The sequence below is a fragment of the Arvicola amphibius genome, chromosome 8, assembly GCF_903992535.2.
Source record: "Arvicola amphibius chromosome 8, mArvAmp1.2, whole genome shotgun sequence".
Classification (NCBI taxonomy): Eukaryota; Metazoa; Chordata; class Mammalia; order Rodentia; family Cricetidae; genus Arvicola; species Arvicola amphibius.
The window spans coordinates 3417097-3485507 of NC_052054.1; the positions used below are offsets into that span (position 1 = coordinate 3417097).

General features: G+C 49.6%; 2 protein-coding genes and 1 pseudogene across 2 annotated transcripts; all 3 read left to right on the forward strand.

The window, feature by feature from the left end:
• The first annotated feature begins 33630 nt into the window (after positions 1–33630).
• Positions 33631–50185, forward strand: Unc93a (unc-93 homolog A). Its single transcript, XM_038340796.1, has 9 exons — positions 33631–33717; positions 35848–36029; positions 36441–36670; positions 38001–38126; positions 38486–38492; positions 40260–40470; positions 42322–42457; positions 44120–44251; positions 49920–50185. The coding sequence occupies exons 1-9, from the start codon at positions 33631–33633 to the stop codon at positions 50183–50185; spliced, it is 1377 nt and encodes a 458-aa protein (XP_038196724.1).
• Positions 38196–38332, forward strand: LOC119822099 (annotated as a pseudogene).
• Positions 50186–57872: 7687 nt separating the features above from the next.
• Positions 57873–60395, forward strand: Ttll2 (tubulin tyrosine ligase like 2). The gene is made up of 3 exons (XM_042055520.1): positions 57873–58007; positions 58597–58683; positions 58830–60395. The coding sequence occupies exons 1-3, from the start codon at positions 57873–57875 to the stop codon at positions 60393–60395; spliced, it is 1788 nt and encodes a 595-aa protein (XP_041911454.1).
• Positions 60396–68411: the final 8016 nt, after the last annotated feature.

Sequence of the window (68411 nt, forward strand, 5' to 3'; positions counted from 1 at the left end):
CTCCCTTTGGAACCATCGGCCAAAATAAATTCTTTCTTCCTAAAATTGCTTTTCATCATGGTGTTTGTCAACAGCCAGAGAAAAGTAACTAACACATACCATCTCACACATCAGAGACTGTTAATCAAACACAGGGTGGGGGACGGTTATATACTATACACGCACTAAACGTCACCTTCTACAGCAGAACTCCCGTGCAGTTATGGTTTAAGCTGCTTCACAGATTCTGTGATAATGCCTCCTGGAGCAAGATGCTGCTATCAGCAAGAACCTGGCAGGAGCAGTGTCTACCCAGCAAGACATTTCCGTTCCTGCTCACCTGCTGTGTTCATCCCAGAAGTGGGGTCTCAGTGCCTGTCAAACCGGAAGATGCAGCTCAGTCAAGCTCAGCCAGAACTGCAGATCCTGAGCAAACAGGCAAGCGTTGCCTGAGACTGTAAGCTTTGGGGTGGCTCCTTACACAGCAGCAGATGACAAAGGGGGTGAGGGGAGAAGGAGGGAGGGAGGGAGGGAAGGGGAGGGAGGGAGGGAGAGAGAGAGAGAGAGAGAGAAAGAGAGAGAGAGAGAGGAGAGAGAGAGAGAGAGAGAGAGAGAGAGAGAGAGAGAGAGAGAGGGAAGGAGGGGAGCGCTCTGGGTATGAGAGAGAAGGGCCGGCGCCTTGTTAGGCCAGTTGATCAGGTTTAAGCTTTTGATACTATTTTTTTTCTGGAAAAGATGTTTGCTCTGGGAATGCAAATATTCCTTGCATGCTCACAGATCTTCTGTTTGTTTAAGAAATTCCAGGGTTGATCCGTGAGAGTCAGAGCCAGAACTAACCTATCCAGGTGTGATGATAATTACGTAGAGAGGATCTGTGTTTCCACTCCTTCTTCACAGCATTAACTTTCAAATCTGCTCCAGGGTTTCAGAGGAGGTGTGCCCTTTTACTGAAAGCAATAAAGCCCCCCTAATTACAAATTTTCCTATGACAATTCTCTTAGTATTCCCAAATCTATATCTGAGTCTCCAAGGAGAGCATGCCAATTACTGGGCTTTAAGTATCATCAAACACTCATGTTTATCCTGAAAAATCTTCACAGTAACAACGTTGACAATCACCTACTTTTTATACTGCTAGATTGTGATATACAAAGCTATTTTGTTGTGAGGTATCCACCAGACAAGACCACTCAGACATTGCTCGAGTCAATAGAAAGTCTTAATTAGCTACAAGAAGACAGGCATGGACCAGACATCCCAGTTCCAAAGGGAGAACCAGAGGAGAAGGAAGACTTAGCAGATTATCACAGAGTTCAGCCAAACATTAGGGCTTTAGAAAACCCTGAATCCTGACTTTCAGACAAAGCAGATAGGGTTGTGTGTCTGAAGCTTTGCACAACTACACTTCAAACATAGGTAGAGAAAGCCACACCCCCATATTTCATGTGCTCTGAGCCAGTAGAGGTGGCACCACTGGGTACTGCCAAGGTACATCATGTGCCCTTTGAGGCAGCCACTACGCTATACCGCTCCTGGTTCAGTGACCTCCCCATGGCAGTCATGAAGGGCTGAGCAGGAAGAGGGAGCTGAGCCATGCAACTGCTCTACCCTGGGCCCTCATAGTCTGGGTGACAGGAGGGGCAGCCATTAATCTCGAATACGCTTTTGGAATCATGCTGCCACTGTCTGGATGGCTAAGGTCTGCTGCTGAGCCACAGTAACCTGACTCCACGGCCACACAGAACTCAGCTTGATGATCTCCTCAGTTGTGGTTTTGTTTGATTTCTTATGATATGCATAAGATGAACACCCACACTGAAGACACCCCCCTCAGACACCCACACTGAAGATATCCCCCCTCAGACACCCACATTGAAGATATCCCCCCTCAGACACCCACACTGAAGATATCCCCCCTCAGACACCCACACTGAAGATATCCCCTTCAGACACCCACACTGAAGAAACACCCTTAGACACCCACACTGAAGACACCCCCCTCAGACACCCACACTGAAGATATCCCCCCTCAGACACCCACACTGAAGATATCCCCTTCAGACACCCACACTGAAGAAACACCCTTAGACACCCACACTGAAGACACCCCCCTCAGACACCCACACTGAAGATATCCCCCCTCAGACACCCACACTGAAGATATCCCCTTCAGACACCCACACTGAAGAAACACCCTTAGACACAGACACTGAAGACACCCCCTTAGACACCCACACTGAAGACACCCCCTTAGACACACACACTGTAGACACCCCCCCTCAAACACTCACACTGAAGATATCCCCCCTAAGACACCCACACTGAAGATATCCCCCCTAAGACACCCACACTGAAGACACCCCCATTAGACACACACACTGAAGACATCCATACCCCTTAGACACCCACACTGAAGACATCCATACCTCTTAGACACCCGCACTGAAGACATCCTTCCTCCTTGGACACCCACACTGAAGACATCCATCCCCCTTAGACACACACACTGAAGACATCCATCCCCCTTGGACACCCACACCGAAGACATCTATCCCCCTTAGACACCCACACTGAAGACATCCATCCCCCTTGGACACCCACAATGAAGATACCACCTTTTAGCTTTAAGCACAAGAGGCTACACTGTGTACTCAACACTTACTTAGAACTAACTGTCTTCAACTAAATATACTGCTTCATTACCCATACATGTACCTTCCACAAAACACCGGGATGTAAACAGAGTTCACCAAACTTATTGCCATGTTGAGGAAAGGAACGGCTTTCAGTTGTTGGTACTTGCTTCTCATTTCCATCTAAGACACCATCAGAATAGCCCTTGCTGTTCAATTTGATCAATATTCTTTTCAGATCAAATTCCAGGTTCTCGCCACAGCTACCAGAATCACACCAAGCATTCTAGGGCAGCATAGGCTCTTCCTAACTGTACGGGTACTCTCTCACCCTCCACTTCCTATGTATTCTGTAGCAAGTCCACAACCATAATTACGGGCATTTATTATAGCAGCATCAGATACCATCAAGTACTGTTCTAGCTGCTATGATATAATCCCACAGTCTGTGTGATTTACAAACAGCAGAAACTGACTGTTCACAGCTCTGCAGACTGGGATGTCTAAGATGAAGATAGACTTGGTGTATGATGAGTGCCTATGTCCTGATTCCTATCATGTCATCACAAGTTATAATAAACACAAAGACTCTCCCAAGCTGTCTTGTAAGGGGGCACTAACCTGGCCTCTGCCCTCAGGACCCAATCACCTTTCAAAGGTCCCGCCTTCCAATACCATACATGGAGACTAGTTTTCAATACACAAAATTTAAAAGAAAACAAATTTTCAGAGTGCATCAGGCCTTATTCTCTAGTGTTTATCCTTTAAGGGAGTCTCATTGCCTCGACACTTTGCCTACAATTAAGACACATCTCACTAGGGGGCACTACAGTTCACCTCCACTTCCCTTCAGCTCTCCCCCACCCCCATCAAGAACTAATTGCATTTCTATCTAATTGACTTGAAAGTAACCAATGGACAAGTTTTACTGCCACTCCTGAGAACTGTATCTAAAACAGGAAAAATTCTTTATATCATCCCAAATTATTGTTCATCTGTTAATGATCTCTTTTAGAGACAAGAAATTGAATGACACAAGGAGAAGCTGCTGTCACCTGCTCCGCCACTAGAGGGCGCTCACTGCAAACACACTGGGGCCTGGAAGCGAGTCAGCAGGGTTAAATAAACAGGGTAAGGAAAGTGCCTAGAGCTTGGTAGCTGTTTTCCTCACAGCCATTTTCCACGGTCTGCTTTCCTCTTCCTAAGTAGTGATTTGGAAGTACATGACAGCTAAAGCTCTATCCTGTTGTAAAATCTACAGAGCTTTCTGGAAGCAATGGAACCCAGGGATACTTCAGGCCTCTGTAGATGTTTTGGGGCAAACCTCAATCTGGCCAGGATTCCCAGATTGGTAGGGTATGACTTCGAGGTGCCACCTCATCTCCTCATGGTCTCACCCCGACCTTTCCTCTCTAACGGCTCTGGTGCCTCCCACAGGAACACTCGAATGTGTTCCCTGGCGCTGTCAAGCCTTAGCGAGGTGTGTGATTCACACTGTGGGAGAGGACACTCTTTGAGACCCATGCATGGTCACTGGCAGGCCTGTGAGGAAGGGACTGGCCACACGATATCTTAAATAATACTTATTTATACATGTATTTGTGTGTACGTGTGTGATCATATGAGGTGCCTGAGGAGGCCAGAAGGCATCAGACCCCTGGAATTGGAGATACAGGCAGCTGTGAGATGCCTGATGTGGGGAGCAAACTCAGGTCCTCTGCCAGAGCTGTAAACACTCTTATCCCCTGAGCCATCCCTCCAGCCCCCAGATGACTTCATAATAGCTTCAAGGTTCTTTCCTGACCTCCTGGGTCCCTCGAACCTGCACCCTGCCGAGATAGACCCTGAACTCTGCAGGTTAGCTATCCTCTCTAGCCCACACCTCACAGAGCTTAGCTTCACTCTCTTCTCCCAGGGTCATTCCATGATCACGACCGGCATCTCACAACTACAATGTCACTGCTCCACCAGCTGTCATGAGGCTGGCACCTGGGATGCAAAATGATTGGAAAGGAGAGGGGCATGCCTGCCCAGCTGCGCATGCGTGGAGCACAGGCCTGCCTTGTCTGCTAACACCCGCCTTCCCACATTCTTGGTAGTCTTAGCTTGCGTTGAATTTCCCTGGAACAGACCATGGGAAATGGATTGCTGTTGGGCCCCCTGCCCCTGTTCGCTACTTTGTATCGTTTGATTTGCATATGTTCTCTGAGTCAGCCCTTGTCTTTAAGGGTTGGCATTGGGATCTCACATTTTGTGTATGGCCAGACGGCAGACAACTGAACCGTTCAGGTAGTCTAAGTCCGGGACCCCAGCCTTAGTACACACGAAGGCACATCATATTACTACATGTCTGGCCTTTTACTTCTCTATCAGACAAAAATGATGGCTCTGAAACGTTTTTAAGAAAGCTCTGGGACTGGGTGCCCTCTCAGCACCTGAAGGCAGCGTTACTGACTACCCAATACTTTGGGGTGCCGGATGATAGAGTTAAGGTGTGCTAGTCATGAATGGCCTCTGGTATCACTGTTTTTGGGTGTGGGCATTTTCATGGGGCTTTTGTGTTGGGGGGGTGTGGGTGTGGGTGTGGGTGTGGGTGGGTGGGTGGGTGTTTAGACAGGATCTAGTATTCACTATATAGATCAGCAGGCTGGTTTTGACTTCATAGAGATCCTCCTGCCTCTGCTTTCTCAGTTCTGGGATTAAAGGCCTATGCCACTTGGCTTTGTTTTAAAAACTAAAATGCTTCAAGAATTTAAGAAGCCCTAAGCATGGCACTGGGGTGCGGCTCAGTGGTAGAATATATGCTCAGCAAGCGTGAAGCCCTGGGCTCCATACCCAGCACCAAGAACAAACAGGAAAACTATATTTTGTGTGTGTAGATGATGTATGTACCTGTTCATGTGTATGTGGGTGCATGTGTACGTGGAGCAGGGGTCATGACCCCCATGGGAAGTCACATATCAGGTATTTACATTATGATTCTTAACAGTAACAAACTTATAGTTATGAAGTAACAAAGAAATAATCTTAGGGTTGGGGGGGGGCACCACAGCGTGAGAACCTGTGTTAAAGGGCTGCAGCATCAGCAATATCAAAAACCGCTGGTATGGAGGGTAGACGTTGACGTTAGGTGTCTCTCTTGATTGTTGTCCACAATATTTTTCAAGATGGGGTATCTCACTGCATTTGGAACTCACTGATTCATCTAGATCGGCGGCAGGTCAATAAGCTCCGCCCATCTCCGCCTTCCAGCACCAGGGTTAAGGATGGGCATCACTACACCAGGGTTTTAGAGGACCGCTGGGATCTGAGTCCAGGTCCTCAAGCATCTTCCAACTCTCTAAATCTTTTTTTGTTTTGTTTTGTTTTTGAGACAGAGTTTCTCTGTGTAACTCCATCTGTCCTGGAACTTGCTCTGTAGACCTCAGGTTGGCTTTAAACTCATTGATCTGTCTTCCCCTGCCTCCCGAGTGCTGGGATTAAAGATGTACACCACCACTGCCTGGCTAAATCTATTCTTTTTTTATTTAATATTTTAAAAATTTCCATTTCCTCCACTCCTCTTCCCCCTTCCCTCCCCTCCCTTCCACCCATACTCCCACTCCCTCCCTCTCCAGGCCAAAGAGCCATCAGGGTTCCCTACTCTATGTTAAGACCAAGGTCCTCCCAACTCCCCCCAGATCCAGGAAGGTGATCAACCAAGCTGACAAGGCCCACACAGAGCCCGTCCACGCCGTAGAATCCAAGCCCATCACCATTGTCCTTGGCTTCTCAGTCAGCCTCCACCGTCGGCCACATTCAGAGAGTCCGGTTTGGTCACATGTTCCATCAGTCCCATTCCAACTGGTCTTGGTGATCTCCTGTTAATTCTGTCCCACCATGGGTGAACGCACCCCTCATGGTCCTGACTTTCTTTCTCATGTTCTCCCTCTTTCTGCTCCTCATCAGGACCTTGGGAGCTCAGTCCGGTGCTCCAATGTGGGGCTCTGTCTCTATGCCCTTCAGTGGAAGAATGGATGAAGAAACTGTGGAATATATACATATTAGAATACTACTCAGCGATAAAAAACAATGACATCTTGAATTTTGCATGCAAATGGATGGAAATAGAAAACACTATTCTAAGTGAAGCAACCCAGACCCAAAAAGATGAACATGGGATGTATTCACTCATAATCGGTTTCTAGCCATAACTAAAGGACATCGAGCCTATAATTCGTGATCCTTGAGAAGATAATAAGAAGGTGAACCCAAAGAAAAACATATAGTTATCCTCCTGGATATTGGAAGTAGACAAGATTGCCGGGCAAAAATCGGGAACTTGGGAGGGGGTGGGATGGGGGAAAGGGGAAATGGGGAGAGAAAAGCATGAAGAGGAGGATGGGGAGAGCTTTGGGGAATGGGATGCTTGTGATATAGGAAGGGTGGATAAGGGAGCAGGGAAGCATATATCTTAATTAAGGGAGCCATATTAGGGTTGTCAAGAGACTTGACTCCCAGGTATCCAGGGAGATGCCCCCAGCTAGTTCCTTGGGCAGCTGAGGAGAGGGAGCCGGAAAAGGCCAAATCCTATAACCATACTCATGAATATCTTGCATATCACCATAGAACCTTTACCTGGCGATGGATGGAGATAAATCTATTCTTAAATGGAGCTGTATTTCAGAAAACACGAAGAGATTGTGGAAATGTCCGGTGTGTATCAGCCTCACCTTGCTGATGGCTCTGGAAGAGACTGACACCACATGCAGGGATCAGACTTAGTAAGCCTGAAGCAGGCTTGTTTGTGCCCAGCAGGGGATTAAGCCAGAGCTCATGGTTGCAGTAATGGCAGTCCCAGATCCTCTGAGGGACAGTAGAAGATTCTCCCCTAATCATTGGCAAGGCCAGTGTGACTTTGCTTCCATAATCACAAGTTTCAGAAGCCTTTTCCTAGGGTCTGGATTGTAAGGGTGAGTCCCTGGAGAAACGGTACCCAACTCATGTCCTGTGTTTCACGCAGTCTCTTTCCTGCTTCCAGGGCCTTGTGGAAATTCCATCCACCTCAAAGGGCCTCAGCTGGGATCAAAACTCCTGTGGACTCGGAGGCTGGGTCTGAAAGTCTCTTCCTCCCTTTCTCTCCACTGTGTAGGAAGAGCAGAGTGAGCGTGGGCCTCATTCCCCAGAAGCAAACGAAAGTGGGGAAGGGGTGATTGGAGGGATCCCAGAAACACACACTCTATGCCAGCAACTGCTCCAGAGACTTCCTTTGCCTTAACCCAGCGATGACTTACTTCCCTTATCTTTTTCTGCCAGAGAGTTGAGCTCTGAGGTTGTCTGTACAACATCCAAGATGCCTCCCAGGCTTCTGCAGACTCAGAACCAGAGGCCTGGGGAGCAGATGCTTGTGATGGGGTAGTCACTCCTTAGAGTTCTAGGTCAAACCCTTCCTGGTCCTCTGGCTCAGGCTCCTCTGCAGGCGGGCGGGGCCAGCTCGGCTCATTTCCACCTTTGGTTTGGCCCAACCAGGTTCCCAGTGCTTGCCAAGCTGCTTGAGGGTCATCAAGGGGCCAGGCAGATGCACTACCCAGCCTTCAAGAGGTGAGGCAGGGTGCCAGTGCCAGCCGGCATGCCGAGCTTGCTTTGCAGGCTAAACGGGGGTCACATACCACCCTTGGGGCAGGAGGCCCGACCTGCTGCCAGCCCCAAGTGCCAGGGCAGGCTTCTCCTGATGCTTTCCACCACTCCGGGCCACCATTCTCTTGTACAGACACGCTTTTCCGGACGTCCTCATTCTGTAGTGAAAGCAGCACCTCTGCTCTGAGGGGAATGGAACACTGAGGCCTGGACAGACTCAGACACTCTCCCAAAGTAACAAAGGATATTGGTCATCTTTCAAGGATGGCTTGGGACCAGCTTTCTAAGCACAGACATGCAGAGGGAGTCAGCCACTCCAGTCTGTGACTTCTTGACATCGCAAGCTTAAAATCCCCAACCAAAACGTGGACATCATCCCTGGAGAAAAACCAGGGCCTGTGAAGAAGCAAGACACTGTCCATTCCTGCGCAGAGGCTTCCTCAGCCTACACTTTCTGCCATCCCCCAACAAGCAGCTGGTCCCTGTACCTTTCCGGCAAGTTCCCTGCAATTCCACCTGCGCTGGAGGATGAGGTAAGCCGTTTAGCTCAGCTCCCACCATTGCCAGGCAGCCTCCTGATGGTGCAGCTTCCTTCTGACAGGCCTGGTTGCACAGGACAGTCCACACACATCTTAAAGCAAGTCGTTGCTCTGCACCAATTGGGCCCCAGGATTCAGAAAAATCAGGCCAAGAAGAAGCAGGGACTTGAGTTCAGGGTGAGTGACAGGCAGACTGAAGCCCTACAGAGGTGTGTGTCTTCGGGATATATCCAGCAAACCCACCCCCTTTCCTCCTGGGTACCGTGAGGATGCCACTTCCAGCGTTTCCTGTCACAAACACCCTGTGGACAGGCGAACCTGTGCTCTCTACACTGGGAACAGATGACCTCTTTCTCCTTCCTCCTTTCTGGGCTGATGGGGAGGACCAGGAGAGGGGTGAAGACACAAAGTCCTGGAAGGCCTTGCAGAAGGCAGCTCAACATGACAGCTGATGCGAGTCCTACAAATGCACCTCCTTGTATCCTGAATTTTAGGTCCCCATTGTTGCTGTTCAGGAGGACAGTGGCACATACCTTCCCAGATCAACCAATATTAAATAGCCTGAAATCTTTGGAGCTGCAGGACCATATGTTTCTGGATCAATATTTACTTCTCTTCTCTTAAACACAGCTTCTCATGTCTTGGACCATGCAGGCCATCTCAGTGAGAGGTGGATCAAAAACCCAGGGAAGGAGCTCTGGGTTGCACTGTCCCCTGTGTTATAACTGCTCCTCCTCCCTGGGAGCACAAGAGCAGAGACCCATGCGTCAGTCCCCACTTAGCAACAGCAGACTCCAGTCCTTTAATGAGGGGTCTGTCCTAGCTGGAGGCCCTAATTACACATCTCTGCAAGGAGAACCAGGTGGGAACAGGTTACAATGACTTCCAGAGGGAGCCAGGGTGACTACCAAGGAAACACAGCCCTGATATACAAGGTGGCATCATACGGTTTCAGGGGACCCACAGAGTTGGGTCCCCATGGTAAAGAGGAGACACGGAGGTTTATTCAGACGACAACAGCCTGGAAGCTCAGTCTCTTCTCTTAGTGAAGACATGGGGGTTATGCCGAGGTCCACCCAGGAATCATTCCTAAAGGGAGAAACAGGTCAACGGGCCCTGGGACCACATTTCCTAAGTGACAGTGATCTAATATAAGTGTGTGCACATAAATGCACACATACACTTCATCACTCCCCCACTGCAAGCCAGGCACGTACATATGTACCTGGTGTCCAAGTTTTAGCCTGTTGCTACTTCCCCAGCTACAAGTCTACATGTAGATAAGAACCTTAAAAGGGCTTCTTGGGCTGGTCCAAGTCACATGACCAGTGAAGCGTGGAGACAGCCCCATCACCAGTGTGACTACGGTACTACACAGCCCCCATCAATCACTAATCAATAAAATGCTTTATAGCTGGATTTTATGGAGGTATTTTCTCAATTGAGGTTCCTTTCTCAATTATCCTAAATAATTTTGGGCTGGAGAGGTGGCTCAGTGGTTAAGAGCACTCCCTGCTCTTCCAATAGTCCTGAGTTCAATTCCCAGCAACCACACGGTGGCTCACAACCATCTGTAATGAGGTCTGGTGTCCTCTTGAGGAAGAGACCTGGTGAGTCCTCCTCACCAACTTAGACCATGAAGCCCAATATGGACAAGTTCAATAGAACCACCATATACGAGCTGCCCACGCATGCTTCACCATTGCCAGGGCAGGGCATACATTTCATTTTCATTTCAGATAATTCTAGTTTGCGTGTCAAGTTGACATAAGACTAGCCAGCACGCTGAGGTTTGATGGAAAGCTGATTCCTGGGAGGACCCATGAAGCTGCCTGGATACAGTTGACACTTTCCCCAGCGCCATTGTAGCCGGGCTGTTCTCACCCAAGGGAAGGAGACCAGGATGAGCTCTTCCTGAATCTGAAGTCCTTAATGAGTCACACAAACCCGGCTGGGGGCACACACTTGAGGTGACAAGTCCAGAGGCCCTGAGCCGAGAGAGCAGGGAGTTCAGAAAGGTAAAAGCCACAGGTTTGCTACATCCTATTGACATAGCTGCGGTGGCTGTTGGCAAGCAGAGCGGGAGCACATGAATGTTTAATAAGACCAGGGCACAGCTGTACTGCCATGGTGCTTCTGTTTGATGGAGAGCAGAAAGCCCCGTGGTTACAGAAGCAGAAGGATGCAGGCCAGCAAATGTTCCTGTAAGAACTGTCCGTGCCTGAGGGTCAGGCTGACCTCAGTTTTAGTCCGAGGTTGGGTCAGGATTTAGAAGATGTACTTGTCTCACTTCAGCATTCTTAGCTGACCTGCAGCCTTTGGAGAAGGGCTTCCATCCAGCTCCACCGTCAGCCAGATGTGGGGCCTTGGGAGCTGTAGCAGGTCTCCCTGGGCTCTGGCTCCTTGTCCCAAATAGGAGTTGTACCAGGTGTGCACCAAGGACAGAGGAAGCTGGCTGGTTTCTGGCTGGTCTGTCGCCTCCATACCTGGCCTGTCTTTGAATGTGAAACACTCTTCACAGGCTCCTGTGTTTGGACATTTGGTCCCCAGTTAGTGATGCTGTTTGGGAAACTTAGGAAATCTTTGATACATGGAGCCTGGCTGGAAGAAGTGGGTGGGCCTTGAAGTTTTACAAGCCAGACCAACTCTTGTTCGTTCTCTGCTTCCCTGCTTCCTGACCACAAATATAATGAGACCGGCTGCCCATGCCATAACTTTGCCATCATGATGGCTGGTACCCAGGAACAGCGCTTCAAAATAAACCTTCCTGAATTTGTTCCTAGCAAGCATTTGTCACAGCAGTGGGGGGGGGGGCGGGAGTCACTATGACAGTGCCTTAGAGATGAGCATCTCTAGATGAAAAGACAAAGTCCCTCACACCCACGCTGCCTGCCATAATCTCAGAAGAGGCACTGAGGCCAGCCAGGCCCTGGTTCTTATTGCCCAACCACAGGAACCACCAAGTTGGAGCCATTGGGTTTGTCTGGGGCCTTGGGAGAACCAAGGGGGAGGTACCTGACAGGAGATTCCGGGAGGCCTGCCATGACAGGAGATTCCAGGACTCCCAGCACACTGCAGAGGTACAAAAGCAAGGCACAGGGAATTCTTGTCTGACATTCCTGTTGGGCCAGTTAAGCCTATCACCTGCCACCTCCCCACCCCTGGTCCTCCAAGGATCAAGGTCATCCAGAGAATGGGAAACTAAAGCAGGCACACCCAAATCTTGAAAACAGCCTTGCCCTGGGGAAGTCTGACAGTCAGAGGGGAGGGGATGGCCCTGTGGGAGCTGGATAGGTGACTTACTGAAAGAGCAGCTCAAATGTGGCCTGGTGCCCCTCACCAGCATGGTCACACCCTACACACCACACCAAGCTTTCTGTTCAACCCACACACACTTCCCTGCGGTGGTTTTCTCTGGTTACACCCTCCCCCTCCCCCACCTCACACTGGAACCTGTAGGATGCCCTGTCCCTAAAGCTGTGACATATTGGCCTCAAGAAGTTTACCAGTCTGATCTTTATTTGTTTAGACATGTCTGCTAAAACCACAGCTTTCATCTTAAAGGGAGTAGGAGTGGATTTAAGAGTCATTTGGAGTGACCATGGCCCCTGAAACACAGACTTAGGGTACTCCAAATTCCACGTTCCACCATGGAAGCCGTTTCATAGCTGTACAGAGCAATGACAGTCATAAATCAAGGCGGGTTTAAAAGACATTGGTGGGTACATCAGAGGCAGGTACGGCGATCTGAGCTTTTGCATTAGTGGAAGCTAGAGATCTCTAAGTTAATATCGTTTTTCTAGAGATCTCTAAGCTGATATCGTTTTTCTGTTAGTCACAAGGCGTTAGTTCCAGGTCTGAGCTGGGCAAGAGATAACTGTTTCAAGAGCTGGAACTAGATAAGACAACTAGCCTCAGAGCCTGTGACATTTCATCCCCCATCCCCCCCCTACACACACACACACACACACACACACACACACGCAGTACTGCAGTTCTATCCCTCAGTCTGTGTCTGCCGGCACAGCTTCTTTACAGATGACATTGAGTAGACACCTTACAGGTGTCCAGGCAGGGACACTACCAGCAAAGAGGTGAGAACGAAAACCTGGTGCAGATTGACCTTGTCAACCTGGTTCAGACTGATGCCAGTTGGCTCACTGTCAGGATGCCTCAAACAACACAGTTTGGGGAAGTTCCCAGGCAAGAGTCATTCCCATTCCAGGTGCCCAATAAAGCTCAAGGTGTGACTTCATAAAAATTGCTCTGCAAGGCGTGTGACCATGAGGGTGGCTTCTGTAGCTAAAAGGCCTAGAATCTAGTGTGGTCTTTGATAGCACAGAGGTCAGCAGGCCATGAAGTACACATGACATCTCCCCCCTAAGGATGGGTTAACTGGGAGGAGAGAGTGTAGGATAAACATTTTAGGTGAAGTCTGCCTCTACAGTAAAAGGGAGATAAGGTCTCCCTCCATGGATAGTAAAAAAGTCACCAGGTCAGTAACGATATCCACTCCCAGCCTTCTTGGAAGAAAACAGGCAAGTCCCCCTTCAAGGAGATACCCTTTGTGCTTCATATTCCTGGTTTCCTAGCTCTGTACAAGGACAGGAACCTTTGTGCCCCAGCAAAGGAAGAGATTTCATGACAGTCCCATACATGTGCTGTTGTGGGGTAGCGGCCAGAGAAGACTACGCAGGCATGAGTTGAAGCCAATAGAACGTCTCTACTAGCTGGCCAGCGACTGCACTAGGTAGTCAGGATTCCACTGTAGCCCCAAGCTGTTCCCAGAGTGAGATTTTTAAGCACTAAAACCATATCCTGGGTTGACACACTTCAGTTAACAAGAACAGTGGGTTGACACACTGCAGTTAACAAGAACAGTTAGCCAGAAGCAGAACTACAGAAGTCAAAAAGCAAGGTTAGCGCACTCAGAGACTCCCAGAACTATAGGCCTTGATGGATAAGGCCTTTGCTTCTGTTTTGGCAGGTGGTCCTGTATACATGCTGAGTTTTATGGCCTGATGGTACTTCCACCTTGGAGGCCTACTGAGGTCTGGGGAACTGTAATAATATGTAATATTATAATATCTAATAATCTTGCCCATGTGCAGCAAGCCCTCCATTGCTCTTCCTCCCCCTCTCTCCTTCTTCCTCTTCCTCCCCATCCTCCCCCTCCTCCCCACCCTCCCCTCTGACGAAGATTGCCTTGAAATTGAAGATTGCCTTTTGGTAATGTGGCTGTTTTCACTGCTAATTCTGCTAATTTTGCCAATCCATGAGCACAGCAGGTCTTTCTATAGTATAGTATCTTCATTTTATCTCCTCGGTATCTTCCTTGTAGAAGTCTTCTGTGTCCTTGGTTGAGCTTGTTCCTAGCTTTTATTTTGATCGTCTTGTTAAAGAGATTGTTTTTTCTCACTTTCCTAGTGAATATTTTATTTCTGAATGGAAAGACAATTTTTTGCATCTTGCTGCTTTGTTGACTGTGTTTATTAAATCTCCGAGTCTCTGGCAAAGTCTCTGTGGTCTCCACGGTAGAAGAGCAGATGGCAAAGTTTATTCTAATTATCTCTGTTATTTCCTCCTCTAGCTAAGAATTCAAGCATTGAATGAGAGTAAAGAGTGGGCACCCTTTCCCCTTCTGGATTTGGGAGAAAATGCTTCTTCTTTCTCATGTCCAGTGTGATATTGCCCCGTAAGTCTGTCATCTGCAGCCTCTGGCACACTTGTTTCGTGTGCTTCTCCTGCTCCTAGACTCTCACGCGTGTTTTGTCCAGTTCCGATGAAGACATTGTGTTCCTTTGCTCTTGGACACTGTGTTCCTCTTTAAGACTCAAGCCATGAATCTTCCCTTTGATTTGGACAAAGTGAAATGCTCTGAGGTTTGGAAGAATATCAGCAAATCTGTAAGGTGAGGACGGTCAGGTTGGGAAGGACATAATTCCATCATTTGCCAGCCTCTCACACAACAGAACATTTTCTTATGTCACTAAGAGCAAGACTTGTCCTGCACAGAAATATGGGTGGCCCTTGGGGCTCTTGATAGGAGACACTCTGCCCTGGCTGACTGTGGTTGGCACAGCATAGCCATCACCACAACTGAGTGAGTGCCTTGCAGATAGATCTGTGCTCCCCACAGCCCTGGAGGCCAACATCAAGTGATGGTATGGTGGCCAAACTTGGGGGGTGGTGATCCTCAGGTGCAGACTTCTGTCTTCTCACTGTGTCCTCACAGGGCAAAGTGACCCCTCTGAGATTCCCTTTATAAGGCTTCATCCACTTCATATGTCCTTCGTGTGGTGGTTTGAATTAGAATGGTCCCCATGGACTCATAGATTTGAAAGCCTAGTCACCAGGGAGTGGCACTATTTGATAGGATTAGGAGATGTGGCCTTGTTGGAGAAAGTGTGTCACTGGGGGAGGGCTTTGCACTTTCAGATGCTCAGGCTGAGCCTACTGTATCTCTCTTCCTGCTGCTTTCAGATCCTGATGTAGAACTCTCAGCTGCTTCTCCAGCACCAAGTCTGCTGCAGGCTGCCATGCTCCCCTCATAAAGATGAGCATGGGCAAGACCTCTGAAACTGTGAGCCAGCCCCAGTTAAATGTTTTCTTTTGTAAGAGTTGCTGTAGTCGTGATGTCTCTACAGCAACAGAACACTGACCAACACACTCTCTAGACTCTGAGCTTCCAAATCCCGAGTGGGGATTTTAGCATGAATTTGAGGCACACCAGCAGGCGAATGCTGGCTGGAATCTGACTTTTTCTGCTGCCTTCAGAATGCACCTCTTAACCAGAGCAGCATGAGAGCCACTTGCCAGGCTCTTTGAAGGGCAATGGGAAGGGAGGAAGACTTCCTTCCTGAAAACATAGGGCCGAGCGAGAAGGACCAGGACTTGGCTTCAGGCTGGGGGTCTAGGACTAGCTGCTTCAGATCCTCCGCCACCTGGGACAGCCACACAGCACCTGTGGGAAATGTCAGCCCCCAGTGAAATCAACCTGACCGAGAACAAAAAATAATTCTATCTCTTTAGGGGTTAATAATCACTGTGACTTGGGAAAGCCTAAATTCAAATGGTCTTGGCAATACGTCCTGGGCTTTCACAAAGTGGCCACAGCTTTAAGCCACAAAAGGGGTGTAGGTATCCCATGGCATACTGGTCAGGAGTAAAGACGTACTGAAAAAGCCACGCTGTCCTGTAAGAGTGTGTGTGTGGACACCTCTCTGGGGAGCTTGGGGAGAGCATCTGTGAAATGTAGGTCAGCAGAGACCAGTGGTTTCAGGAAGCTGTGGTCTGGCTCAGTCTCAGGGTCTCCTTGCGCTGGAGATTGGAGTCTGCAGTTCAGCTGGAGCTGTGTTTGAGGTCTTCCCAGCGATGGCCTCTTGGTTCCACTGATGTGCGTTGAGCCAGTCCCACTCTGTTATGTGTTTGCTGTTTTCATTTTTTCCCTTGACAAACATAAACATGGGCAAACTGGTGAAAGGCAAGAGCTGGACGGCCAGGCTGCTTTACTCTCGTGCTTTCCTGTTGCCGTCCCATCTCTACAGTGGGTTGTGGCTTTTCCCTTCCTGCCAGGACAGCCTTACACAGGAAATTGTGTATGAACTGGGAACATGATTGTTTAGAAGGTTTATATTATAGATATGAGGGCGAGAACCTCCAGAGGCATTGAGAAGCATCCAAAGCAGAGAGAGAAAGACCAGCAGTCTAGACTTGACCATGAGAGGAGAAAGAAGGGGAGAGGACAAGGGGAAGAAAAAGAGACGAAAAGGTCAAGAGAGGAAGAGAAAAGAGAGAACAGTCAAAATAGCAGGGTTACAGGAAGAATGAGAAGCTGTGGGGAAGGAGGCTTCTGAAGTGAAGGTGAGAGGGGTTGGGTGAGCAGAGCCAGGACGCCAGCATGGACTCTGAAGTGTGTAACGGGTTCATGTTACACATGAGGGAGCTTGGAGACCAGCAAGCGCTCTGGGATGCTAGCAGGCACCACGGGCAGCTCTTCGTCCCTTCCTACAGTGATAAGGAGGGGTTTCGGGGCAGTGGTGGCAGGCATTTCCACAATTTCTTATTCCTAACACAGTTAGTGTGACAGACTTCTAACAAGAATGCGCTATTTCAGGACCACCCAGACCGCCCACTGACAAGAAGCCAAACATGTGGAATAGACAATCCCCAACTGTCAATTTAGGACTGACTGTTAATCGATTCTAGTGAACACTGCTTAATGGGAATCTTTGTCTAGAGTTTTGAAGCCCTAGGTGACCTTTGTCTGACAAACAGGAGGATTAACTGTGAAGAAGCTAAATTTGTTCTCTGGTTGGCTGTGCAGTCTTGTCAGGCACATAGAAAATCCTGTTTCAGGCGGAGCTATGGATCAGATTTTGGACTGAACACTGCCTTTGTCTGGCTGTGTTTTGGTTTGGGGTTGTCCTGGTTTGTTGCCTGTTAGTGCTATGAAACATTCTGACCAACAGCAACATGGGAACATGGCCTGGACCATATGGCGACCACTGCTGCTCTACAACGTCCCATGGCCTGGACCACATGACAACCATCGCTGCTTGACAAAGTCCCAAGTCCTGGACCACATGACAACCATCGCTGCTTGACAAAGTCCCAGCATTTTGACATCACGGACCACATTTCTCCAGTAACTTCTTACTTTCATTTTTAATGATTCTCACTACTAATGCCTTTCCCTTTGGAAAATTTTGGATGGGCTTGGGTAAAGGGTGAAAATGTGTACACTGGTAGCCTCTCTAAACAAAATGATGCTTTGGAAAAAACATCCCCACCACTGTGGAACCAGGAAGTCCACTGTGCCCTCCTAATTACACCAAGAACAGAAATGTTAGTGATTTACTGGACACACCTGATCCCAAGGATGAAATGCCTGCCTACAGTTCAGATGCAGAGCCTGGGGCAAGTGAAGGCAAGAGTTCTGTTAATCAATACAGAACAATCAGAATGGTACGGTATCAGAAGAGTAAGACATTAGTGTTATGGTTTTAGTCTCTGGTCCCTTTAAGAGACAAGCCACGCCCACTCCCTCCCCCATCCACTGAGGCAGGCTGATCTTCAGCTTCTGGCCTGAGCTAGCTCTCTTTCCCATCTTCCTCTCGGAGAGGCAGCTTCGCTTCTGCCTCTCCCCACTTCTCCTCTCCCCGTCTCTCTCTCTCTCTCTCTCTCTCTCTCTCTCTCTCTCTCTCTCTCTCTCTCTCTCTCCCTCTCTCCCTCTCTCCCTCTCTCTCTCTCTCTCCCCCTCTCCCCCTCCCCCTCCCTCTCCCTCTCCCTCTCTCCTTTAATAAATGTTTAGCTCTATGCCTATTTTCTGTGTCTATGTGCCTTTTACCCACCGCCTGTTTACACGTGCCCGCCTGCTGTTGGGAACCCACCGCCCCTTGGCTCTCCCGGCCGCATGGCCCACCATCACTGCTCGGGCCACCGCTCTGGGACCGGCAGCCATCTCTGCCTTGGGACTGGCTGCTCGCAGGGTCCGCAGCCTGCCAATAGCTGCTGCCTGGGACTTTATAGCATTTTTTAAAGAACAACAATTAGGACCTTCCCTTTAGGAAGCGTTCTGAGGGGAACAGGTCCACGGAGTAAGACCAAGAGTAGTGTACAGTCTGATCCCTGCAGATCCTTCTCCCAAGGTCAGGCATTTAGATAAACAAGGGTCTCCATTCATTCCCTTGGGAGGATCTTAAGGCCCTGCCTTTAACACTGGTGCCTATTGTCAAGGTCAATGCTAGACTCCTCAACCCCTGACCTGAAGCCACACCCCAGTTCACAAGCTCCCTGTTCCCCATTTAACCCTATGTGCAACTATAGAGTATAAAAAGTAGAATCTTTTATTAATTAAGCACTGCTGGAAGCCATCCTGATTTACCCTCAGATCCTGTCCACTCCCACTCCACACATTCTCTTTGGGGCCTGAACCCTCCACCCACACCCCTACCATGCTCCCCACTCCCCACTCCCCAACCTTGGCAGAGAAGAAAAAGTTTTATCTCAGCTTACAATTCCAGGTCTCAGCTCATTGTTATGGGAAGTCAGGGAAGGAACTAAGCAGAAATCATGGAGGAGTACTAATTGCTGTGCTCCCCTCTCTCTTCCTCTCTTACTTCCTCCCCCTTCTGAGTGTGCATGTGTATGTGTGCATGTGTGTGTGTGTGTGTGTGTGTGTGTGTGTGTGTGCCATGCCATCACACTGTGTCACCCTGGCTGGCATGGAACTTACTATGTAGACTGACTTGGCTATTGGCACCTACCAGGATCCACCTGCCCCAGCCTCCTGAGTGCTGGGATTAAAGGTTTGCATCACTGTGAGAAATAGTATTTTGTGTTTTATTTCTATCAAAGGCAGCTAGACCACCAAGGGCTAAGCTTCCATAAATCTCCCCCAACTTTGATCTTCTCATCTTGTAAAACGTTTATGCAGATTTTTAAATCTCCTCCACCTGATGTTTGTTTATAAAAGACCCACTGTGCTCCTAGATTGAGGTGGCCTGGAGTAGTCAGTTAAGATGGTGGTAAGTCACCTATGTAACAGAGTTAATACCGGGGAACCAGGCAGGGAATACCTCAGTAAACAAGGTGGAACTTGGTCACCTGACCTGGCTCTCAGTTAAGATGGCAGCGAAGTCACCTGACCTCAGTTAAAATGATGGTAAAGTCACCTGACCCTAGTCAAAATGGTAAAGTCACATGTTGTATGGAAGAGAGACCTAGAGGCATGATCCACCCTGTTGCCGAGCCCCCAATGCCACAAGCCGTGGCAGGGAGCAGAAGGCTGGAATTGAAAACAACTGCCTCGTGGATCCGACTAATCTTGTTGGCAGCAGTAGCAGTGGCAGGGACAGTTTGAGCAAAAGTGGAGCCGGTGAGACACTGGCCCGAGTGAGGGTTTATACCATAGCCGAAAACGTGAAAACAGCAACACCACAAAGCTTATAAGGGGACACCTCCCCTCTACCGGCGGGGTGTGAAATAGCAGTGAACACCGCGGGGTTGCAGAAGAGCGTCCTCTATCTTTGTGGCCTGCCGTGGTCTTGGAACCCCGCTGCCCACTGCCGCCACTCAGGGACCTGCATCATTTTATTTAAACCATAACAGCGCCATGACAAAAACGTTTCCAATCTCTGGGCAGTGGTGGCGCACACCTTTAATCCCAGCACTTGGGAGGCAGAGGCAGGCGGATCTCTGTGAGTTTGAGACCAGCATGGTCTACAGAATGAGTTCCAGGACAGGCTCCAAAGCTACAGAGAAACCCTGTTTCAAAAAACCAAAACCAAACCAAAACAACAACCAAAACAAACAAACAAACAAAAAAAAACAGAACAAAGACATTTCCGAACAATTTTCTTGATTCTGGCACAACAGAATTTCCATGTTGATCAAAGATTTTAAAGTTAAGAAAAATGGGGAGACAGCTTCATGGTAAAATACTTGCCATGCAATCGTAGGACCTGAGTTCAGATATCCAAAAGTCATATCAAAAAGCTTGGCACAGAAGCTGTCCTGTAATTCCAGTGCTGAGAGCCAGAGACAGGAGGATCATTGTGGCTTGCTGTCCAGCCAGCCTATCCAGTGAGCTTCAGGTTTAGTGAGAGACCCTGCCTGAAAATAATAACAGGGAGAATAGAGTATGACACCTGACAGAAACCCCTGGCCTCCATAAACATATGTATATAGCTGCACACCACACACACACACACACACACACACACACACACACAGACAGACACACACACACATATATACCACACCACACCCACACCCACACACCACACACATATCATACACACACCACACACATACCATACACACAACACACACATATACCACACACACACACACCACATAATATACACACATACCACACACACACCACACAAACCACACACATATACCACACACATACACAGTAGCAACAATAATAAAATTTAACACAATAAGCTATGTCTTCCAACCAGCAGGCAGACAGCCAAGATCTGTGAATGGCAGTGCTAGGAACTGCAGAGAGCATGCGGGGAGCTGTGAGGAGCTCTGGGGAGCACCTAGGCTCTGGGAGGAGCTGTGTGGACCACGGAAATGTAGAGGACCACGCAGATTGTAAAAATGGCACAGGACTGTGTCTGCTTCCAGAGGCAGCATGTTGTCCAGGAGTGGGCTGGCTGCCAGGTAAACTATGTTAGCGCCATACAGTATGGTAGCCACACAGCATCACAGACAAGGAGGCAGACCTGCATCACATCCAAATAGGGCAAAGAACTTTAATAAATTAAAATGCAAATAGCAGGGGAGGTAGGGAAAAATTTGACTTCTGTTAAAAGTAAAAACAAACAAACAAACCCGTCTGTGAGTTAAGAGACGAACAGCAGGTTAATATCACAAAATGCAGTCTTGACCTTCTGCCTGTCTGCAAAGGTCAGTGACAGGCAAACTCCTTGCTTCACCAGGCTTCTACCTCAGGCTGCTGATTTTCTCCTCTCCCATCTGACTCCCTGTCTGCCTCCGGCCTCCATCCTGACTTGCGGTAGGTCTCAGGCTCGATTGCTTCCGTTGCTTGGAACATGCTCTCAAGTTTTAACTCAGACGCCAGCTCTTCAGACCAGCTTCAGAGCCCTCTGCAGGGACAACCAAACTTGTAAGCCCCTTGGAAAGGAATGCCACAACACACACTATGGTAACGCCACCTCCTACCGGATGAGAAGTCCATGAAACAGAAGACCAAGCCAATCCCCAGCATTGCTTCTGGCCCCTGGCCACAACACTGGCACTCAACAAAATGCCAGTGTGTTCTCCTAAAGAGCATTCAGGGAAGTAGGTCAAAGCAGGGAAACAAGGGTCCCATAGAGAAGCCCAAGTAACAGACCAATCGTGGCGGCAGCTTGTGCCCAGCGTGCCCAGTGGAAGCCCAATATGATACAGATTTTGTAATTTATGGCTTTGGAAGACATTCTGCCAATGTGACCCCAGAAATGCAACTGGTTTCAGGTAATGGACAAACAAACACGGGCTTCTGACCGAAGTCTCTGAACTGAGGTGTGTCTCTGGGCGCGCTGGACGATGTGATGTTAGTACTGAGTGTGACAGAGTACTGAGCTTCATGGGTGACCGAGTTTGGCTCCTGGCGAGGGAAGCCTGACCCTCTGGCCCCAACGGGAAGGAGCTTGACATGGTGGACATTTCCCCACCCTGCAGCACCGGTGGCTGGGTACAGGTGCCTTCCTTCCTCTGGCCTGTCCCATCCACAGGGTAGGCCTGGCGTCATGTGACTATGCTTTGAACCCTGCCTGTGGTGGCTTCCATCTGTAGCAGGCTCAGAGGGACTCTGACCTGCCTTGTTCACTCTTTCTCGAGAATCTTGCTTTGGAGTGTGTCAGTGTTCAGGAACTTTTGGCTGAAGGGTAGAAGTGGGTGCGGTAAATACTTTGTTGTTAGGAAGATCTAGCGGTGATTTGGAGGAAAACCGGTCCTGGTTATGTTTACCAGTGGCCAAAGCCTGGATTCTCCTCCGCAGCCCAGAGCCATCCTTGTCAAGACCGAGAGTGATCAGCTGAGGTCAGGAGATTCAGATGGAAGAGGAAATTCCTGTAGTTACTTCAGGAGCCATGAAGGTCACACCCAGGCTTCCATCCAGGGCCTCTCTAGCTTAGGTCTTTGGTTCCCATTGACCAGGCCCTGATCACAGATAAAGTGAACTTGGACAGCGGGCACTAGTCACCCAGCACCAGAACGAGGTCCCAGTGTGCTTGGCCCTGAAGAAGCTTCCAGGTGAGCTCTGGGGTCTGGAGGGAGGTATGTAGGGGGGCAGGTGTTCCACAAAACACGACGACCTGGTCCTCTTAGGCTAGGGAGTGGGGGACACCCAGGGGACTTGGAGACGGATTCCTGATTTCATTGGGTGAGGGCCCTTTCCCTGCCAGAGCTGGGGCTGACTCTCTACCTTCTTGTTAAGATTTAGAAAGCTCACCATTGTCTCTCAGAGACCCATGTGAATGTGTGCAGGATATCACAGGCAAATCAACCTGTCAGGTGACTGATCTGTTCAACCTGACCAGTGGTTCTCAACCTGTGGGTTGTGACCTCCTGGGGATCTCATATGGAATCCTGCATATCAGATATTTACATTATGATTCATAACGGCAGCAAAATCACAGTAAATCAAAAGGAAATACTTTTATGGCTGGGGGTTGCCACAGCATGAGGAACTTTATCAAAGGGTCACAACATTAAGAAGGTCAAGAATCATCAAGTTAGGGCAGACCCTGAACGGGAATGGCCTGGCCTCAGATCTCTGTGTGCGTGGACATTGAGAACATCAGGAGCTTGGCTTTCGACCGCTAAAGGTCTTTAGTCTGCAAGAGGAGGTGGGCAGGGTGCAGAGGGTGAGTTAGAACAGAGGGATGGCTCAGTGCACCCGCTGACCAGGATACGCTCTTCTCCTCTCCACGTCCTGCTTCTTCCAGAGGTCAAATGGTTCTAATCTCACTGACCAACCCTGCCAGCTATGAGGAAAGGGACCGGTCTGTGACCCTGTCCCTAGTGAGTTAGGAACTACCTGTGAGCCTGAGGTGGCGGGAGAACACACGGGTACTGAGCCACACCTGAGCCGCAGAAGGGGGAGAGTGGAGATGTAGGGTGAGCTTACAACCATCGCTATGTGCAGTAGACGTCAGAGTGGGCCATGGGTAGAAGAATAGTGAATATGTTCAAGGACGGGTTTTCCTCTCAGCTGTGGGCTCTCTTGCCTCTCAGACACCAGCAAAGGAGTAAATGTGACACATGAAATGAAGGGTGGATGAAAGATGGGAGAAAGAGGCCAGGTAGAGGGACACCTAAGGCCATTGGTGTTCTGACACAAGCCATGTGTGCTCAGCCCTGTTTCCTCTGCACTGAGACACTGAGGTGCATGCAGGCACATGTGGACAGCAGACAGGCAGGCAGACACACACATACACACACACACTCATGCACACACACACACACACAGGGCTTGGGTTTGTTCTCCACTTACAAGCACGAAAGGAGGACTGGATTGCAAATGCCTCATCTCTGCTACCTTAATGGAGTCTTTGTCGTCTATGAGCCAACTCCTGGCCACTCTGCGCATCAGCCCCAGCCCAACCAGCTCAGCCACAGGCTGTTGACTCTCTAGTCTGGGCTGTCTTGCAGAACAGGTCTCCAGGACTGTTGGGAGCACTGGTTGTCGAAGGAGATCTCAAGATAAGCGCGCACAGGCATTTCAACTCCCTTGTTTCTTCCGCCAGAACCTGGGGAGGGTTTCTCTGTGCCTTCAACATCGGCTCTTTTGCACATTTCTCTGTGGACTGCAAGGGCGGGTGATATTCAGCTCCCCAGACCCTGTTGGGCACAGTGACTAACCCACGACAGGTGCTCAGTAAAGAGGGGCAATGAGTCCAGGAGCCCCTACAAAGAACTGCAGGGCAGGGAAGGTTGGTGACATTTGAAAACAGGCTGAGCATTGGCGAGGGTGGCATAGAGATAAACGGCCAGTTCAGGGGGCTATGTACCCACCTGTGTTTTGAGCCCATTCTCATTCCATTTCCCAAAGCAGACTTACAAGGTCTACTTGGGAAGGGCAATGATTTATTGGGCCACAGAGATGTTCTCATCAATACCAGCTACAAACTAAAGACCCAGTGGAAGATAAAAGTTCCATCTAGCTTCTTGAGGTCACATGACTGAGTTCACAACGTCCACACAACAGCTTCAGGACTCTTGCCTGGTAAAGCTATCTATCCAGAGTTGGTGTGAGAAATGATCCCCACTTCATAATAAAAGCCCTGGACACTGAGTAGTCAAAGCCAAGTAAGTTTATTTTTGGTTTTACAGAATTCAGGACAAGAAGCATAAAATGTCTGGTATGCCAATTAGGTATAAAATAGTTTCTTTAAAATCATATTTCCCTGCTCCCTGAATGCCTCATTGGCTGAATCTTCAGGAGGTACAGTCTTTTCTGCATGTCTAACATAGCTCCCACTCCAAATCCACCATCCTTGGAGGGCTTGCAGTCTTTTTCCCTTTTGTTCTAGGTAGGGTGAGGCACGCAGTATATTGTACTTCTTCAACCCTAAAATAGACTGAAGTGTCCAGGTGAGCAGCTGCCAGCTGCTGGCTCAGGAAGCCAGGGGCCTGGTGCCTTCTGCTTCTCTGTGATTCTTGGACAGGGTTCAAAGCCCTGAAAATGGGCCATAAATTTTACCCTTGGGGGTGTGTCTTACCTGGGGGCTCTGACATCACCATGGAGAAGCTGCCCAACCTCAGAGGCTGACACCCTGGCTGAGGGCCAGCCCCTCCCACAGCCCTGGCTGTGAGTGCACAGCTCCTGCCCCCCTTGTGAGTCACAATCCTGCCGCTCTCAGTGCCCTGCTACATCAGCCTGACTTCTCCCTCATCTGAGCGGTGCCAGCCTCCCTACCCTTACCAGGCCATCTCAGCCTTGGGACCCTGCTAGGCAGTACCACCGAAGAGGGACACAGATCAAAAGGGATGGGCAGGTATGACCAGGTGTGTGTTCCTTTGCCTTGGAGGAAGCGGTTGATGACTGTCTTGCTGGCAGCCCCTAAGCCACAGGTCTAGGTTGGGAGGAGGGGTCTGGCAGGTCTTTGGGAGGTTGGGTCTGGCTTGGTTATGGGACAGGCCACTACCTAAGGCACAGAATTCAGAGACACATACTAGTTGAGCTGTGCCAATCTGCACAGCTGTCTGTGAGGGGTCACTGGGGTCTGGAATGGGCTTGGGGCTTCCTGTTAGATCAAAGTAAATAGCCCAAGCAAAAGTGTTTCCCATCCATGTGTGCTAAGGGAATGACCCAGGGGACCTGTAGGAAGGTGAGCAGTGTGGAGAAAGAACCAGGCAGCACAAGTTGCTTCTTCCCACTTTCTGCATGTCGTGGCATACTCCTTCCAATGTCCAGATAATTCCCTGGGCGTGGGGTGTACAGATGCCTTCAGGAAGTTGAACAGAGATTGTGAACATGGGTGACCCGTGAAAATAAGGCAACTCTTGTGACTTGATCTATGTAAGATGTTTGGAAAGAAGCCAGACCTGGGACCTACAGCTTGACCCTGGCTGACCCCAGCAGACTGTTGCAGAAGGGGATTGCCCGCACTCAGTGGGTGTCTGGTCTGTCTGGTCTGTTTTGCAGAGTTCCTCCTAAGAAAATTGATGGTTGGAAGTATTGTTCCCTTGGGAATACTTTTCTTGGGAAAATTAGATGATCTTCTAAAAGGATAGAATAGTATGTAGGTTTCGCAAATAGAATAGTACTTAAGTTCAGTTACCCAGAGGAGAGCTTGAGGAATCAAACACGAGACTCTGTGTGTAGGTATGTGCACACAGTATGCACATACAGATATGTGCACCTATATACAATGAATACAGACTGGGATGTGTCTCACAGAGGCACTTTTTACAATGTATTCTGTTGTTTTCAACAACATCTCCATCGTTTGATTTTACCAGTAAAGACTCGGGAGCCAATGCTGGGGCGAAAGCCTGCTAGCTCAGAGGGGCAGAGACAGCCCCGAGCTGACCATCCTCCTCAGCCGACAACCCAGAAACCTCCTTCTTCTTTACCGCCTCGAAAACTCTCCTCAAACCTTCCCTTCTACTTCCTGTGTGTCTCTTTATCCCTCCTCCTGTCTCCCTCTCACTCTCTATGGTTTTTTCTTGATCAGCCTGTGTTCGCTTCCTGTCAACTGGTTGCTTGCTCTGCCTCTTGACCTATGGTTGCCTTTTTTAAAATCCTGTTTACAATATTAAAGCAGAAAGCTCTTAGCTTAAAGGTGTGTGCTAGGACTAAACAACACCACAACTAGAAACAGGATTTTCTAGTAAATAATGCAACCTCAGGGTTCAGTTTGATCAAATATCCTGCACCAATATTCATGCGTTCATACATATATACCTATGTGATTTTTTTCATGAAAATGAGCTTTTCCTATGTTTTTTTCAGCCAAGTAGTAATTTTTTCCTGTTAATTTTATGTGTGTGAGTGTTTTGCCTACATGTATGTCTGTGTACCATGTACATACCTGGTACCCATGCAGGCTAGAAGAGGGCACTGGATTCTTTGGGAATGGAGTTACAGACAGTCATAAGCCATTGTGTGGGAGCTGAGAATTGAACCCAGATACTCTGGAGGAGCAGGAACTGCTCTTAACCACTGAGCCATCTCTCCAGCCCCAGTCTTTATAAAGGGCCTTAATTACATTGGGAAGATTTCCTGTTTCTGGAGTCTACCCGTAGATCTTCCCTATGACTGGTTCAGTAGTTCCTGAACTACTCACGTAGTGTGCTCACGGCCAGCATGCTGGCACTTTACAAACAGGCTTTGCCATTGGCTGACACAAAAACAAACTCCAGTGCATGTAGGAAAAGACCAAAGTTCTGAATAGTGCATTAGAAATGTAACCTGGAAGCTGGGTGGTGGTGGTGCACACCCTTAACCCCAGCACTCTGGAGGTGGAGGCAGGTGGCTCTCTATGAGTTCCAGGCCAGCCTGGTCTCCAGAGTGAGTTCCAGGGCAGCCAGAGTTACACAAAGAAACCCTGTCTTAGTGGGGTGTGGGATTTAACCTGGAAACCACATTGGCACTCCTACACTCTCTAAGACTGAAGAAGATACATGCCAGTAACCCAATGTTATTAAGGCCATTTGTAAAGACTGTGGGGCTGGAGAGATAGCTCAGTGGCTAAGAGCAGTTGCTGCTCCTCCAGAAGATCTGGGTTCAATTCCCAGCTCCCACACAGTGGCTTACGACTGTCTGTAACTCCAGGTAACAGCTAGAAGCAAGTAGGCCGCAAAGGTAGGTAAGCAGACTTAGGATGATGTTTGTCTAGCATGGGGACAGAATACCAGGTTTAGGGGTGAGCATATGTCGTGGGAGCAAGGCTGAAGCTACTGCTTTGAGCTTTCCCAGGATAAGTTATTACCACCTTGCTAGAGGGGACAGAGCAATCCATTACAAGGATGTGCTGGACACACACATGTACCACTGTGTGCACCTTGTCTGAGTGCTGAGGACTGACTGTGAAGAGATCTCTCAGCTGTCCAGATTTTGGCCTTCATGGCACTTGCTGGTTATTATGCACATGGTGAGCTGCCTGCTTCACTGAGACAGTGCTGGACTGGCTTTCCCTTCCCGATGGCAGAAACTGCTTCCGTGGGCATTTGTGGATCAGAGCTGCCGTGGGCGATAGCGTTTATACCTCTGTCCTTGTGGATGTTCATTTATCTGTGTGTCTCCTGCCCTAAGTTCTGTGGACTGTTTTCCCTTGAGTCCAGCTGCTATAGTCGTGTGAGTTTGCTTGATTGACTTTGACATTGGCTTGGTTGTTTTGTTTGTATCTGTTTCCTCCTCTGGCCCTTTGCCCCGTGAGCACACAGGCTTCTGGGCATACTGACAGCAGCCAGCTCCAGCTTTCCAGTAATACCTGGTGCAGGATGACCTGGGGAAGTATCTGTGACCCTGGGAAGGACCTTGGGAAGTATCTGTGACCCCAGAAAGTATCTGTAACCCTGAGAAGTATCTGTGACCCTAGGAAATATCTGTGATCCTGGGAAGTATCTGTGACCCTAGGAAGTATCTGCAATCTTGGGAAGTATCTGTGACCCTGGGAAGTATCTGTGATCCCGGGAAGTATCTGTGACCTTGGGAAGTATCTGTGACCCCGGGAAGTATCTGTGGCTAGGTGCAGAGGGGAAGACCTGTCTACAGCACTGGAGAGAGAAGAAGGAGACACGCAGAAAACAAAAGGCGCTATGTGCAGGCACGCTGCACAGCTGTCTCCTAGAGCAGAGCCTGGTGTCTTGCTTGGTGTGGGAGTAGATCCTGAGCTCTGGTTAGTCGGGCACTGCTGCCATAACAGCAGAGTAGGCAGAGCATAAACCTAATTAGTCTTAATCAATAAAAAATTGGGGCTCAAATATTGGGGTAAAAGCTGAAAGATCAGAGGCGCAGCAGCCACCAGAGACTTCTTACCTCTCCGAATCCTCAGACCCCTTCCTGTCTCCACCCAATATTGTCACTTCCTGTCTCCTCTCTGTACAGACCTCCAGATCTTTATGGTTAATTCGTGACTAGATTTGCCCTCCCATCTCCGAGCCAGCTTTATTTGTCAGAACACAGACAAAATACCACAACATAGAACTGAGCCCCCAGATCCTGGTCTGACCTTTTTCTGTGCAGGATGGCTGTGCCTTAGCTGGGGGGATTTGCCGGTCAGTGACTTGCAGATTCTACAGTCAAGGGTGGATGACCCATCAGGCCACTCAAGTGTCAACAGTAGAATGTGTTCTAGAGCCTCTGAGGGACATCAAGACACAGATTCCCAGGTGGTCACAAACTGCCGACCTGGGGCTCTGTGGGATTCATCAGTAGCGAGAGGGTGAGGGCAGTCTCTACAGTCTGTCGTTCAAATGGGTCTGGGCTCTCTGGAAAGGGGTGGGAAGTATTTGGAGGATCTCACTGTTACCTGCAGATGAGTCATGGAGCCTTTGCTCAGAGTGGCTCTGACTGTGCCTCACTGAGGAAGAATACCGAGTCCAGGTAAGCTCCCCGTTTCCTCAGGAGGCCGTTTGTTTAGCCAGGCTAAGCGATGTCTGCTGCACATTGTGGGGTTGTCAGTCAGCCCTGCGGTTGCAGGAACTCTGGAATACATACTAAGAGGAAGCCTCTTCCCAAGCTGCGGTTGCACTGATGCAATACGCTAAAGGGAAAAGGGGGAAGCATGGGGTATACCCATTCCTAGAGCGCAAGAATCCCAGAATTCCTAAAGGAAGCAATAATCTCCATCCTCTGAATACTCATGTTTCATTTTCCTGCAGGAAATAATAGAATCAATGAACATTTATTTGGTGCCGCTTTTAGATTTCAAACAAAAATGCCAAGAAAACTGACAGTGGCTGCTCACAGGAGCGCTTTCCCTAAGAGCCAGCCATGCTTAGACTTCCCAGTTAGGAGCCTCTTCAGCGTCTCTGCAGGGGGGTTACTGAATGAGGGGCTGTGAAGCTCACAGTCCCTGCTTTGGGCCCTGGCAGAGCCGTGGCCTCTCTCTCTCTCTCTCTCTCTCTCTCTCTCTCTCTCTCTCTCTGGTTGTTACACCACCTGGCGTCCTGAGGTTAAAAGGCTTCTTCCCTGAGGTCCACAGAAAGCACTGGGTCCTTCACTCTTTGTTTAGTGAGCTCTTGTCTGCCCACAGCTTTAAGACCATGGCTAAAGTCCCACGTGGATGCTGTTCTCGCTGTTGCGGTTTTATTGGTTTGTTTACCATTTTGACATTAAGCTGGAGTCATCTGAGAAGGGGGAGTCTTAGCCGAGAAGACACTTCCATGAGATTGACCTACCTACAGGTGTGTGGGTATTGTCTTGATTGATGACTGACAGGGGAGCGCCCAGCCTACTGTAGTGGTACCACCACTGAGAAGGTGTTCCTGGGGTGTACATAAAAGCAAACTGAGCCAGTCAGAAAGAGCAACACAGCAGAAAATGTTCCTCCATGGCCTTTGCTTCAGTTCGCACCTCTAGTTCCGCGGTTGAATTACTGCCCTGACTTCCCTCATTGATGCAAGTGTGACCCAAGAGTTGTAGAATGAACAAAACCTGTCCCTCCCTGTCTTAGTCACTGTTCTATTGCTGTGAAGAGACACCATGCCCATGGCAACTCTTATTTTTTTTAAAAAAAAGAATTTAATTGGACTGGCTTACAGCTTCAGAGGGCCAGTCCATCATGACAGGGAGCGAGGCGGCGTGCAGGCAGACATGGTGCTGGAGAAGGAGCTGAGAGTTCTACACTGGCTCAGCCAGCACAGGGAGACGTACCAGGCCTGACCTGGACTTTTGAAATCTCAGACACCCCCAGTGTCATACTTCTGTCAACTAGGCCAGCTCCTAATCCTCAAATAGTGCCACTCGCTGATGGCATTCAAAGAGATGAGCCTATGGGAGCCATTCTTATCCAAACCTCTACACTCCCAAAGTTGCTTTTGGCCAGGCTTTATCACAGTAGTGGAAACCCTAGGACAGGTGTTAACTACAGGTGGGGTAACGCCTGAGACTTGTACTTAGCCCCTGTCTAACCTTGGGAGCAGGTGGGGTGATGCAAGATACTTGCACTGTCCTTGTCTAACCTGGGGAGCTTAACCACAGGTCAACTCTCTTTCACAGTCAAATCAGCTTCCAGAGCTTACTGTTCTCTCCTCCCATCCAAGTATAGGTCTACAGGACTGTGTCTGTCAGTCCAGGCAGGAGCCAAGACCTGGGACAATAAGAGCAGCCCTGCTTTTGGCCACGAGATCACACCTAAAACTCTTTCACCTTAGAGATCCGGCAATTCTGTAGATATCTCTCGAAGAACATCTCTTGCAGACTTTAATGTCTCCCATTTTCAACATTCCCCTCCCCTTGACAGAGATGAGGAGAGTCCTGGGGGAAAGACACGATCTATACATTGATGCTGCAAACCAATTCCCAACTAGGAGAGTTGCCAAAGGAAAACTAGACCTCTTGGGGGGATTTTCGTAGCCACCGAGGTCCCTGGAAGATCTAGATGGAATGTGAAGAGCCGAGACAACAGCTATTAGGAGTTGCTTTCAGGGTCAGTTGCCAGCCCCAAAACAGAGTCCTGGTAAGTTTGAGAAACTAATGGAGAAAGAGACTAAAAGCAAAGAAAGCACCAGAAGCTGTCCCATCGCACACAAGTCAGTGGGGTAATTATAGACAGGATGATGGAGTTGAAGGCTACTAAAACATCTCCAGAAAATTAGACAGAACACATTAAAGCATAGCTTTCTGTGCTACTCCAGCTCACCGTGTCTGTTGTTTGCTGGGGATTACTCTGATTAAGGGTGACTCCAGGGCTCTCTACACTGTTAGCCATTTGGATCCTCACAGCTTCCTTTTTTCAAGAGGAAACGGAAGTTTGGAGATGTTTCAGGGCTAGGATGATGATGCAAGGTTGTTTCCAGGGTTCCTGTGTTCGTGTGTGCACGGGCACACCGGCATGTGGAAGCCAGAGGACGGCTTCAGGTATCCTCCTCAGGATACGCTGTCTGCCTCTGTTGAGACAGGCTCTCTCATTAGAGAGTTCACTGCATTAGGCTACACTGGGTCAGGGAATCCCAAGGACTCTTCCTCTTTCCACCTCTGGAACCCGGGCATTCAAGTACACGCCCACCATGCCTGGTGTTATTACTGGGGCTCAGCCTCAGGTTCTCACGCTTGTGATTTAAGTGCTTCACTGACTGGGGAGTGGCACCTCCTCCCCCACATTAGAATACCTTGCTAGCCTAGTCTTGTTCTCTTGTCTGTTTTCAGAAATAATAACCCATTTAAATATTCAACCCATTTAATATTTAAAATCATGTATCCGACAAGGCTTGTCTTTCCTTAGGAACCAGGTAAGCTACAAGAGCCTTGTCTCCATTATTGGTGGTCATGTCGGTTACCAAGGCTGTAAGATTCACTCGCTTGGTTCATCCTTGGCAGAAATGACAGAGGACACAGCCCTTTGGGAATGGTCTAAGAACAATGAGCTTTATTAACAACTGGGTAGAAGGATGCTTTCGGGAGACAAGGTCTTACTAGGAAGCTCTGGCTGTCCTGGAACTCTGTGTGAACCAGGCTGGCCTCAGACTCATGGAAATTTGTCTGCTTCTGTCTCCAGAGTCCCTAGATTAAAGGGTGTGGCACTATGTGCAGGATGGGGTGTTTCTTATTTGTCCTGTACAGTGGGCATAACACCGTGTGACACTCTGGACCTAGCCTGTCCAACATGTGCCCACGAGAATCTTTTTTTTTTTTTTTTCGAGACAGGGTTTCTCTGTGGCTTTGGAGCCTGTCCTGGAACTAGCTCTTGTAGACCAGGCTGGTCTCGAACTCACAGAGATCCGCCTGCCTCTGCCTCCCGAGTGCTGGGATTAAAGGCGTGCGCCACCACCGCCCAGCGAGAATCTTTAATGTTAATTAGCAAGTGAAGCTCAAATCCAGTTCCACAGCGAATGCCAGCTCTATCGTAAGGACTCAGTGACCACGTATGACTGGCAGCTGCTTGGCCAACCAGCACCGCTCTGGGCTGGCATCCTGGGCTTTGCTGTCTTATAACGGGTCCAAGATTTAAATGCTAATTATTACACACAAAATGGTACATGTAAAATTGTTCTCTGCATGTAAATGGAGTATCATACTCAATACTTAAAGCATCATTGCAACATGGTGAAATCACATCTTTGCACTACTAAGTCCATGGCTCTGGGATCTTATCACATTAAATGTTTGTCAGAAGATAGACAAGGCATCTAAAGTTGATGTTTTTTGCTTTTTTTTGTTTTTATTTGTTTATTTCTTTTGAGACAGAGTTTCTCTGTGTAACAGCCCTGGCTGTCATGGAACCCACTCTGTAGACCAGGCTGGCCTTGAACTCCCAGAGATCTGCCTCCCTCTGCTTCCTGAGTGCTGGGATTAAATGTGTGCACCTGCTTTGTTCTTTAGGACAGAAGAATATTCCACATTCTGCACCACTGGCAATTTCTCTGGACATAGGAGTTACTCTCAAAGGTACATATGATGTGATATTCCTATCTGAAAGTAATAGGGAAAAAATTGCAGTGGAGCTGATTAATAATCTTCCCAGAGAATAAGCATAAGGTAGACTCGGGCCTGCAAAAACGAGTGTATTAACTATCCAAAGCCTTAATAGCCAGCCTACTTCTAACACAGAGAGGGTAGGACTGCTCTTAATGGTTCCTTTTCTGTGCTCCAGTTGGTTTCTTTTAGGGAAACACAAGCGTATGCATCCCCTCACATCCACTGGTAGTGACACACGTCTGTCTGCGTGATGGGGAGGAACCTGAAGAATGTCCTGGTGGTGTCCTGTGGATTCTTCCTTCTCTTCACAGCCTACGGAGGCCTGCAGAATCTGCAGGTGAGATATATTTACCATGTTATCCAATTCACCTGGCACAACCCACATGCTCCCGCACTCCCTGGCACAACCCACACGGTCCCGCATCCCTGGCACAACCCACACGCTCCCGCACCCCCTGGCACATTTTTTCTTTTTTCCAAATGAAGCCCTGCAATGTTCAGTCTTGTTCCCACAGAGTGACACCAGAGCTCCAGAGCCCAGGTGTGTGTGACCCTGGGGCAAGAAGGAGGAGGGCTCAGGACTCTTTGCCTTGGAGTGGTTAAAAGAGATAGGGAACCTATTGTGGATTTTATGTGCTCTGGGCTTTGTGGTTGGACAGAAGGGTCAGTTTGCTAATCCTCACTCGACCTTATGATAAGCTTTAGGCAAAACTATGAACTTTGACAAAATCATCTGCATTTTGAACAGTTATGGAATCATTCTTGCTCAAGTCCACGAGTCTGCTTGAAAACCATGCTGCTGCCTCCAACAGGTTGGGCTCAGGGGTCATGTGTATCTAGGTCATATGGGCCCGGATCCCTTGGACTTGGGGTGGATTTGACAACTTTTCCTGTAGCAATTACAGTAAAAGGGATATCTGTCTGTCTGTCTGTCCATCAGACTGTTTGCCCACCCAAGCATCCACCCACCCACCCACCCACCCACCCATCCATCCACCCACCCATCCATCCATCCATCCATCCATCCATCCATCCATCCATCGTTTGCTCATTTTCCTCTTCCTTCCTTCCTTCCTTCCCTTTCTTCTCTCTTCCTTCCTTTCTGTTGTTCTTTCTTTTAAGACAAGGTTTCGGATAGTACTGGCAGCACCAGCTCCATGCTGATGCCTGCTCTCTGGCTTCTGATAGCTCCTGTGTTCACCAGCTGAAGATCGTGGATGATTTGTGTCTCCGCAGTCTTGCATGGCCCTCTAGTGGAGCCTCTCCTCGGCCTGACTAAGAGACTGCTGTGTGTTGATACGATCAGGTCTACTCCATGCAATCTCCATGTGCTTGTCTTTATATGTCTACTGCACAGACGAGCTTGTCTAGCAGATGCCAGCCTAGGCATTGGAGTGTGGGCACTCATGTGGAAAAGGCCATTAGCTTCTGAAATTCTGGCTCTCCTTAGATATTGACACCTGTCTTCCTTTCCAGTGGTCTGCAGTCAAAAGCAACTGTCAGTCACAAAAGTCCCTCCCTAATTTGCTGTGGTAATGTGGGCGACAGAGAAACCCCAACATTGACAGACGCTCTCAGAGTCTCACTAGAACTGGGGAGGAAGCAGGCAAGCTCACAGCAGTGAGTGGAACACCCAGGACAAAGCTATTTGTAGAAGGACCTGGCTGGACCATGCTTCTAGCTACTCCATAAACACAAAGTACCCAGACAACTCCACGTTAGAGGATGGTGCCCAACTCCTTCTTTTAGACAGATTGTAGGGGTTTTAGGGACTGGCTAGAGCAAGTCTGTTGGGTGCAGTGGGCACAGAACCTGGGGAAGGGCAGGTAGCATGCTGGGGTAGCATCTCCGTCTCTTTCTCCTCCTCCCCTTCCTCTCCTTCCCTTCTGTTCTTCCTCTTGCCATTCTCTTCCTCCTCCTCTTCCCCATCTTCTTTCTCCTTCCCTTCCTCCCCCTCCCCTTCCTCTTCCTCCTTCTCTTCCTCCCCTCCTTCATCCTCCTCTCATTCACCTTCTCTTACAAGTCCAGAAGAAGAAAGAGTTCTTCTGGTTTCTTTGGCCACACATCCAGTAGTGCACTTCAGAGGTCTGGGTCAGTTCATATCAGTGTTATGCCGGGCACTCCTGTGGCCTAACAGTGGATCATTGTATAGCACAGGGCTCTGGACGGTAGGCACTGTCTCTGCTTCGTCGGGGGTCTTCCCTGCAGCTCCACCATGGGCCCCTCCCACCTTAGCCTTGAGGCCAAGCAAAAGTCCAGTTGAAGGGCTCACAGTGGCCATTTCTGAGTCCTGGCAGCGTCCTTCCTGGTAATCTGGGAAGCTGGCTTTGTTTCCACTGCAGTAGTGTCCCTATGTAAGAAAGCTGGTATCTGGTGACTCAGGGTTTGAGGGGCCTGAGCCTGGGACCAGCACCCGCACAGTTCCCTCAACTGTCCCCTCCTCTGATGGCTGGCCTTTCTTCCACAGAGCAGCCTCTACAATGAGGATGGCATGGGCGTGGCGACCCTCAGCACCATCTACTGTACTATGATGCTGTCCTCCATGTTCCTCCCACCTGTCCTCATCAAGAAGTTTGGCTGCAAGTGGACCATGGTGGGCTCTATGTGCTGCTACATGACCTTCTCCCTGGCCAACTTCTACCCCGACTGGTGTGTGTGCCTTGCGCTCTCGTGCAGATGGCTGTCCTTTGCGACTGAGTTAGAATATGTCCCTCTGAGCACCTTGACAGTATGACACCCTCTCGATCTTCCCTGTGTCCCTGCTGACTTCCTCCCATACTCCTGACTCCAGTGCTGACCTCTTCTTGGGATTTCCCCCACCCCCTCACAACCCCCTGCTCTCACCACGTCGTCACAGCCCTAGTGGTTTAGGGAGTTTGATGTAGGTGATTCTCAGGGATTCAGCCAGCAAGGGACCGACATCCATCCCCTGTACCCTCAGCTTTTGAGTGTGGACCACACTGGCCTCTTTGGGCACACCCTGATCCCCCCTCCATCCTGCTGGGCCTCTGTGTGGATGCACGCTGATCCCTTCCTCCATTCTGCTGGGTCTTTTTGCAGGTACACCTTGATCCCTACTTCCATCTTGCTGGGCCTGGGTGCAGCTCCTCTGTGGTCAGCCCAGTGTACCTACATCACCATCATGGGAAATCTGCAAGCACAGAAAGAGGGGAAGCTGGCCAAGGATGTGGTGAACCAGTACTTTGGCCTCTTCTTTCTTATCTTCCAGTCCTCTGGAATGTGGGGCAACCTCATTTCCTCACTGGTGTTCAGCCAGATGCCCAGTAAAGGTAAGTGTGAGCCCTGCGTAGCCCTGGGAATAGCCCTGTCTCCATGACAGCAAAGAGAAGTCCCGTTTCTCTTTTATACCTGTCCTTACTGTGGAGGCAGGTGGTCCTACCCCTCTGGGGACAGTCAAGAGGCTAAGTCGTTGTCTTCTCCACAGGTACCCTGTGGAGGTTGGGGAACCCCTGGGGAAAGGGTGTCATGAGGAAACTGGGCACTCCCAAATCCCGCTAGTGTAATGTGGGTCTCTGGAGTTGCTGAGAATTTATGTGGCTTATTTCCCTATAAAACTGAGCCACAGGCCAGTGTTAAAACCACCTGCCAGTCTCCTTATCCCACGACTGGGAGAATGTTCCAGGGGTGCCTTCCCTCAAACCCATCCAGCAGGGACCCCAGGCTGGAGGACTTCCAGCCTTCCATTCTTGCGGCAGAGCCTTCCGGAAGGGACAGTCTGGGTGAGGATGGCCTCTCTCCCTCCATCTTGGCATGAGTCTGGCTTCGCCCAGGCCACGTGCTGACAGGAAGCTCAGAAGTCACCACTTTCCTCCCTCCACGGTGACAGTGTGTCTCAGGCAGGAACGACGCAGGGCAACGCATGTGGTCAATGTCACTGCCACTCAGCCAAGATGCTGCAGAAACTGCTGTCGAACCCAGCCTCTGTGTCACGGCAGGGGAAGGGCCGTGGGCTGCTCCTAGAGAGTCAGGCCACCACACGCATTCCCTGAGTAGTGAGCTGATCAATCCCCTGTTGGCATTGCCCAGAGACTAATCTATCCTAGATGACAGTCCCTCACGCCTCACAGATGTGCCCAGAGGCTGTCTCCTATGTGACTCAAGATCCGGCAAGGGGCCAACACTAATGTCACATTAGCTTCAATTTACACGTGTGTGCGTGTTAGGTAGGTAGTCACTGCCAAACCAACCACTTCATTCCATATATATATATATATATATATATTTTATGGGTAGGAGTGGGTTTTTTTTCTTCATGTATGTGTATGCACCGTGTGCAAACAGATGCCAAAGAGGGCACTAGATTCTCTGGAACTGGAGCTACATGCAGTTGCCTGTCAGTGCTGGGTGCTGGGAACCAAACCTGGGTCCTCTACAAACGCAGCCAGTGCTACTTGCTGGGCCATCTCTCTAGTCCCGCACTGGTTGTTGCTTTTTGTTTTTGTTTTTTAACAAATAAAGGAACTAGCATTCATTTCCTGAAGCAGAAAAGACAACGTCACCTGCCCCAGGTGACTACCACCCTTTCACCGCTAATTTTGGCCTCAGATATACTACTTAGTCCCTAGGATTCTCACCTCATCTTGATTTCAACTTCACTAGTGGCCATCCCAGAGGATCAGCTCAAGTCCTGCGGGGCCAAAGACTGTCTGATGGACACAGAGGTCAGCAATAGCACTTACCACCCCTCCCACCAGCTAATCTACACACTCCTGGGTATCTTCAACGGTACGTACCTGTGGTAAAGGTCCCGCTCCTCCAGCCCATAAGTCAACTTTGTCCATGCAAACCCCTGCCACACTTACCTGCTCGAAGAGATGCCATGATCATGATGGTGGTTTTCTCGGGGTAGTGCTTGTTCATCACACTCTGGTTACGTCTGACCCCTGCGATTTCTCCAAATTAATTTGTGATAGTGGGGGACTATGTCTGTGCTTGATTTAATAAATAAAGCAAAAACCCCAGCCAATTGTAGGACTCGGCCAGTCTCAATGGCTGATCTCGGAAAGCAAACTCAGTGGCCAGTGTTGTCCAACAAAGCTACCTGTGGCCGTGCAAATATGGGGGGTGCGCAAATCTAAACTGAGGGTGTGGGTCGAAAAGGGAGTAAAAAGGGGAGCCAGTGAGGTGCCCCAAGTAACGTCTGTCTTCCTGCTGTACTTGGTCATTCGCAACCTAGACATTTGTTCATCAGATGTCCTGTTTACGTCCATGTGGTGATGGGGACAATGGGGTCACCTAGCTTGTGGTTTCTCAATATCTACCCCATCCCCTTTCTGCAGTGGAGGACCAGACCCCCATGGAAAGCACTGAGCTTTCTCTCCCCAACTCCTAGACAGCCACAGAGAACCTGGGTGCACGGAATGGCGGTGCTGGTCAGCCAAAGTGGCACACTTTCTGGTCGGCAGGGTCAGGCAGTAGAGAAGTCAGGCTTTGAGCGTCACGTGACCTCACTGCATCGTTCACTGTTGTCTTTGTAGTGGGGGGGAAAGGCCAGAGGTAGCACCGGTGAATAACTGGAGTCATCAGTGCTGTTCAGTAGAACTTTATATGCCTGGAGAATTCTGTCATCCAAGTAGCCGGTCAATCAGCTTAGACAAGGAGTCCATGGCCCAGGCAAAGTGGAGATATTACCCTATTCTGTTACCTGGAAATCTGCTATGAGTCTCTTTTAAGTATGCCACCATAAACAAATAAGACGGGACAAAGTGGGCAGTAATGCCCTCATGCCCTCCCCTTGTTGTGATGGTCTGGGAATTGCATTCATAATGAAGCTTTTGGAGTGTGTCTTCAGAATACAATGGCTCAGTTCCACCACTCTACGTCACACCTCCGAAGGCTCGGGGCCACTTGGCATTGGATATACACACCTCTGAGGATGTGACTTCTGAGACCAAGACCCTCCAAACTCACAGGCTCTCCCTGCTTCTTGTTAGAGACCGTGTCCTTTAGAACACCCCAAACTTGAAGTCTTTTGCAGCAGGGTAGGCCATGGAGAAGGAGCCACCCGCATCAGTGAGGAAGAGACACGAGTTTTCTACCGTTTTTCCACAGCCAACATTGGGATGGTTGGAATGACAGAGTGCTTCCCCGTACAGACACCTACCTGTTCATTTAAATGGAGTCAAAGGTCCCAGGACCTGTGGAGCCCTCTGTTAATTGTCCCTCTAAGCACACCGCTCTCTACGGCCATCCCTAACAGCCTGAGTCTGCTGGGGCCTTCTGCAGGGTGTTTAATGCACAATAGATTTCTATGTCCCTCTTTGACTGACACATAGCTTTGTGCCTTGCTGTGTTTTCCTCTTGTCATCTGGCTTGGGGAACTTTTGTTTTTTATCATCTTTAAAAGCGTGTTGTTCCTCTGTAGGTGGTGGCAACGCTAACCCACCATGTGTGGGTATTGGTAATGCTGACCCACTGTGTGTGGGAGATGGTCATGCTGACCCACTGTGTGTGGGAGATGGTCATGCTGACCCACTGTGTATGGGTGTTGGCCATGCTGACCCACTGTGTGTGGGAGATGGTCATGCTGACCCACCTTGTGTGGGTGTTGGCCATGCTGACCCACTGTGTGTGGGTGTTGGCCATGCTGACCCACTGTGTGTGGGTGTTGGCCATGCTGACCCACTGTGTGTGGGAGATGGTCATGCTGACCCACTGTGTGTGGGTGTTGGCAATGCTGACCCACCATGGCAGACTTTAAGTGAAAACCAGTCACAAGTTAATCTTAGCCCTAACACATATGTGGTCAAGTGTGGCTAGTCAGTGGTTCTGTGATGGCTAGCTGTCCATGGAGATGGGGGTGGAATATACATCTGACCCTCATAGACAAACCTGTCTATGTGTCCTCATAGGCAGCAGTGTCCTGGCCATCCTGCTGGTGTCCGTGCTTCTGGAGTCTGTGGAAGACAGACTGGCTAGAGAAGGAGAGACGAGGCCCAGGTCGCTACCTCTCTGGTCCACTGTACTCTCGACCTTCATGCTGTTTAAAGACAAGCGCTTGTGCCTCCTGATGTTCCTGCCACTGTACAGTGGGCTCCACCAAGGGTTTCTCTATGGAGAGTACACAAAGGTAGGAGAGAAAGAAGCCCAGGGCTCATGTTGTGCACCTGTGCTCTACCTAAAGGAACCCGAGGGTGTCCTGAGACCAGTGGCCCAGGGGCCCTGGAGTGGGATCAGGTTCCTGGTCCTACAGCTGCTAAGTCTATGATTTGAGACACACACCTCTGACTTCTCATCTGAAGGGCGAACTTCCTTCCAGCCCATGTCTTTTCCAGGAAGGACAAAACTGGGGGAAGGTAGCTGCTGCCAGCTGTGTGTATCACTCGTTCATTCTGCTAACACTGGTTTTACCGTGTTCTCACAGCTGTTAAATAATAGAAGAAGGTGTTAAATCCTCGAGTCGCGTTGAAATCCCTTCCCACACCAGCTTCATACCGTGTGTTCCAGCCTAGAAACCTTGCGGCCTGCCAGCGCCGGCTCTTCCACTTATGATCTTTTCTGCGCTCACAGAAGTTCTTTCACGTGGGGACACAAAGTGGGCTAGTCTCTATTGGCTGAATCACAACTGCTGTCTCCTATGGGATGGCTGACGCCATGCTCTGTCTTTCTAAGGAATTCTAGAGCTGTGGAGGGAGGGAAGCCTTCTCCCTCCTGGGTGGGTGAGAGTCTTTCCCAGTATGCACTGGGTCATGGTTCCCCTAGGGCAGAGGCAGGAGGCGGGAGGCGGGAGGCGGGAGGCGGGCGGCAGGGCATCCCTCAATCCTACCTTTAAACCTTGCCCCGTCCTCAGACTAGGAACATTTCTACCTCACCCTCCAGCCAGGGTAGGGCTCCAGAACAGCAGGCAGACAGCAGGCATTCAACCTCACCTGAATTCCCATAAACTGCAGTGTGCCTTGGTCAATACCTAAATGTCCTGGATTCATCCAGTAGTACCAGCATTTGGGGGGCGGTGCTGATGGTGGAGGGAGTCAGTCTTGGGTCTTTATTAAAGAAGGTTAGAAAGGGACCACACCTGGCAACCAAGGAGGGGATACCAGCCAGGAAGGTGGGATGGCTCAGGCTCTAGGCACTCAAGGGAAGACGGATGGATGGCTGGGAGGACCCAAGGAGACCGTGTCTTGGCAGCATCTGAAGGGACTTACAGGAAAGCTTCAGGCGCCGCAGCCACATTCTGCAGGCTGAGGTGCCGAAGCTGTGGATGCAAGATGGGTCGGGGTGGCCTGGAATCACCCGAGGCCACCTTTGCTTGTCTACCTAGATCACCCCCTGGTCCTGATCCTGTTCATGGCCTTTCATGTCCACCTCACGGACTTCTTCATCGTCAGGTGACTCTCTGGAGTCACACCTCTCATCCATGTCCTGCATGTCCTCACCTTCATCCTCCCTCTTCCTCTGTGCCATTGTGCTCTGTGGCTGACAGGACGTGCCCACAACACCTCATCCAAACACCTCAGCGACGTACATGGGCCTCCTGTCCCATCAGACATCATGGCGTTCCAGCCCCAGCAGCTATGCCAATGCAGCCAGCCTCCTTGTTCCAACCTTCATCTAAGTGTCCTTGATTCTGCCAGTAATGGAGCCAAGTGTTGAGGCCACCCAGTGGACTCCCTAGCCGTCTATGGAGGTTGCGTTTCCCTCACCTGTCCTTAGGCCTAATAGGAAACGACGGGACAGGTCAATGTCTTTGTTTACGCTCTGTAAGATAGTGTCTACACCTAGGGCAAAGAATGTGGGAAGGGGTTTGTCCAGATGTCTGAACATTCTGGTCCAAAGCAGGCCCCTCTTCCAGTGTTGCTCTCCCAGGCTGGGAGCTGCAGTTCCTGGGCCACATCAGCATCAGCAGTCACGTGGTAGCTCCAGACTGGAACCACAGGGAGGCCTACACACGCCAGTAATGCGGCTCTGTGCTTCTTCCCAGTCTTACGCGACCTGTGCCCTGGGCATCCATTTCGTGGGCTATGTGATGATCTGCTTCTCGGCTGTCACCTCCCTGTGCTCCCTGCTGTATGGGAAGATCTCCAAGTACACGGGCAGGGCGGTGCTCTATGTGATGGGTAAGTAGACACACGGGTCCATGTAAAGGGCACACACAGGGCAGTGAGGGCTGTGAACGAGCCTCAGAAAGGGAAGCCCTGTAGGTGGCACGATTCCCCACCTCACACGATGCTCTCCTTGTGCCCCCTGCCACCCCCTGCCTTCCTCCAACAAGGGGGAAGTGTAACCAGCCTCCTTGGACTGCCAGCCCCAAAATTATGACACGGAGACTTCTTATTAATTCTGAATGCTCAGCCTTAGCTTAGGCTTGTTTCTAACTAGCTTTTTAACCTTAATTTAACCAGTTTCTATTCATCTACACTTTGCCATGGACCTTTTCACCTGTCTTCCATTCTGTATGTCCTACTTTCTCTGTGTCTGTCTGTCTGTCTGGCCAGGCCCCCTTTTCTCTTTGTCCACCAGTCCCATCTGTCCCTCTTCAGCCTAGCAATTGGCCCTTGAGCTTTTTATTAGAATAATCAGGGGCCTTAGGCAGGCAAGGTAAATCAGCAACACATCATTACATAGTTAAACAATTATTCTACAGCATAAACAAATGCAGCCCATCTTTACCCAGTTAAACAAATATTCTATCATGCAACAAGGAAGTACTTGTTTCTGCCTCACAGAGATCTGCCACACAAGTTGTGCCCCAAGGAACAAGCCCAGAGATCACTGTCCAGGGTTCTCCAGGGCTCTCTCTTCACCCCAGACTGTTTGGAAGCCTAGCTCACACTGTAGGGAGACAACCTGTTGGTCCCCCAGCCACACAGCAGGGGCTGAGGTTCCACAGTCCAGAGTCCTGATAAGATTATGGGTCCTGTGGGTCCTCATGGTCCAGAGGGTCCCCTGTTAGAGTCAGCCACACACTCATACACCTCTGCTTCCTCTGCTCACACACCTCTGCTTCCTCTGCTCACACACCCGTGCTCCCTCTGCTCACATACCTGTGCTTCCTCTGCTCACACACCTCTGTTTCCTCTGTTCACATTTCTGCTCACACACCTGTGCTTCCTCTGTTCACATGCCTATGCTTTCTCTGTTCGCACACCCGTGCTTCCTCTGCTCGCACACCTCTGCTCACGCACCTGTGCTTCCACTGCTCACACACCTGTGCTTCCTCTGCTCACACACCTCTGCTTCCTCTACTCACACACCCGTGCTTCCTCTGCACACACCCATGCTTCCTCTGCTTACATCTCTGCTCACACACCTGTGCTTCCTCTGCTCACACACCTGTGCTTCCTCTGTTCACACACTCGTGGCTTCCTCTGCTCACATCTCTGCTCACACACCTGTGCTTCCTCTGTTCACACACCCGTGCTTCCTCTGCACACACATCTACTTCCTCTGCTCACACACTTGTGCTTCCTCTGCTCACACACCTGTGCTTCCTCTGCTCACACACCCGTGCTTCCTCTGCTCACACACCTGTGCTTCCTCTGCTCACACATCTACTTCCTCTGCTCACACACTTGTGCTTCCTCTGCTCACATACCTGTGCTTCCTCTGCTCACACACGCATGCTTCCTCTGTACCATCCTGTTTCTGTGTGCTATATGAAAGCATTAGAAAATCCGCAAGCACATGGGTACAGATCACCCCAACGCATGCCACCTGAGGTCCTGGCCATCTCAGGCAGAGACAGCCACCCTCTGTCCTGTCTTGTGTCCTCTGACTAGGTGCCACCATTCACCTCGTTTGCATTATCATCCTCCTCCTGTGGCGCCCGAACCCCGCCCAGCTGCCCATCTTCTTTATCCTCTCTGGCCTGTGGGGAATGGCAGATGCCGTCTGGCAGACACAGAACAATGGTGAGTGCCCAGCACAGGCTCACAGTGCCTCAGTTTCCCTCGGTAAGCTCGCTTGAGAGTAGCAAGGCCAGAAGGCCATCACTAAGGTGGAAACCAAGATCTCTGTGTGTGTTCAGTTGAAGCCCCCAGTAGAAGGCAACTCTGGGGACAAGGGAAGAAAGAAAGAGACAGGCAGGTCTCAAGGACCGTGCTCTAGCTCTGAGCACACATGATGCAGACGGAGGGTCGGGTGAGACCAGGGGCTCCACACAGCATGGGGTGCCCTAGAGTGCTCACGGGTGTGCACAGACGAGGAGCCAGAGGAACTGATGGCAGGGAGGAACTATAGAGCATCCAGATAGGGACGTGGGACACCAGTACATATGTCACCCTGTATCCTGTTTCCTTGAGGCCGTAGAAGATGGAGACAGGGGACACAGAGGAGGAAGATGCCTGTGGGCAGAGGTTAACGCTCCTGATGGACAGTCAGGATCAGAAATGGAGGTGAGAAGGTCCTATAGTCACCCGCAGAGCCAGAGATGGGGAACGTGACCCCTTGACCTTGGAGAACTGACTAGTGGTAGAAAGTTTAAATAATTATGAAGAAGCCCTGGTAGAAGCCACCTGGGAGAGACCTTCCCCAGTTAGAGTGCGTGATCGGGAAGTGAGCAAGACAAGCAAGGCAGGTGCATGACTGGACAGGAGGGTGGCTTGGCTCTAGAATGCTGTCGGAGTCACCAGGCCCAGGGGCTGCACGAGGAGGCTCCGAGAGAATCAGCAGGATCATCAGTGGTGTGACAAAGGGGTAGAGGGGCCAGGGCGTTTGCACTGGATGTGCTGGAAGCTCTCACTTCTACCCCGGAGCAGCAGCTCAGAGGACTTAAGGGAGGGCGCTAAGCAAGAAGGATATGGAATGTCGTGTGGATAACATCGGCACAGCACAGGTGACAGGGTTTGTATTCGGGTGATGGTCATAAATGACATAATGAGGCCAAGGTCAGAACCCTAAATGCCTAACGGCCTGGATTGTGCCTAAGGGGCAGGAAAGGAAGGGCTCTGTGTCTGGAATCTGAACGGTTTTGGTGAGTGGCCTGAGGGAGCCCTGAGACAGATATGGTTCATAAGTTACCCCTTTCCCAGCACACTCGGGACACAGACAGGCTTAGACACCGGCAACAGCTTGAAGTCAGGCTTGCCAGGGATGGGAGGCTCAGCCACCCTTTCTGACCCATATGGGACCACAATGTGTTGCTGCAGGTGGTGGACCCGCATCCTCCAGAGCTCCCCCTTGCTGTAACCCCTGTGTGCTGTTTACAAGAGCTGGGGGAAATGCCTTATAGAAATCTAAAACAGCTGGATCCAGAGGGTCTGACTGACTCTATAGTATGGTTGGCTTTAGTGGAGGCTGAACCAAATGGCCAGTGTGTGCTCGGCTGGGGCCTTCATCTAGTTTTTTTTGTTTGTTTTTGACCAAAGTCAATAACTAGGAACAAACAGCTAGACTTTCCATGGGCTGGGATGTGCTCCTGTTCTTAGGAATATATGGGTTCAGTGTGTGTGTGTGTGTGTGTGTGTGTGTGTGTGTGTGTATGTGATCAGAAACTCACTTTAGCTCTTCTTAGAAGTCTAGAAGCATAAGCCAGTGACATGGTAGATCGCCTAGTGACATTAGCTTATCCAGCCAGCACCAGAGAGAAATCACATCACACCCCACACAGGCCTAAGAGTTCACTGAAACACACTTGGGCTCCGTGCTCTGCATGCGGATGACCTTCTGAACTCACTGAGTTTTCAGAGCATTTACCAAAGCACAGAAAGGTACCCGGATAGACAGCCTGCTTTATCCTGCACTCCCCCACGGTGGAAGCTTAAATTATCACAGTAAAAACATTTCACTTTCTTTCTCTCTGAAATATATGGATAATTACTTTACTTCTCCCTTTCTTTATATGGACAAAAAACACCTAGAAAAGCACTTTTGTTAAATTATGCAAATTACCTAAGACCCAATATATATATATTATGAGCACTCAAGTTCGGTTAGTGACTTGGACAATGACTCGGTTGAATAAGGGATGTTAATTTAAAATCACATAATTTCAATCTTTTTGTACAGCTAAAGAGTGTGATGTTTGTTGTTATTAAAAGACAAACCAGTTTCTTCAAAAGTGTGTGCTTGCAGCCACCTCAGTGAGGAGTGTTATTTTGTGCTGAGTTCCTGTAGCTGGCTCCACCCAGCTTCCCACAGCACAATGCGCCCGCACGGCATCCAGATTGTTGTCTGTCCCTCTTCAATGTGGCAGATTACATGCAGTTTTGGTCACATCTCAAGAACAGTATCGTGTGGAGCGGGGGAGATGGCACAGTGGGCCAGAACACTTGCTCCATGAACAGCTCGGTGAACTGAGACATTTAGATCTCCAGGTTGGAGCCTGCGACCCCAGCACTGGGAAAGTGGAAACGAGACAGGAGCGTTGCTGAGACTTGCTGGCCAGGCAGTCTAGCAGGGCAACCGAAAGGTCAGGTTCTAGTGAGAGACCCTGTCTTAGGGAGTAAGATCAGAGTGGCTGAGCAGGATGCCTCTGATTGCACACACATACACATGTACACACAAAGGACAGACGTGATGGTATGTTCTCTTCTTATTCACAGACATGAGTGAGCCCCCCCCCCCCAACTGAGTCACCAGTTTTTAAACCCTTCAGTTGAGTACTGTTGCAGGACTCAGACACTGGCTCCTCTTGCGAGGCTGGGTGCCCCAGGGCTTGGCGGCTTCTGCAGCTTCCCAGTAAATCTGAGCTTGTCTGTTCATCCAGTCTGACGACTGAGGGAGGATGGGTGCCGTTGCTATAGCAACCCTCACATGCCACTGCACTGCATGTAAGACATAGAACACTCATCTAAAAATACACTCCACCCCCTTGGCTGCTGGAGGGGCTAATTTTCAAGTTCATGAGGGCACGGAGTCTGACTTCTTAGTGCCCATTTGTCTTCCAAACAGATGAGACGCCCGTCAGTTCATTCAACATCCCCTCACCTAACGACTAGAATCAGGGTCTCGGTCGCTTTAGCCTCGATGCCCTGAACAGCTGAGGCAGACAGGTCAGGCTGCTGCTGAGAACAAAACAGTAATTAATTCACAATAGCCTTATGTTCACAGACAAGCTGCCCAGTCCACGAGTCTTCTGAAAAGGCAGTTCAGGCTATGCATCCAAAATCCTTAGCTTCTCAGTTGTCTGGGATGCAGCTTCTGGTGGATTGTGTTCGCAGAGAGGAAGGAACAGGGCCACTTCTGCTGGTCCAGTTCCCAGATGGATCAGCTTCAGTCTCTGTAGTTATCAGTTCTAGAAATCTGACTCTCCTACCCTGGGGCCCTCCATCTAGAATGTCTCTACACTGGGTCCTCCATCCTAGGATCCTCCCATGTTGGGCCTTTCTACACAAGGTTCTTCATTCTGGGGACCCCATCCTGTGTCATGGCATTCTTTATCCTGGGTCCTCCGCCTTAGGGTCCTCTCTCCTGGCCCATTATGGGAAGTCAAGCAGGATTTCTAGGCACTGTGCTGCTAGGATTTAGACATTATGCTGGCCCCTGTCACCTGGCAGGACGTACCCAGGGTCCTATGGCTGCTACATCACTATGAAGTCTATATGCAGGTACAACGGTCCCTTTAAGAGACAAGCTCAACCTATTCCCCCCTCCCATTTCTCTGAGAAGGCAGGTTACTGTCTCTCTGTCTCTGTCTTCCCTCCCTTCCCTTCTCCAATAAAGTTTTTCCAGTATAAACCCTGTCTGAAGGCATGTTTGTCCCCCACCATGGAATCCACGGTCCCACCTCACCTTGGCATGACACATGCAGGGGCTGAGGGCCATCTTGGTGAAGAAAGAGTTGTTTGAGTAGGAGCTGGCACAGTCATGTGGGGTGTGGACAGACCATAGCAAGTCACCAGGGCCTGTCATTTCCTCACGGATCCCCTCCCCGAGGCACCTGCCACTCAGCCTTGCTATGCAATGAAATGTGTGCAGCTCTCATCCAGATCTATCAAAAATGCCCTGTGCGAAACAGGAAGCAAAGGTGACGTCATTCAGAAGTGGAGAAGCATCAGGCTGTGCGGGTTTTGAGTTTGCTGTAACCAATAAAAATTACCATACGCTGGGGAGTTACCATAGACATGGCTTCCCTCACTGTTCCTCTGCCAGACCCCTGCTTAGGAGGTCTCAGGAGTGCACACATGCACACATACACAGAGTGCTGTGTGACAATTTAAAATGGAAAAAAGAACAAGACTGCTGAGGTCATTAAAAAGGTAGAAGTCATACTAGGTGTGGTGGCACATGCCTTTAATCCCAGCACTTGGGAGACAGAGGCCAGCCTGGTCTACAGAGTGAGTTCCAGGGACAGCCAGGATTGTTTTGCTGAGTAACCCTACCTCACAATAATAATAATAATAATAATAATAATAATAATAATAATAATAATAATAATAATAATATAAAATAAAAATCACAGAGCTAGTAATAAAAGTTGGGGAACTTTCAAGTGGCACTGACTTTGCTTCTAAACACCGGGCAGTGGGAATCACCTGTGAGGCTATTACTGTCCAACTGTTGGCGGCATACCCTTGAAAAGACAAATAAGGGTTCCTGTGAATATAACTCATTACCCTTTGGTCCTGGGGACCTGGTCTTACGCTGTGAGGGTAAGATAAACTCCATTTATGCCAGGCATCCATCCTGGTACCCCCTAGCCATTTGTCTCCGACTCCAGCCCCTGGAAGATAGGTCCCCAGTAACCCTGGCTCAGTGCGGCCACCCGAAAGTGTACAGCCGTGACCACCTACTTGCTATAAGGCTAATTGCTGTTTTGCTTCTGTGACCTGTTTATGCGGCACCCAAGGGTTGTTTTCAGCTGCCTTAACCCCTTCACATGGCAGATCAGACTGGTTTTTGCTGGCTTGGATAGATATGGGGTCTTCTTGTGCCTTTCCATTCTTCCCTTAGCTCTCCTTCTCACGGCAATCTCAAATGTGGCACAGAGATGATTAATCTTGCCAGAAGCTAATCAATAAATCTTTTAACTATTGTTGGGTTGAATCTATGGTCTTTTCCACGGGGTCACAAACTCCACAACAACACACACTGAACTCTTCCTTTATCCTTAGAGGAAGCCAGCTCCCTCTGGCAGCGACTGCTCTGTGACTCCATGTTCCCTCTCCTGTGCTGCCCACTGCTGGAGGGCATCACCTAACTGTCAGCATCATTGTGTGCTATTTTGTTTTTAAGAAAAAAAAATCCAGATTTTTTTTAAAAGAAAGCTGGCAGTAGCAAAGTCTCTCGATCGGGATTAATTTAATGGACCATGTTGTGTGTCTCTGTGTTTATTGGTGGTATATGTGTGTGCTCGTGTTTTCGTGTATGTATGTATGTGATATCTGTGCATGAATGCACATGTGCATGTGGAGGCCAGAGGTCAACATTGTCTTAGTCACTCTCTATCTTATTTTTTGAGACAGAGTCTCAAAAATTCAGTTGAGTGAAATCCTCCCTTCTGTCTCTCAGGACTAGGATTATAGGGCAGTGCCTGGCATTTTCTGTGGCTACTGGGAGCCTGCCCTCAGACTCTCACATTCTCATACAGGCCCCGAGTCCTGTTTGGTGTCTTATACAACTCTTGTCTCTCTTCCACAGCTCTGTACGGCGTCCTGTTTGAGAAGAAAAAAGAAGCTGCCTTTGCAAACTACCGCCTTGGGGAAGCCTTGGGGTTCGTCATTGCCTTTGGGTACAGCTCGTTCCTGTGTGTGAGGACCAAGCTCTATATTCTCTTGGGTATCTTGAGCCTGACTATCACGTCTTATGGGACTGTTGAGTACCTGGAATCCAGGACTGCTAGCAAGGCCCCTCCTGCACGAGAGGAAAGCGAGGCAGGAAAAGAAGAAATGAAGACAGAGATATGAGTTCAGCTGAGCCGTGGCCAAAACTTCAGCCTGGGTCAGCCGAGGTCTGTATGGCGGCACTCAGTAGGTAGACACCCGCAAACTATTTCAGCAATATCTGGACATTCTGGAGAGTATTTTTTTATGGATTTTTCTCAACTTGACAAATTTTCAGTCCATTTTTTTATCAAGGGTATATATGCAACGGGCTGGGAATATAGCGTAGTGCTGAGGTGCTTGCTCAGCATGCACAAAGCCACGTGTTCAGTCCCCACTACCACAAAAAGAAGGCAACACCTCTGTACAGGGGCAGGGGAGATAGCTCAGTCCGTACAGTACTTTCCAGGCCAAGCATGCAGACACCAGCTTGAACCCCAATACCCGTTATAAACAAAGGCAGGGATCGGTAATGGCTATTCACACTTGCCGTTGTGCATTCTAGCACTGGGGAGGCAGAGGCAGAGAGGTCCATGGAGCTCATTGGCTCTTCAGGCTGCCAGACCCATGATCTCCAGGATCAGAGGAAACTGAGGCTAACAGAAACTGGGGTCACCTAATGTCAACCTCTGGCCTAGATACACCCCCCACACACATATACACACACTGGCACCAAACATACACACACACCACACAGGCAGACACACACACTACATGAAAGTATCTGTTATAGATATTAAATGAGACATCAAAAAATTCCAGAGTAGGTTTACCTTAGCTTTTGTTGTTGTGTTTAATAGTTGGAAGAACTGTACTTTTACAAACACCATAATTTTACAAATGGGTGAACATCTAATGCCACAAATTTTACAAATAGAAACAAAAAGCCAACTGAACAAAGCTCATAGGGGTTAGCCACTCCGCAGCACGTGCCTCTTGAAATTTCCTGGGGGGCTTCTCTAAATAAAAATAGTTTATGCCTCTGCTTCCTGCCTAAAAATGTGTTCTAAACACTCACATGTATCTCTCTCTCTCTCTCTTTCTCTCTCTCTCTCTCTCTCTCTCTCTCACACACACACACACACACACACGCTCACACAACACATGCACACACACATGAGCACACACATGCACACATACACACACATGCGGGCTTTCCATGTCAGGATTATGCATGTTAGAGGCTATTTGGAAGGATTTCAAACAGGATGCTTGATGCTCAGTTATCACTGTTGTGAAGTCAAACATAATTCATGCATAGAGCCTGCCAGGCGCTCATGCTATGGTCATGTGGAGTCAGACACGGCATGTGTGTTACCTGTGGGAAGGTGTAGTCCTCTAGCTGCCATCCATGTTCATCATCCCGGTGGCCTCTCTCCATTCTTCCTTCTCTTGAACAGCTCTATCGGTGGCAGAGCTGCCATTTTCCACCCACACTTTTTCCTCTGAGTCCTTTGCCATAGAATTCTGGGTCCCTGCGCCATTGCCAACACTCCTGTGTGGTTTTGACATCTCTTTCTTCTTCTCTCTTTACCACCACATGGGATTTTGACCATTCCTGAAGAAGTCAAACTTACGTAGAAGGCATTCAACAGGGGCACTCGGGTTCCCTCCGACTTGGAGGTTTAGGATTTTGTAGGCAAGTCTTGCGTGTGAACAGGTGTGAGGTGAGCTTGATTCAGATCTACCCGTGAGAACTCTAGTACTGAGAGGAGAGTAGGAAATGCATGTATGTAAACCCGAGGAGACCACAGAACAGTAGATTTGAATCATAAAGTCCTCTGGTATGGGTCTGAGATGGAGTCGCAAGCAGTGCTAATTTTATTTTATTTTTTAGGGGAGCCTGGGAGGAAGTAACGCAGACATCACCTGGTGTGTTGGGTGACTTATCACACAGATATCTCAGCTGTGTGGGTGGGCTAACCTGGTTTAAGATGGTGGATCGTCGGTATGTCACAGAGCACAGTATTCCTTACAGAGTAAACTTTCTGTCTCCCTCCAATGAGCTCTCCTCCTCTCCAGTGAGTACCCTGACAGGTCACCAGGGACAGAGGAGCTGCAAAGATTTGCCTGCATGACGCAGAAGTGTACTGTAGCCAAAGGTGTTTCATAAATGTACCATCTTCAGCCCGAGTCACCGAATGACATTCTGAGAATGGCATCCTTAAGAGAAGCAAGTTGGGGGCATTGACAGTGCACACGGAGACATAGATCTAACACTCTGCTGATGAGAACCCCAGTGCTCGCTATTCTTGCTTTGGAAAGCCTTCCTGTCTAGGGCCCCTCCTCTCTCTCTCTCTCTCTCTCTCTCTCTCTCTCCCTCTCTCTCTCTCCCTCTCTCTCTGTTCTCCTTCCTCCTCCCCACCATCTCCTACCCTGCCCTCTCTGAGCCCAGTTTCATAGGCCCCTCTGAGATGTAAGCCTGCTTGCTCTTAGTCTGTCTTCAGTGCAGGGAATATAAAACAGGCTCACATGCCACACAGGACTGTAATCACATGAGCAAATTAGGAGGCTCATTCCTTCACTACTTGACATGGGTTTAATTAGCATTGTCTTAGACTCAGCCTGGAAAGCAGGGACAAAACCAGATTCCACTCTGGAGAAACTTCTCTTTTGCACACACAGTGAGAAATGAGTCAGAGAGCCACTGAGGCCTGTAAGCACTGGGGCAGGAAAGACAAGAAGGGTCAGCACCAGGGTAAGAGACAGAAGGTCAGGAAGACCCTGAGGGGTGGCACTCACAAGTGCAGTGCCTACCCTACGGGATCAAGGTAAGTGGTCAGATTTGGCATGTACTTTCTAGATAGAATCTGCAGGATATGATGAGAAAAAGCCAAGAAAACCCCAGAAGGTTGACCTATTGAGGAATAGACCTGTCCCTTCCTTACCTGGAAAGTGTCTGACTCATGGGTAAGACACCAACGTCCCGGAACAGGGTGTGTCAATTCTTATATGTTGCTGACACTCTGTATTTTTTTTATTTATTTTTGGCCTGGACATTATCGATAGCGAGTGAGGCTGGAATTCACAGGAGAGATGATTATGTTGGATGGTTCCATCACAGAGGTGACAGATCACACACAGAAAGACCCCAACTCTGCCTGGTTGGGTGGAGAAAAGCGGCATTCTGGGGTCGGCATCCTTGGACCTTGCCGGGTAATGAGGGTCAGAAGGAATGGGAGGGACCAGGAAAACGTCAGGGAAAGGAAAACCAGGGCCCAGTGACTGACCAGGCTCTGACCATGACTGCAGTTCTTGTGCTGGGGTATTTGGTTGGAGGGGAATGAGGCCAGTGGCCTGTATGAGCACAGGACGCCTCCATGTGGATGATGGGACAGAAAGCATGGACTATCTGTTGTGCTGGAATGAGACATGAAAGCATTGGCATTTTCTGGAAGGTCAAAGTCATCTCTGTCCGCAACAGTCTTCCCAGGCAGGCAACAAAGCCCACCATAGGCACAGCGCCTGGACCTTGGGAGAGATGGTGACTGTAAAAAATGGACTTTGTGTATCGTCCTCTAGACTTCGGGGATGTTGAAGGACTTGAAACAGATGTGATCATTTAAAAGTTAATCAAGGGAGAGACACATGTAATTAACACAGAACAGGCAGGCCTAAGGGGCCAAGGAGGGCTTATCTTTGGGGAGATGGTGGGAAGGGGTCTTGGGGCTCTGCTGGGGCCAAGCATTCTGTCTCTTGCACAGAACTTAGTTATATGAGTTCAGAAGGCGATGCTAGGGACAGATTTGGGCCACAGTGGTGGGCACACCACGATTGTGCCTCCTTCCCCTGCAGCTGAGGCAAAGGTGGCCCTAAACCGTCCACGGGACAAGTCAATGCTTCTCTGGGACTGCTCAGCAGGCACAAGGCCAGACTTAGGTGGGTGTTACTGGGCTACCACATTCTTCCCAGCCTTCCAATGAGGTTATGTGGGCACGCAGCCTAGGGGAGAACTGAGTCAGAACGAAACCCAGCAGGAATCAAAAGAGACCCAGCTCCCAGCCAGGCAGACTGGGACTTGTGAAAAGCGTGGTGCTCAGATGTGTCTCGATGTCCAAGTGCTCTTGGCAATGGCCAAGGGTGGTCCCCCATCCTCGACTTTGATGTGCAGGCACAAAGCAAACACAGCTTCTAGTAGCTTATCTTCTCAAATGGAGGGGAAAATTAAAAACTGTTGAATAAATTTAGGATTTTCAAGTCACTAAAATCGCTAATCCAGACCCAGAAACCGCCTTCCTCTGTTCCCTCCTGGACTAGATACACTAATGCAAATAATATACGTCAAGCCCAGACTTCTGTGTATGCTCATGAAAGCACAAACTTAATTATACTTCATTTTCTACAGAATTTACTGGCATGTAGAGCTGGAAGATAATGAATAATTAATAATAATCAAGAAAGAAAAATGACTTGAGGGCTGCACAGCACCAGCCCTGGTGGAGTTCAGCCAGCATCTTGGGTATGACTTAGTGTATCTGAAATGCATTAACAGTTAATCAACAGTCAGCGGTGCTGGCAACGGGGTGGGCTGATTGCCCACTGAGAAGGATTACCGGCTCAGAGAGAATCATTAGATGAGTCCTCTGGCTCCCGTGAGATTCGCCGCGTTGGCAGTGTTCAGGCCCCTGTCGTGGACACTGGAAAGAGCAATAACAGCCTTAGCTGAGGGAGGAGTGTGGTCAGGATCGATCGCTGGAGCTAGCAGAATAGTAAAGTTTTATTCTAGAAACCCATCTGCTTTTGTGTATAAATACTACACTGTTCCCTAGTCCAGAGCACAAGGGGATCGCAGGAAGCCAAGTCCCACCTCCAGAGGAGGCTATAGCCTTGCTCGTGACAGGTGGGTCTCAGCGTCCCCAGGCAGTGACTCTGAAGTTCCCAGGGCACAAATGAGCCCCTCTGGCACTCAGCTGCTAGGGTCCCGGCTGCCAGTCTTCTCTGGGGTAGGGAAGGTCCTCCCTTTGTGAGGACAGCAGACTACATTGCTAAGCAACAAGCACTCTGCCATCCTGACCACGTCCACCTAGCAGTATAGGGACAGCACCCACTCTTGGCATCTGGACCCGACGAGAAGCCATTCCTGTACTTTAGGTTGGGTGTGGGGACAGATCAGCAGAACCTTCTGGAGAGGCAGAGGCTAGTCAGTGAGTACGTATTGCCTGTGCAACACCGCAGAACCCGAGTAAAGGGCCTGAGCCAGAGAGGTAGACTGAGTCACCCAGGCCATGTACCTACAGGCATGCTTTAACCCAAAATATGCCCGGTGCTGGCCATAAAGAGCAAACGGTACTGGAACTCATGTCTGTGATAGAGGCCAAAGGGAGTGCTCCCCCACGCGGGTAGAGGAGAGTCAACTGAGTTCACCTCAAACCCTTTGAACAGCATCTGTTTCCAGGGTGGGGGGGTGTTGTTGGGTGCAGGGCTGAACAAGATGGCCTACTGGGACATCTGGCCATTCCTTTTAGTGGGTCCTACTAGGGAAAAGAAGGTACTCCTGAGAGGAAGGGGGAGTCCAAGGACTGTCCTCATCCATCCCCTGATGGACTCAAAGTCTGAACATTATATTGAGAAACTGAGACTCAGGAGGGCAGGACCTAGCTGGAGGAAGCAGGTCTTTGAGAGACACAACTTGCCAACCTCCTGTCTGCTCCTGTGTTTCCTGCAACCACGGGATGAGCAGTTTTGCCACACACTCGCCCTGCTGAGATAGTCCGCCTTCCCTTTAACACAAGCGAGCCCATCAGCTGTGGACGGAAATGCCAGCAATCGGCAGCTAACATCACCTTCCCTCCTCTCACAGTGCCTCCCAGGGTTTGTCACAGGATTGAAGAGGGATGCCGGAGGCCTGCGGCTCCGGTCTGTCCCCACTTGACATCTAAATGGCTGAAGCTCACTGAGCTATGCTGTGTTCACTGTGATGGGGCCACTGTGTTCCCGGGGTTCTCAGAGACCAGGAGACCCCACAGCATACGTAGGGAGGAGGCTCTTACCAAAAGAGAAGGGCCACACACCAACAAGACGCATAAGACATGCAGACCACCCCAAGAGTCCAGAAAAGGCAGCTAATTCAATTTTTTAAAAAATACCCAAAGTGCAAATCAATCTTTTAGGTAGGAAGGTGCATGCCTTAATTCCAACACTTAGGAGTCTGCAGCAGGCAGATCTCTGTGAGTCTGAGGCCAGCCTGGTCTACATAGTAAGTTTCTGTAGAGCCAGCCAGAGCTACGTAGAGAAACTTTGTCTCAGAAAACAAACACACAAACAGCAACAACAACAACAAAACCCCCAAAAGGTATGGTTTTTCTGTCTTATATTTTGCATGTGCTGGATGCCAGCATTGACACTGCTTAGTCTTTTAGTTTCCCTCTAGGGAGACAGACTCCCTGCAGTGGTGGAAGCTGCTTTGGGGATCTAGTAACAGGGTCTCCTGGAAGAGCACCTCTGTTTAGTGCCAATTATTTCCCCTCTGAGTTACTACACGACTGAAGTTCACATCACATGGCCTTGCACCTGGGCTCCGTCCACGTGGCACTGTCTGCCTTTTAAGCAGAAAAACATGCCAAGAAGATAAAAATGTGAACAAAGAGAGGCCTTCTAGTTCTGATTTGAGAGCCTGTTTCGGGAGAAAGAAAGACTGAGAACTTGTTGCCGCTACAGACATCCCTGGCCTCTGGGTGTTGCCTCCCACCATGTGCCACCCAGAAACCTCCTGGTCTGCAGACCTCCCCAGGGAGACAGGAAGCCTTGTGTTTCCCTGAGTTTCTTCCCATGGGATTCCATCCGCCCTGGATTCCATCCAAGTATGGGAAAGAGGGGCCCTTTCTCTTCCTAAGCCTGGAATGCTTGTATCCAGGGTTGAACCACACAAAAAGCTCATCAAGCTCGTAATTTTAACAATGATCTACTAGGGAACCTGACTACAGTGTCTACAGAGTCAGGGATTGATGTTCACTAGCGATGTCTGTGCTCTGGTGACATCCGTGTGGCTGACACGGGCAAACGGCGTATTTTAAAACGTGTGTCTGTCTATTGGCAGCATGCTTGAGGGTCCCAGCGCCTCCCTTGCCGTCACTGCCATGCCGTTAAGTGGTGGTTGGTGTGTTCCTTGACACGAGAACAAGACCTTGCTAATTTCCCATGGCTGGTGTTCCTTGGGCCATGAACCCTGGGCACACAGTGGAAGACACCTGCATGACTCCTCCTGCAGGCAGGAACTGGTGACTGTCCTGGTTAGTCCCCAAGATCTGGGTTGACATCATCCTGCTCTGAAGTGGGCCTTCAAGGTTTCGTGAGGATTCCTGGTGAGGCTGTCCCCAGCGAAACACCGCGATGGCTCTGGGTTCCTTCTCCTTCTGGGTCATAGGTGTAGTGGAGAGCTAGATACTCTTAGACAGTTCTTATGTGGTGGTCTGGCCTTGGCCTCTGGGGATGCCCACACAAGGGCTTTCCATGTGAAGCTTTGGTGCCAATCCAGCTCTTATCAGTGTGTGCTGGCAATGAGGCCAGGACTCTTGCACATGTTACACACACACACACACACACACACACACACACACACACACACTAGACCTGCTAACTGGCTCCCCCAGGAGGAGGCTGCTAGATTATTTGAGTTGGAGATCACAAGGCTGTGGACATAAGGGCTTCATGTCTTTAGTGTTCAGCTCAGCCAGCTTATTGTAGCAGCAGGAACACTACTTTCAGAGTTAGCGGAGTCCCAGGCAAGCTGAGGACTGTGGCTCCAAACTAACATTTGCTAAGGATCGAGAGAATGTTGGTGGCATCCCTGTGGCCAGCACACCTGGCAGGAACACCTTCAGGGAGAAAGCTTCCTGTAGCTCACAGTTTGAGAGGGACTTCAGTCCCCCACGTTGGGCGGGCGTGGCAGGAGGGTGTGGCGGAAGAGGTGTGAGGCATAGACAAGACACCGAGGCCACACACACATTGTGACAACCACACACACACACACATTGTTAGTGGCTGAAGAGTGAGGTGAAAATCTGGGGTATGCCCTGGAGACCCTAGGGTACTTGGAGAACTACTGGGTAACTGGCCTGCTGCCCTTCCAGGCTGAGAAAACTCTCAGGAACCACACAGCATTGTTTCAACCTTCTGTGTGTGTGAGTGTGTCAGTGTGCACTCAGGCTGTGCAGGTGGGCACGCGCCCTCATGGGTGTGTAGACCCCAGGAGCTGACACTGAGTGTCTTCCTCTCTCATTCCCTACCCTATTCCTTGAGACGGGGTCTCTCACAGAGCTGGAACTAGCTCATTAGGTTTAGCTGACTGGCCAGCAATCTCCGCTACAGCACTTGGCTTCTTACGTGAGTGTCAGGGATGCAGACTCAGGTCCTCATGCTTATGTGACTGAACCCTCCTTCCAATCTCTCAACTGTTTAAAACAATGTGTTTAAGATCATCTATAAAAACAAAAACATTCATGGTCTTTTTAGTTACTAATTGCTGTCGCTCTATACACCAACAGTGCTGATCACAGGGAGACTCTAGCGTAAATGTTCTGAAGAGTTTGGGTGGCGTGACTGCAAACATTTTCAGCCTGTCACCAGAGGGACATAATATGTGGGTAAGCAGAGAAATGGCAGGCCTGGGAGGAGGTGGTAGGAAGGGCCCCCTGGGTACAGAAGCAGGGACCTAGAGGGCGGGACAGAGGGCACCAGGCCATCTCCCATCTGAAGCTGTTGTCTAAGTGCCTGCATGATCAACGTTTAGAAAAGAAAGCCTTTGAGGATGGACAACGAAGCCCCTGGGGCCACCCTGAAGCCACTGGTGTTCCGAGTGGACAAGAGCACACCCAGAGTCGTGCAGAGCGTCCTCCTGGAGCGCGGGTGGGACCAGTTTGACGAGCAGCATCAGGACGTGGAGGACTGGAATCTCTACTGGAGGACGTCCTCCTTCCGGATGGCAGAGCATGTCAACGTCAAACCCTGGCAGAGGCTGAACCACCACCCGGGGACGACCACCCTCACCAGGAAGGACTGCCTGGCCAAGAGCCTGGCACACATGAGAAGGCTCTACGGCGAGTCCCTCTATGAGTTCACGCCCAAGACGTTCATCATGCCCCATGACTACACCAAGTTTATGGCCGAGTACTTCAAGGAGAAGCAAGTGCTGGGTACCAAGCCTACTTACTGGATCTGCAAGCCAGCAGAGCTGTCTCGGGGGAGGGGAATCATCATTTTCAGCGATATTCGAGATCTCATCTTCAACAGCACGTACGTGGTACAGAAATACATCTGCAACCCTTTGCTCGTGGGCAAGTACAAGTGTGACCTCCGCATCTACGTCTGCGTCACAGGCTTCCGGCCTTTGACCATCTATACGTACCGCGAAGGGCTGGTGCGGTTCGCCACTGAAAAGTTTGACCTCGGGAATCTGCAAGACGCATACGCCCATTTGACCAACAGCAGCATCAACCAATCTGGAGCCTCGTATGAGAAGATCAAGGAGGTGGTGGGTCAAGGCTGCAAGTGGACCCTCAGCAGGTTCTTCTCTTACCTTCGGAACTGGGATGTGGACGACCTGCGGTTGTGGCGGAAGATCAACCACATGGTGATTCTCACCATCCTGGCCGTGGCTCCCACCGTCCCCGTTGCCTACAACTGCTTTGAGCTTTTCGGGTTTGACATCCTCATTGATGAGAACCTGAAACCGTGGCTTCTGGAAGTCAACTACAGCCCTACTTTGTCCTTGAACTGTTCCACAGATGTCTCTGTGAAGAGAAGCCTTGTCCATGACATCATTGAACTGATTTATTTAAACGGCCTAAGAAGTGAGGAGAAGAAGTGCGGCAGAGTTTCTCCTGGCAGCTCCAGGGTCTCCTTCACCAGGAGTGAAGGCGAGCTCTGCACAGCTCCCGATTCCCTTCCCTGCTTGTCTCTCATACGATTTGCCAGCAGAACATGCAGTGAAGCCAACTCCGCTGTACACAGAGCCACCGACATCCGTCCCAAGCCCACGCGGACCTCCCAGCTGAGAGAGATGATGAATAGGCAGCACGGACCCCTGACAAGAGAAATAGCCAAAGGCAAGCCAAGGCCCAGGGCTCGGCACACGCCTCGCAAAGCATTCTCTTCGTGTGCCCCATCAGCTCAGCTACAGCCCCACAGGTCGAAGGGGCACAAAGCTGTCCTCACGGAAGCTGGCTCCACACCCAATGATCAGGCAGGCAACTTTGTTCTCATTTTCCCTTTCAATGAGGCTACTTTTGGAGCCTCCAGAAATGGATTAAATGTCAAAAGGATAATCCACGAGCTCCAGAAACTAACAAATAAATAACTCTCAAGTGGTGAAAACTAAAACCGAGAAGAGAGGTGGAGCTTTGGAAAACTAAGGATAAGGATTTCTCGTTTTTCTTTTCTTCCCTTTTCCTCTCTCTCTCTCTCTCTCCTCTCTCTTTCCCCCTCTCTCTTTCTCATACAGGGTTTCTCTGCATAGCTCTGACTGCCCTGGAACTCACTCTGTGGACCAGTTTATCCTACGAACTCAGAGATCTGTGTGCCTCTGCTTCCTGGGTGCTGGGAGTAAAGGGGCGTGCTACCACCACACAGCTGGAAACTAAGGATTTCTCCCACAGAGGAGATGATGGGTCCAGTTCCTAGCATGCTATGTAGCACATAGCATTGTTACTGGGTGCAGATGTGTGAACAGAAACACAACAGCTCCACTAGGGTGACTCCATCAAACACTGATCACACTACCCTGTCCCATGTTAGGTTTCTCAGATCACTCGGCAGTATATCAGGGGCCACCTCTTAATTCAGAGACATGCTGTCCAGCACTACAATCCATCTATTTCTTGTAACATGAGAAAAATATTATAACATTTAAGGATATTTCTTAGGTTAAATAGTACAAAATAGGCAGGAATCATCTTTTATTTTTAATCAGCCATTGTTTGTCGAAATTATTTAGGGAGGGGCTAATGTGGGATTCCCCTCTGTATGCTGTGAATATGTTTTATTACCATTGGTTAATAAAAAAACTGTTTTGGCCAATGGCTTAGCAGAGTAAAGCCAGGTAGGAAATCCAAACAGAGGTATATATAGAGAGAGCAGACGGAGTCAGAGAGACACCGTGTAGCTGCTGAAGGAGAAGGACCCAGAACCTTTCCAGTAAGCCACACCCTTGTGGTGATACATAGATTAATAGAAATGAGTTAATTCAAGATGTAAGAGCTAACTAGAAATATGACTGAGTCATTGGCTGAACAGTGTTGTAATTAATACAGTGTCTGTGTGATTTTTTTGGGGTCTTGGCATCTGGGAAACAAAAGAGCAGTCTCTACCTACAGGGGGCTGGGAAGCTGGCTCAGTGAGAACCCACATCTAATTCCCAGCACCCAGACTGGAAGCCAGACATAATGGCATATGCTTGCGGTCCCAGCACTGGAAAGAAAGGCTTCAGCAGGCAGGTACCTGGGGCTCCCTGGCCAGCCAGCCTAGCTGGGCCAGTGAGCTCCATTTCTCAGTCCCAGAGACCCTGTCTCAAAACACAAGGTGGTCAGTTCCTGAGGAACAACGCTTGAAGTTCATCTCTGGCCTCTACACACGTGTTTGTGTACACTCATGTACACCCACAATCCGCTTGTGTCATCATTATACAGTCATTTAGGGTGCAGCAGATTACAGAGAATCCAGCTGCGCCGCGCACCATGGCCCCGGTCTGCGCTCTATGCACTAGACCCCAGTTCGCGAGCTTCGGGCAAGGGGCTGGAGATTGAGAATACTACACACGCAGAGACAGACCGACACACAGACCTTCAAACACTGATACCAAAAGCCCCTCTTTAATAGCACCATGGAGGCTTAAATACCCTGCAGTCAATGGCCAACAGGTGAAAATCCCATCCACTGATCCTCTAGGCAAAGCACAGCTTTTATTTTTTTTTAAACTTTGTTTTTCCTATGTATCGATGACATAGCTACATCATCTATACCACAGTCGAGAATTGAAGTCTAAACCTTGGGCAGAGCAGTCGGAGCTCTTAACCTCTGAGCCATTCCATCCGGCTGTTAAGTGCAGCTTTTAGTAACTTCAGTTAGAAGGCTCTAGACAGGGAAGAGCAGCTGAAGGCCAGGACTCATTAGTTCCAACACAGCTGTTTATAATCATGCGTCCTAAATCAGACCTTGGGCAAACAGCTACCCAGAGGGACGTCTTCTTGATTCCGTCAGGTTGACACATTAAGCATCCTAGGGCTGGAGGCAGTGGGGTGGTGGTGATCCTGTGGGTGGTGGAAACCCTCCAGCACGAGAGATCTATGATAACTACATGGCTTCAGGAATGTGACAAAGGTGATGCTTATGGTATGTGTATTATGGGAATGTGCCAAGGGTGATGATTATGTGTATTACGGTAATGTGCCAAGAGTGATGCTTATGTTACATGTATTATGGTAATGTGCCAAGGGTGATACTTATGTTGTATGTATTACGGTAATGTGCCAAGGGTGATACTTATGTTGTATGTATTATGGTAATGTGCCAAGGGTGATACTTATGTTGTATGTATTATGGTAATGTGCCAAGGGTAATGCTTATGTTACATGTATTACAGTAACTGAATAAAGAGGTCCCTGCTTATAACCCATCCCCCAACAAAATATTCTTCAGGCATCTGTAGATGAAAGCTTTTGAGGGATCCTGAAATTTACATTGGTGCTTGTGAGACATTGGTGGACACAAGACTCAGGGGGACTGTCCTCATAGGGAAGGCCCCATACTCCGAGGACAGACCAGTTGACTATAGCTCACACTCCAGGCCCCCAAACAGTCCCATTCCACAAAGGCTATAGCTCTGAATGGCCATGAGCCTACTGCCATCACCAATGCCGGGAATCTACAAGGATTGTGCCCACTGGTGCCTTGGAGACCGGCTCACAGGAGGGCCGAGAGGAGACCTATGCAGCCAATGGGCGTGTGAAACTCCACCTCCCAGCAGGTGTCGAGGGGGCCCTGGTTGGCTCTAGGGTGCCTTGGATGCAGCCTGTCTTGGGAACAGTTCCGAATACACAGACAGGTGATAAGAGACTCATCTGTGTGCTTCTGGGACGGCCTGCAGGCTCCATGCCCACAGACTGAGGGGGCCCTGCAGCTCAACTCCACCCCTCTGTGTTCCAGGGACAGTCCTCCTGCACAAAGACTGGACAGACTCTCACCACCCAGGGGCCTCATTCCAGTCCCTGCTGGCTACCCAGGGGTCTGCCAGGAGACTACCCAGGGGTCTGCCAGGAGACTGCCCCACCATCTGAGTCCCTGGACAGGCTTGCCAGTCTCTGTCCCAAAGATCTGCCAATGGCCCAAGATTCCAGTCCCAGCTTCTCTCTTAAGCTGAAGAGCAGCTTTGCTTGAGGACTGGAACCCCTCTAGGCTCTTCATTGTGACTTTTTGGTTCATTATCCTGGAAGTCTTAGAACGTGTCTGTAAATTGGCCTTGGCCCTTCTTAACTAGCCGAAAGAAGGCCTGCCAACACAGGAACCGCTTGAACATATGCCTGTCCGTGATTCTGAAGCACCTTCCTCTCAGTGTCATAGGAGGGACCTCATTTTAGTGACAGCCCCATAGACCAAGGTCCTGGAGACAGTTCCATCCATCCCGTGGCCAACAGAACTCAGAGTAACCAGAGCCCTCATAACAGGTCTGCCAACAGCCGTCTCCACTATAGACACTACAGCAGCCATGTGACCCAGACCCAACCAGACGCACACAGCCCTGCACCCGGAAGCAATTCCGTTTACACAGACTTAAGCTGAGACTTTGGCTGAAGTCAGTGTGGGAGAGCAGAAGGGAGAAGCTGGCTCCTTCACACTCAAAGTCTAACAAGCTATAACAGCAAGAAACCACCGTCAACTGATGGGATTAAGAAAGCAGCATATAAATTAGATGCTAAATAATATAATATAAACTATTGAAAAGAACCAGACAGAAGCCCTGAAGCCGATGAATGCCCCCAAAAATTCAGGAGCATATATGATTAGGTAGGCAAGAGATCAGTAAGTCCATAGATAGGGTCATTGGAATTATCCAGTTAGAGAAACAAAAAGGAAAAAGACTGAGAAGCAGGGGGCAAAGCGTGGGTCCGGGTGGCACTATCGTACAGGAATGGACAGCTTACAGCAGCACCAGGAAGAGAACTGAGAACTGAAGCCTGCTGGGAATTCATCAGCCCTGGGGCGGGCACCCTGTGCTGCATTTCCTCGTCGTTGAGGCAGAACGCGTCATGGAAGCTGTGCGGGGGAGGGAGGATTTACCATGGCTTGCAATACCCCTCGTGACAGAGAAGGCATGGCATAGAAAGGCATGGAGGGGCCCAGCCTGGGCTCTCACATCGCAGCACATCAGAAAACAGAGAGAAGGCTAGACCAAAACCAAGGCTGGACCTAAAGTCTTCCCTTTACCAACGTAGTCCCACTCCTTGAAGATTCCATGGAATGAAATTAGCCGGGATAAAGAGTTCAAACACAGGAACCTGGGGAGGGGGGCATTTCACATTCAACAGTACACACACACACACACACACACACATACACACACCACACACATTTTGGAGGCCCCAAAGAATGGGAGAATGCTTTGAGGTGCAAGATTATCAAACAGTAAAAGTGAAAACACAGAATCTTAAAAGCAGCAAGAAAAAGCATATTGTGTATAGAAGAGCACCCCAAGTACTCCCAGTAGGATTCTTAGAAGACACCAGAAGCCTCGGGAGGGGACATGGTCACAGGGCTAAGAGCTTAATCCAGCAAGAATTCTGTCTCAGAAAGGCTGTCCTTCAGGAGAAATGGGCATTCCAGGCAAGGGAGAGCTGAGGGGCTTATCATTGCTGGATGTGGCAGAGAAGACAGTAGAGGGAGCACTTTGAGTTGAAATGAAAGAATGTTAAATACTGCATACTGTCCGAAGGCAAACATTTGCTCAGATTCACAGTGCTCTTGTCCTGAAAAGCTAGCGTGACACTTTCTCAATCCTTATACATGAATTTAGGAACAGAGGGATTAAAATAGCCAAAGCCACCTCTTTGTTTTTCCACACAGCAGGGGAACGCTTTCACTTGCCTTGGTCTCGTGCCATGCTCTGCACAAACCCACCCGGGGTTCAAACTCTGCAGTCCTAACTGGCTCCAGGTTTCAGGGCTTGAATGGAGGAAGTAACAGTTAGCAAGCATTGCTGGTAGAGGCGGGAACTACACTTTGGTCAAACTGAAAATCTCAAGTTCAGGAGATACCGTCTATAATCCATGACCACAATTACATCAGAAATTTGGCGTGAGGAGTCCTTCTGTGTATGTGTTGCTTTTATTAGTTAATAAAGAAGCTGCTTTTGGCCAATGGGTTAACAGAATATAGCCAGGCTGGAAGAGATATCTATAGTGAAAGAAGGTGGAGTCAGTGAGAAGCCATGTATCCGCCGCCAGAGACAGATGCGCCAGAACACTGCCAGGAAACCACAAGCCTCATGGTAAAAAATAAAATAGTGCAAATGGGTTAATTTAAGCTGTGAGAGTCATCTAGAAATATGCATAAGCTAATACGCCAAGCAGTGATTTAATTAATATGGTTTTGTGTGATTATTTCGGGTCTAGGCAGCCAGGCATTAATAAGCAGCCTCTCCCAACAGAAACTATTCTATATTCCTGGGCCCCAAGTGGGTGGGATCAAGGCAGGGTGGTAAAATTGGCAGTTCCCAGGGATGGGGTTGCAGGCATTGTTCTAAGGGCTGTATTTGGGTCCAGGTACCATGGGGTTGGTTGAGAAGTTTTCAGTACGTCTTAGATTTTTTTTCTCCAGAATGTTCTCCAACTCTTTCAACAAGTATTTTCTCCTCATCCTGCCAGGGACTGGTGGAGTAGAGGCAAGGTCCCCACTAGGTCACAGAACACAAGCTGGCACTCCACTCAGAGCAGGCAGACGGGATACTGGTGCACCCTCCAGAGGCAGAGGCCCTTGTCACCTTGAGACCAGACACTTTGCCATGGTGTGCGGCCAGTGTGGACAGCTCCCTCTAGCTCAGAGCTGAGTCCATAGCCAAGGCCCTGGCCCCAGGCCCTGCCTACTTCTCCACCAGGGTGCCGAGCTTGTGTCCCAAATGGTTTGCTGTCAACTTGACACACGCTAGAGTCATCTAGAAGGAGGGAACTTTAATTGAGAAAATACATCCATAAGATCTGGCTGTAGGGCATTTTCTCGATTAGTGATTGGTGGAGGAGGGCCTGGACCATGGTGGGTGGGACTACACCTGGGCAGGTGGACCTGGGTTCTCTAGGAAAGCAGGCTGAGCAAGCTATGGAGAGCAAGCTATGGAGAGCAAGCTATGGAGAGCAAGCCAGTAAGCAGCACCCCTCCATGGCCTCTGCTTCTGCCTCCAGGTCCCTGTCTTGTCTGAGTTTCTGTCCTGACTTCCTTTGATGATGAATTGCGGTGTGGAAGTGTTGAATTCTAACTAAGACAAGTTGGTACTAGGAGTGGGGTATCACTGTGGCAGACCTGACAATGTTTGGGGGGAAGAGTGTGGAATGACTTTGCAAATTTGGGCTAGAAAAGCCATTCAGCATTGAGAGCTTGCTGAGCTGCTCAGCAGGAACTTGGAAGACAAGAACAGAGAGCAATGCAGACAGCGGAGGCCTGGCTTGCAAAGTTTAATTTTTTTCTTTTGGTTTTCTAAGACAGGCTTTCCCAGTAGCTATGGTACCAGTCCTGGAACTTGCTCTGTAGACCAGGCTGACCTCGAACTCACAAAGATCCACCTGCCTCTGTCTTCCAGGTGCTGGGATTAAAGGCGTGCGCCACCACTGCTCAGCCTGACTTGTGAAGTTTAAGAGGGAAGTTTAAAGACTCCATCAGACCCATCTGTTATTTTGAATTAAGGTTCTGTGGTTCTGGTTATCTGGGGCTGAAGAGTAAGCTGTGATGAATAAGATCCCAGAACTGCTGAAGCGAAACCTTTGATTTTCTGGGAAGTGGATGCTGGTCAGCTAGAGCTGAAAAATTAACAGCGATTAAGAAAAGGCCAGCGTCACCGAGGTGAAATATTCTGGGAAGTGTTTTCTGAGAGTCAGCACACAAGGCTGTATTACAGAGGTGGCCATGTTGTACCTCGAGCTGGCACCTGAACTTTGTAAGGTAAGAGTCACCCAGCTGGTACTGGTTTTGAAGGCATGAAGGGGTCACGGGAAAGAGCTGAGGCTTGGCACCATAAAGAGAGCCTATGAGAGGCTACTGGTGAAGGTGCAGCCCAGTCGCAGCAGAAGGGCCCCGCATGGGAAGACCAAGAACAGCAACCGTGGAGGGGAGCCAGCTGGAGCCTGGGAAACAAGCTGTGTGTGGTATAGGGAGCAGAAGTGACTGGAGCCCTTTGGATCCTAGACCCTGGACACTGAGTTAGCTATTCTAGCTGTGGGGTTTGGTTTGGTTTGATTCAGATTGTGACTGTGCCCTGGTTCTTCCCTCTTGAAGTAAGGGGGTATTTAACTTACTTTTGATTTTACAAGATCTCACTGCTGAGAGGTTGATTTTAAAAGACACTTGGGGTTTTAAAAGAGACTGAATCTTAACATGTTTGAATTTGGGACTTTTAAAATTTGTAAATATTTTTTATTGTGATGTTGATGTTCAAGTGTGATCTTGGGTATGGACAAGGAAGGAAAAGTTATGACTTAATAGTGATGTTTGTGTGTCTTGTTGATAAGGGGCCAGTGGAAGGGTACATGGGGAGGAGGTGAATCAAATGATCTGAAACTTCAGCCCACATGTCCAGAACTCTGCAGCCTAAGCCTCTCATTTTGCTTAGACTTGACCCAAGCTGGGTGTGAAAACCCCGGCAGCCTGGCTCACACTGTGGGCTCTCGCTGTAGGCACACGCAACAACAAAGCTGGCTTTGTGACAGCAGAAGACACCGTCTGGACAGGGCTATGGAAGTCAGGCTTCTGTGGGTCATGCTTCTTGCATCCCTTATCAGTTTTCAGAAGAATGAAGGGCATCATCAGCCGCTCACTGGAGGTGCAGAGGTCAACAGTATAAGACATCACGGAGCACGTTTACACAGGCAATGAGTCAGACCCTAATTGCAAAGACCCTGCCCAGGACATAGAAGACTCTAGTGCACAGGGCAGCTAAGGGAACAGTGGCATCTTACTGTCCATGCCAAAGTCTGGCACAACAGTGGGGTGGTTATACAAACCAGAATGAGCCCAGAAAGGAATCTTTTCTCTACCTTGCAGATCCTCTGACGCCAAGAAGGCAGGCACACCTGCCTTTGGACTTCCCTACCATTGACTTCAAAAGGCCAGTCAGAGC

Excerpts from the sequence above, each read along its gene's own strand:
- Unc93a (XM_038340796.1), top strand. The coding sequence starts at position 33,631 with ATGGGGAGGAACCTGAAGAATGTCCTGGTGGTGTCCTGTGGATTCTTC. Across the intron at positions 40,471-42,321 it reads TCTATGGAGAGTACACAAAG|TCTTACGCGACCTGTGCCCT; the intron begins GTAGGAGAGAAA and ends GCTTCTTCCCAG. Across the intron at positions 44,252-49,919 it reads CTGGCAGACACAGAACAATG|CTCTGTACGGCGTCCTGTTT; the intron begins GTGAGTGCCCAG and ends TCTCTTCCACAG.
- Ttll2 (XM_042055520.1), top strand. The coding sequence starts at position 57,873 with ATGTTGGTGGCATCCCTGTGGCCAGCACACCTGGCAGGAACACCTTCA. Across the intron at positions 58,008-58,596 it reads AGGAGGGTGTGGCGGAAGAG|GGAGACTCTAGCGTAAATGT; the intron begins GTGTGAGGCATA and ends TGCTGATCACAG. Across the intron at positions 58,684-58,829 it reads CAGAGGGACATAATATGTGG|AAAAGAAAGCCTTTGAGGAT; the intron begins GTAAGCAGAGAA and ends ATCAACGTTTAG.